The sequence below is a fragment of the Adiantum capillus-veneris genome, chromosome 13, assembly GCF_014529385.1.
Source record: "Adiantum capillus-veneris isolate H3 chromosome 13, ASM1452938v2, whole genome shotgun sequence".
NCBI classification, from domain to species: Eukaryota; Viridiplantae; Streptophyta; class Polypodiopsida; order Polypodiales; family Pteridaceae; genus Adiantum; species Adiantum capillus-veneris.
Window position 1 is genome coordinate 78,935,263 of NC_140943.1, and position 72,089 is coordinate 79,007,351.

Sequence of the window (72,089 nt, forward strand, 5' to 3'; positions counted from 1 at the left end):
GAGAGAGAGAGAGAGAGAGAGAGAGAGAGAGAGAGAGAGAGAGAGAGAGAGAGAGAGAGAGAGAGAGAGAGAGAGAGAGAGAGAGAGAGAGAGAGAGAGAGAGAGAGAGAGAGAGAGAGAGAGAGAGAGAGAGAGAGAGAGAGAGAGAGAGAGAGAGAGAGAGAGAGAGAGAGAGAGAGAGAGAGAGAGAGAGAGAGAGAGAGAGAGAGAGAGAGAGAGAGAGAGAGAGAGATGGTTGGCTGCTTGTTGTGCAGGTCGCAGGTGCGACCTGTGTGTTACGACGTCCCCCACAAGGTATGCTGGACTGGCTCATGATGGTGGTGATGAGTGCACGTTGATGTGCAACAGTGCATGGTGATGAGCACCCCGGCAAACAAACCTACTAATCGAGGGGATATGACACAGAGTTTGCAATCTAAATTTAAAATATTGAAGGTCTTTGAGGTATTGAAAGACAAACTTCTCAAACCTCCTCTTCTCCTACAAGCAGTTAAAGCTTGGCTAAACATATTTCTCGTCGTCTTCTAAAATAGGTGCTCTCTTGGGTCTGATTCTACCGCAAGCGGATGAGAAGAAAAGAGAAAGAAAAACCCTCTTCTACTTCTTCTTCTACCCTTCTTCTCCATATCCTTCTTGAAGAACTGTTACTTAATTCCCACATCCTGAATTCAAGTGATGCCGAAAGCCTCTATTCTTCTCGTCTCTTCCTAGAAAATAACCCTCTTCTTACTTCCATTCCCCCTTCTTTAACATGATTAATCATTTGACCATGCATGTTATCGAGCTATAATGATATTAACAACAATAATCCTCCTAATCACTTTATTAATGCTATTTAATCCACTCTACTACTATACTTTGCATAATAATGTAATCCAATGATGAATTCATTCATCCAAGTCCCTTAGAATTGTAACAAAGGATAACATCAAGACAAAGGATGACGATAAGAGGGAAAAAATAAAACAATTTCAAATAACAAAAATACTCATTTGTGATAGGATGATCAACGCACTTAGATGTTGCTTCTCAAATGGTTTAGTCTGGGAGAGTAGCCTTTGCTCTGATACCACTGCTACAAATGAAAACATGGCTGCCCTGCAAAATACCCAAGATAACACAATATCTAGCATAGACTGACAAATCTGTATACTTGGTTATTCCCATAGCACATAAACCACGACGTATGCGAACAAAGAGAGACTGAGAGCGGGATAGAGCAAAAGAGCACGTGTAGGTGCACCTCCTAGAGTGGACTGCTATGCCAACACAACGAGAGAGAAGAGAGGAGAGGAGAGAAGAATACACAGACACGAGGTGCAATCTCTCCGAGTGCCAGAGTGACCATTTCCCTCTTGTACATATTTGTTTTATAGATTTCTCAAATGGTCAAAGTGAGTACAAACTGGCCGGCCAGGCATAAATGGCCGAAGCTCATAAAGAGCACTTGAATAATACATGAAATATATTTCCGTATGTGTAGGCCTAGCTTGGTCAAGCCTTTTCCACCTATCAACTACAATAATTAATAGAAATATCAATTCCATTACAATTACAATAAAGACATCTTCATATTAGTGTGTCATGTGGCATGGGAAAAATGTACATTAGATTGTGCATTCCTTCAATCACCAAACAATCAAACGTAACATGCATGCATGCCGCTGCTTGTGGGAATGTATACCCATGCACATCACTTATTAGCCTAAAATGTAACTTTGAAAAAAGAACAATTTCTAATTAGTTTTGATTGAACATCATATTCTCAAGGATACCAAACAACATACTTGACATAGTTTCAAAGTAACCTAGCAAATCAACTCAAGATATCTCAAAACCAAACTAGATTCCAAGTAGCAATATGATATGCATATCATACCACATAACAAACCTCCAATCACATAAACAAGTCACACGACCACCATAATGCCATTTCCAAGTCATCTGGCCACCATGTACATAAAACACACAGATAAAAACATCAAAATCAAATGTCCAGAGAGAGCATATGTACATATTCATGCTCTAAGGAGACTATCATATTGTCCATAATGTTAATGACACTCACCTTAAACTTGATGTATTTTGGAAAATAATTCTGGAAGACTAAGAGTCCGTATATAGGAAGGAAAGAAACTTGGACAATGTGGTCCTCTTCAAGATCATTGAGTGAAAAATGTAGGAACACACTCCCTCCTTCGCCTTGTAATTCTCAATGCCCCTTCCTTTAGTTTCTCTTGAGACTGCATGTATGTCTATACCATAGTAGTTTCTTATATGCAATCCTCTCCAGTGCTAACCTTCCACATGGTGAAAGTTAACCATAAGGAAGTGAATCCAACAGGCGACATTTTGAATCGAAAGTTTCTCAAGCACAAGTGATTGCATTCCAAGAGACAACCTTCCAAATATGAAGCACTTTTTGTGCTATTTAAAATGCACCACACTTAATGTACATGAATGGACTCATGCTACCTTTGGTGGCATGCTTCCTATGGTAGCAAGAACATTATACAAAGCCATGAGCATATGCTGAAAGAAAATCTTGGAACCATGTCTTATCGTCTATCTAGCTTTCTCTATGTTTCAAAGGTTAGACTTACATAGTCTTCAATGTACCTGTTCAAAACCTGATTGTGTATTTAACAAGGTTTAGACACATTTTGAATCATCATTTCTTTGTGAGAAATTTTGTGCAAAGGGTAAATACTTACTATTGCATAAAGTGGTTATGAGGGCTAGGAGAGTTGTACATATAGAGAAGCTCCTAACCCTTCCCTACTTGGAAATGTCCTATAGTAGATGGTGATGATCTCTTGAATAGGGAGCCTGCCAAAAACTTGTTATGTGTTCATGAAACATTCTACACTTAGTGGATATATTGACCAAATAATTTTCAAGAACAATGTTTTATTTGGTAGCCCCCGACTTATGATTTGCAATTCCCCCCCCATATTAGCTCCTTACATAATGCCAAACTCCTTGTTGCAAATGCAAGCATAGGTGACTGCACTTGAAAATAGTCAAAGATCTTTGTTGACTATCTCTTTGAACATATCATCATTATTATTGCCAACATATCCATTGTATCTATTCATGCAATCATCTTGCTCTGTGTGACTCTTGTCATCATATGCCTATTGTAAGAACTAGGGAACTAGACCTTGAGATCCTCCTCCCAACCTCCCTTTATATAGGCGGGCTCCTAGCCCCTTGCCCTAGATGGATCCCCTATCCACATTGCCTAGCCCGACCCTTGGCCGTAGTCCCTTTATATAGGTGGGCTCCTAGCCCCTTGCCCTAGACGGCCCCTGTCCACATTGCCTAGCCCGACCCTTGGCCATAGTCCATGACTATCCTAGTTCTTAGGGTACAGGACCCTTGTCCTAACATTACTCCCCCCTTAAAGAAGAGTTTTCGTCCTAGAAAACAAAAGTGGTTCTATCTTCGTAAGAAGACTGATGTTTTCTGTGTTGGTATCCCAAACGTGATGCAGTGAGGAGGTTCAATGAAACCAAGAGCAATATCTGATTTTCAACATTGTTGTCCGTTTGCAAGCACTTGGGTCGAAATGGTAACTCCATTTATAACTCACTTGAGTACTGTAAAGGAGGAACCATAACTAAGAGTTGTCCAAAGGCATAACTAGTGTTCAGATCTTCTGAAGGTACTGGAATAATGCAAGAAAAAATTGGCGTAACTGTCCATGAAGTTGAGAGCCAGATTTCCAACTCGCGTGAGTATCTTAAAAAGCTTCATAGCTACGAAGAAGTATAGTAGGGCGTGTCCTTATGTTAGACTTTTGAACATATTGGAACACATAGAACTACAGATTCATCCCTAATGAAGGTTACTTGCCAACATACTTTGTCAGCACTCCTGGTAAGTCCTTGACGTATGATAGTATTGACACAATCTCCAACCCTACCACAAGAGGTGTTGAAAGTCGAAAATCGTACTTAAGAAAATTCTAGAATAGGAAGAAAATCATCTATTCAGAAATGCATTGTGCTAACGTATTCTCTTAGCAGATCCTTTAGCAGAAGATTACTCTTTGTAATCTGCCTATCCCCTTGGATAATTGACAATACTGAGGTGTGTTTTCCTCACGCTTTACAGACAATTGTGCTAGATGACTGGTAAACAGGAAATCATAGTATAACATTGGTGAGGAATCAGCAATGTCCGAAATAACCATCGTGGTTAACTTGAAAAAATCTACAAACACCCAAACTGAGCCATGACCTTTGTTAGTGATTAGTAGACCCAAAAATAATCTCATAGAGATAGTGCACATAGAGTGCAAAATGCTTCAAAAGCAACAACCTGAGGAATATGCATGCTGTAACATTTAATGGCCTAATAACTTGTGTGTAGCGGTAATTAGCATGAACATAGTGGGCATTTCATTAGAATAGATTCCTAATGAGTATTACAAGAGTGCTTGGGTGGAGAGAGAGAGCGAGAGAGAGAGAGAGAGAGAGAGAGAGAGAGAGAGAGAGAGAGAGAGAGAGAGAGAGAGAGAGAGAGAGAGAGAGAGAGCAACAAAGAGCTTAACACCTAGTCAGATAGCATCAACAATACTTTCAAAAGAGAGAGAAATTAAGCTATTGACAACAGTTGAGGACCGGATTTGCATGGAGCCGGTCCCCCCTCCAAAAGGCTTTGTATAATGGTTTCTCCCATCAAGAGAGACATTGTACAATACAATTCTTTGTGTTCCTTCAAGACTAGCTAGTGCAATGAAGATGAAAGATTCATGCACTAAGCAAAACACTTAGCAAACACAAATTTAATTATCCCCGTTCTCAGACCCAAGACCTCACACACCTTCGAAGATGGTGAGAGCTAGCAGGGTCTGAGAGTAGATTGAGAGGAAGGAGTATCTTACAAGAAAGATGTACATCTCCTCGCATAATCACTTATATTAGCATAGCTTAGCTTAGTAATTAGCATGGTAGAGGAGATGAGCATGCATTGAAGCTTGGCTCTTGGTTGGATTTTCATCCACATGCCAAGAGTGTGTTGATGTAGGCTTCTATCTCACAAGCTTGGAGTAGGTGATGAGCTCTCCATTAAAGCTTGGGAAGAGATAGTATTGTCTTTCTTCACACATGAGATTGTGTGTGTGTGTGTGTGATAATGCCTTGCAAAAATCAGCCCCCTCTCTCTCTTGGGCGAGCCCTCTTGCTATTTGCTCTTGCTTTTCCCCCATTGGACCTCCCCAAGTCAAGCCAATGGCTATTAAGAAGCATAAGTGATAGCCTTCTGACATGTGTCCCCCTTTCCCCTTTTGTGAGAGCTTAATAAATTAAACTTAATTGATTTAAATGAATTAAATCCCCATTGGACCTTTCCCCATTCTGACCAATAGGAATTAAGTAGCCCATTGGGCTGCTCAATTCCTATTGGACCCCTTCACGGGCTGTCCAATAATCATCCAAGAGACTTAATTTTCATTCGTTCTTTTTATTAAGTGTTTTTAAATTAATTAAACTAGATTTACTCTAGCCTAATTCTCATTGGTCCACCTCCAAGGCCATCCAATAGGAATTGGGCACCTTGTGGGCATCTGGGCTAGGGAACTGAGATGTGTCCCTAATTCCCTTTGTGTAAAGGGAGCCTGTGTGTGTGTGTGTGTGTGTGTGTGTGTGTGTGTGTGTGTGACTTTCTCTCTCATCCCCTACTCCTAAGGCTCACCCCCTCCCAAGTAGGGATTTGAAAAGACTTTTTGGTCACACACAAAGCATCCAATTTCCCCTAGGGTTGACCTTTGGACACAACCTTTGAATTTTGGAACCTTAGCATTTTGGAAGTCTTAATGGGCTGAACCTTAGGGTCTTTTTAGCCCATTGTTGCACATGGCTCTTTTGCAGATGCCCCCCCCTTTGGATCCCTATTTTCCCTCCTTTCGATTCCTACTGTTGCCGGTCTGCTAGCTTAACCAATATTCTAGCTTTTTCTCCCCTGGCGCTTCCCCATATTAAATGATCAGTTTAACATGAGAAAATCATTTAGGAGAATTAGATATTGATTATTATGACATTACCTCTCTCTTGAAATCATAGTCGTCCTCGACTATGGTGTAGAGAAGATAAAGCATATTCATGAGTCCTTTTCTTAGCGGGTAGAGGATCCCTATGTTACCCTATGACATCATTCCACAATGGATGACTAGTCCATTTGGCGCTTGAGAGCTTGAGGCTGCCACAAGAATGTCTGCACATTAGTCCTATCAGTCTTCCATAGTAGAGTGACAAGCTCTACTTGGTGTTTGGGAGACGTCGTCTCCGCAAACTTGATCTAAGCATGCATACTACTTCATTTTTGTGCACAATAAAGAAAAAGAGAGTCTTATAAGACAAAAACTTTTTTTATTTTTAACTATATTGCTAAAACTCTTGGGAAGCATTGTAAGCATTGACAAGGTTTAGGTTATCCTTTAATTATATGCCTTGCATCCATCTAGCATCTTCAAAAGGATAATTCTTAAACTTAATAAGATATCGTCGGATAGTCTTACTGCCTCTTAGTACCTTGTCTTCATGTCGGAGAATGGACTCGGGCTGCACCACCTCCTCTTGGTCCTCGATCTCCGGTGGGTCTTCAATAGTTGGTTCTTGAGGTGGCTCTCCTTTGTAAGGCTTTAATAGGCTCACATGGAAAGCATTGTGTATGAGCCAATGATTGGGCAACTTGAGTTGATAGGCCATCTCATTGATTGGCCTAAGAATCTGGAAGGGACCATAGTACCTTTTTGCTAGTTTGGCATAGTACTTTTGGTGGCCCATAGGATTCTTGCCCGTCGTGTGTCTTAATCGAGCCTCTGGAAACTTTAATAAGACCCAATAATTTTCTTTAAAGGTTTGGGCTCTTCTGTGCTTGTCAGCAGCAACCTTTTGCCTTTGCTGTGAGATAGAGATAGCATCCTTAATCTTTTGAAAAGATTCTTGTAGGTCTCGGCTATACTCATCTGCAGCGAAGATCTTCCCATGTACTTTAAGTAGCAAGGGACTTTTTGATCTTCCCTCAATTACCTCGAAAGGTGCTTTTCCCGTGGAAGTATGTACAGTGTTATTGTAAGCATACTCCACTAAGGGTAAGTACTTCTCCCATTGGGATCTTTGATCTACTTACGTTACATAGGCTTTTAGTAGATCGAGAATGGTTAGGTTAGCTATTTCACTTTGGCCATCCGTTTGTGGATGATAGGCCGAAGAGAAGTTTAGCCTTGTCCCTAAATTCTCAAAGAGACCCTTCCAGAAATTACTGGTCATTCTAGGATCTCTATCCGACACTATGGACATTGGCAAGCCATGGTACTTGAAAATTTGTGAAATGAAGAGGGTTGCCATTTGATGGGCTTTGATAGTCTTTTTGGCAGGTATAAAATGAGCTTGTTTACTGAATCTGTCTACTATCGTCCATATTCCCGCATTCCCATGGATAGACTTAGGCAATCCAAAGATAAAATCCATGGATATGCTCTCCCGTGGTGAATTAGGGATTGGAAAGGGTTGAAGCAATCCAAGTTGCTTCCCTCTATTAAACTTTGTCTTTTGGCATACCACACATTTAGAAACATACTCTTGTATGTTCACTTTCATGGTAGGCCAATAGAAATATGTTTCAATTCCCTTTAAGGTAGACTGAATCCCTCTATGCCCCGCATAAGGAGGAGCATGAGATTCATACCTTACTTTCTCACGTAGTGAGTTAGTAATGCATAGTCTATTGCCATAGAGAAGATAACCATCTTGTAAAGTAAATGGTTCTTCTTTCTTCCCTAATGCAAGGGCTGAAATCACATCTCTAAAATCGGGATCAATAGCATACTCATCTATCATTGAAGATAGATCATTGTGAGTTGCTATGGAAACCGCATTCACTCTCGGTTGTCTTGAGAGTGCATCAGCTATTTGATTATGCGAACTAGCAATGTGAGCAATATGAAAATGAAATTGCGAAAGGAAATTTTCCCACCTCATTTGTTTGTCGGAGAGCTTGGTCCGCGTCATGAAGTACTTAAGACTTTGGTGATCCGTTCGCAGAATGAAAGGAGTCCCCAATAAATAGTGCTTCCATGAGTGTAAGGCATGTAGAACTGCAAGGAGTTCCTTTTCATATATGCCTAGAGCTTGCTCAACAGGGTCGAGCCTTCGACTCTCATAGCCTATGGCGTGCCCTTCTTGGAGCAAAACAACTCCAAGGCAATCACCACAAGGATCACATTGGACCTCAAATGGTTTTGAGAGATCCGGTAGTGAAAGCACAGGTTGAGAGATAAGCTTTTCTTTAAGCTTTTCGAAAGAATTTTTCTCCTTAGCAGACCATGTATACCTAACTCTTTTCTTTGTTAGGTCATGTAATGGTCCCACAATTTGTGAGAACTTTTCTATGAAGCGTCTATAGTATGCACACATACCTATAAATCTTCTTAGTTCATGAAGATTCCTTGGTTTAGGCCATACTTTTATTACCTCTAACTTTGATGGATCCATTTGGATGCCATCTTGAGAGATAATGTGACCTAAATACTGAATCTCTTGCAAGAAAAATTCACTTTTCTTTCGATTAACATAAAGTTTATTCTCTCTTAAAACTTGAAATATTACCTGGAGGTGTTGCTTGTGTTCGTCTAATGAATTAGAGTAGATGATAATATCATCAAAGAACACTCCAGGGAAGGTTCGATGAGGCCTGAACAGCTTCTCCATCAAGCGGTTGTATGTGGCTGGTGCATTGGTCAAGCCAAAAGGCATGACAATGTATTCATAAAGACCAAATGTGGTGCGAAATGCGGTCTTTACAATGTCTTGATCAACTATCCTTATTTGATGATAGCCACTTTTTAGGTCAATCCTATTGAAGTAGGTCGATCCTTGTAGCTTATCAAATAGGTCTTCTACCCGTGGAACGGGAAACCTATTCTTGATATTGATCCTATTTAGTGCTCTATAGTCGACACACATACGATATGTGCCGTCTTTCTTTTGCACTAATAGCACAGGTGAGCAAAATGGAGATGAGCTAGGCCTAACCATGCCCTTCTCAACTAACTCATGCACTTGCCATATAATCTCCTCTTGTTGAGCTTGAGAAACTCTATAAGGAGGTTTGTTAGGCGGTGAACTTCCTGAAAGAAGTTCAATTGCATGGTCATCATTACCTCGTTTGGGAGGTAGCTCACAAGGGATGTCGTCAATAAAAACATCTTGAAACCCCTTGAGAAAATTGGATAACTGTAATTCCTTTTGGTTGCTTTTATTTTCTTTTGCTAAAGCATTAGGTTCATTTTGAGAATCTTTAACAAAAATCATGTACACGGAAATAGAGCTCTTTATTGACTTGTTGAAAGCTGGTGTATGTACAATGGGGATAGTGTTACCCATTTCCTTAGCATCTATATAAATGTCTTTTTCCCTGAACTTAAAGGAGATTCTCCTTTCAGGAAATTTAACATCGGTAGCCAGGCGGTCAAACCATGGTGCCCCTAGGATTACATCCTCATGCTTGAGAGGAGAGATAAAGAAGTCCTCTTTGTCCACATAGTCTTGGACATGAAGCCTCAATTTTCCGATTAAGGGAGTGACTGAAGCTTCTTGCCCCTTGAAGGCACTGTCTGCGGGTAGGACATCTCCCATCTCATAGGATTGTATGCCTAGCTTGGTGGCCAACTCTATAGATATAAAATTGTGAGTAGAACTAGGGTCAAAGAGAATAAAAGCATCATGTTCTCTTACCTTTCCCCAAGCATGGCATAGAGGAGATCCTTTGTGGTGAGTTTGGTGAGTCTCCTCCTCTTGGATTTCAACCAAGGAAGCTCTAGGAGGATCTTGGCGGTTGTTCTTTTGGGGACAAGCACAGTACGCATGCCCTTGCTTGCCGCACTTGAAACACCGGTTATCCTTACGATAATGCTCAAGCTCTTCAGGAGACAGTTTGTTCTTACCTTTGTAAACTCCCTTCTCTTTAGCTTTGTTGGAGCTGCCCTTAGGAGACTTTTGGACATTGTCCCTTCCCTTAGGCTCATTGGAACCCTTGTTTTCCGTGGGCTTATTATTTCTTTTAGCCCCCGTTTGGAAATTGATTTGAGAGGCCACCATAGTATGGTGTATTACCGCCGATATGGTACGTGGCCTTTGGGAGTTGACATACTCTGCCATTTCTTCGGTTAAGCCCGCACAAAATTGTTGCTTTTGCTCTCCAAAATCCAACTTTTTGAAGACAGTGGCTTTGAGTTGTAGGTCCCAAAACTTGTCTACATATTTGTGGATGGATTCATAGGGAGAGAGCTTTAAGCTTTGCCATTCAGTGAGTACTTTGTCTTTGGCATCGGTGGCCAAAAACTGCTTCATAATGGAAGCTCTTAAAGCTTTCCATGTTCATGGAGCTTCACTGTTGGCTCGTAGGCTAGACCACCATTGCTTGGAGGAGTTTTGAAAGTGCATAGCTACATGGCGTAGCTTAGAGGACTCCGTAAAGTCCTCATCTCCAAACGCCGCATCGAATTGCTGGATAAAGGCCAAAACTTTGTCTATAGCACCAAAGGTGCCATCATAGGTAAGGAAAGAGATGCTCTTCCCTCCCTCTTTGAACTTCTTCAGCTTGGATGACCTCTTCCATGTGGCATAGGATTTCCTATGGCCTCTTCTTTTTGATGGTTCAAAGGTTGCACCATCACTTTCTTCAGAAGGTGAAGAATTTGACGAAGGTGGAGAAGAGGGTGACCTCTTTCTCGCCTTTTTATTTTCTTGATCTTCGTCGTCTTTACCATCACTTTCATAAGAGGAAGAGGATGAAGAAGATGGAGAAGAGGGTGTCCTCTTTTTCGCCTTTTTCTTCTCTTGCTTTTTATCATCCCTGTTTGAATTATGGCGTGGAGAAGAGTGTTATGGTCTTCTCCGCTTTGGTGGTGATGGTGGAGAGCGTTTAGCCCGCTGTCTTTGTGGAGCCATCTCCGCCGAGGTGGTGGGAGACTCACTTCTTTCTCGTTCCTTCAGTGGAGGATCTTGAGTTCTCCTTTGGGAAGGAGATACATCATCAAGAAGTAAATTCTTGATCCCTTCGTACGGATTCTCTTCTTCTTCCCGAACCGGAGAGAGACCTCTTTTGGGAGTCTCACAAGGAGGCTTCCTAGGTGTTCTCCCGTCATGGTGATGAGCTTGGAGAATCCCGTGAGCACGGAGCTGCCGTTGCACTTCACTTTGGAGACATGGATTGCCCATGGCTTGTTGAAGCCTAGAAACAAGATAGTTAACAAGCATCGAAGCATCATTAGTAGCTTGCTCATTAGCAAAATCAAAGTTATCAACATTAATTTCACTCTCTTTACTATTGTCAGCCATTTTAACAACTTTTAGGTGTAAACTTTTTAGGTGTACTTTGGCACTTCAAGCCCTAGTTGCTACTCCTCTTTACCCCTTTACAAAAAGCACTCAAGCTACTGTACCCGCGGCTCGAATACCATTAATTGCAAGGAATAGAAGAGAGGGTCTTTCGACACCAAAACAACACCGGCTCCTATCAAGCTTCTAATAGCTCAATAGTGGTTAAGCCGTAGGCAAGCCTTGTAGGACTCCACTATTAAGACCATAGCTCTCGATGGTGATGCCCCGTTAATTGCACGAAGGCATGCGCACCACAAGGCTGAAAAATCCCTATTCTACTTACTCGTAGGCAATTAATAATACCAACCATTTATAGCTAGCTTGAGGACCTCCCTTCTTGAGCAAGAAAAGAGAAACCTTGTGCTCTAATACCAATGTAACATTTAATGGCCTGATAACTTGTGTGTAGCGGAAATTAGCATGAACATAGTGGGCATTTCATTAGAATAGATTCCTAATGAGAATTACAAGAGTGCTTGGGTGGATGGAGAGAGAGAGAGAGAGAGAGAGAGAGAGAGAGAGAGAGAGAGAGAGAGCAACAAAAAGCATAACACCTAGTTAGATAGCATCAACAATACTTTCAAAAGAGAGAGAAATTAAGCTATTGACAACAGTTGAGGACCGGATTTTCATGGACACGGTCCCCCCTCCAAAAGGCTTTGTATTATGGTTTCTCCCATCAAGAGAGACATTGTACAATACAATTCTTTGTGTTCCTTCAAGACTAGCTAGTGCAATGAAGATGAAAGCTTCATGCACTAAGCAAAACACTTAGCAAACACAACTTTAATTATTCCCGTTCTCAGACCCAAGACCTCACACACCTTCGAAGATGGTGAGAGCTAGCAGGGTATGAGAGTAGATTGAGAGGAAGAAGGAGTATCTTACGAGAAAGATGTACATCTCCTCACATAATCACTCATATTAGCATAGCTTAGCTTAGTAATTAGCATGGTAGAGGAGATGAGCATGCATTGAAGCTTGGCTCTTGGTTGGATTTGCATCCACATGCCAAGAGTGTGTCGATGTAGGCTTCTATCTCACAAGCTTGGAGTAGGTAATGAGCTCTCCATTAAAGCTTGGGAAGAGATAGTCTTCTCTTCCTTCACACATGAGATTGTGTGTGTGTGTGTGTGTGATAATGCCTTGCAAAAATCAGCCCCCTCTCTCTCTTGGGCAAGCCCTCTTGCTATTTGCTCTTGCTTTTCCCCCATTGGACCTCCCCAAGTCAAGACAATGGCTATTAAGCAGCATAAGTGATAGCCTTCTGACATGTGTCCCCCTTTCCCCTTTTGTGAGAGCTTAATCAATTAAAATTAATTGATTTAAATGAATTAAATCCCCATTGGACCTTTCCCCATTCTGACCAATAGGAATTAAGTAGCCCATTGGGCTGCTCAATTCCTATTGGACCCCTTCACGGGCTGTCCAATAATCATCCAGGAGACTTAATTTTCATTGGTTCTTTTTATTAAGTGTTTTTAAATTAATTAAACTAGATTTACTCTAGCCTAATTCTCATTGGTCCACCTCCAAGGCCATCCAATAGGAATTGGGCACCTTGTGGGCATCTGGGCTAGGGAGCTGACATGTGTCCCTAATTCCCTTTGTGTAAAGGGAGTGTGTGTGTGTGTGTGTGTGTGTGTGACTTTGTCTCTCATCCCCTACTCCGGGTACAGGACCCTTGTCCTGACACCTATGGTTATGATCCCTTCTATCTCCATTTTATCTGTCATGGTCTCTTTGTCTTTCATACCTCCTCTCAGGTCTTCGAAAATTCCACCATTTTGCAACAAAAAAGGGGGAGGTGGAGCTCCCCCATCATCCACCCCCCCCCTTAATTTTTGCAAAATAGTGGAATTTCCAGATAAACGCAACAAATTTTCAAAAACTTTGGATGATTGTGCCGCAGGTCCAATGTTTTGCACAAAAAAAGAGGAGGGCAGAGCCCCCCCATCATCTGTGCACGCACGGATGATGGGGGGGCTCCACCTCCCCCCCTTTTGTTGCAAAATGGTGGAATTTCCAGAGAAATGCAACAAATTTTAAAAAATTCAGATGATTTTACCGCTCGTAGGTCCAAGTTTCCCGTCTTTTTTTTTGCACAAAACATTGGACCTGCGACAACAAAATGAGCGCGTAGAAAAAGCAGAAGGAGAAGAAAACGTATACCTGAACCTTCTTCCTTTGTTCCAAAAAATTGGTGCATGCTTTTTTTCTTACTTATATGATAAAACCCTAAATCTATCCAAAAAGACACAAATAACAACACAGTATATAATCATACATTATATAATATTAACATTTAATATGCTATTTATGCTTTATATAATATATATACACTATATATAATACATAATGTGTTAATATATACTATAATATACATACTATACGTAATATATGACATATCATATATACTATGTATGTATACGACACTACTCTATATTATTGGGTTAATTTTATTTGCAAGATAATCAATTCGTGTTTTTTTGTCTAAGGGTGATGCTCTCTCATATGGTGTATGTACCCTCTCTATGGTGGAGTTGAGGTAGGTGAAATAAGTATCGAGAGAAGAAGGATTAGACGGAGAGAGAAAAACATACTTGTGGAATAGAGATAGGATAGAGGTGTGAGAGTACCAACAACGAGAGAGAGAGAGAGAGAGAGAGAGAGAGAGAGAGAGAGAGAGAGAGAGAGAGAGAGAGAGAGGGAAAATGCCAAAGTGGAAGCGACAACCAAGAGAGAAAATCATTTGCACAATAGTTGAATTGTCATTTGTGGAATGATAGGGGCATAATATTCATAGCGCATAAATCAAGGATATATTCTTGCACACTCCACTAAAGCAGTTAGTGGTGGTCACTCATGGCACTACTAGATGCTTTTCCAGATTTGGGACTACTCATGGCACTAGCATATGATTTTTGATAATTGGGACCCCTCATGGCACTAACACATGCCTGTGATACCCTGCACCACTCATGTCACTATCAGATGCTTTTTGAGACCATGCTGCTTCACCCTATATAAATGATATAGAGTCAAGAAACATATGCAACACAAGTGACTCTATTGTGCCAATCAAGAGAGATTTATTTATTTCCCATATTCTTATCACAATGCCGATAGGGAATGCAACGATTTTTTAAAGCAAATAAGACCTTACTTGCTTCCGTGCAGCAACCTAATGATCATGGGAAGAAGAAATTACATACACAAGAAAATATGTATTGATACATTAATTTGGTAAATCCAAAGCTCTCACCTAACTTCTGTCTAGCATAATAAACATGAAATCATGATTGCATTGATAAAGACGGTCAAAACCAACAACATGTCTTCAATCAAACCAAAAACGTGGCACCCAAAAACCATAGTCATATGTGGTCCCATACATATCATAGACTAGAAAACACCATAGATAATACCAATGTAGATGTCAATCAAGGGCCATGTGATCCGGGCTCATATTGTTGCCAGCCGGTCTCCTCGTTGCTATCTGCATCAACTGCTAGAATAGCACTTACACATGGAGCCTTGAAGCATGAAAGATGTTGCTAAATGACCCGTGGATCACTATCTATGTAGAGGAAATGTTTAGACAATTCAACGCAAAGATAGCCCAAGCCACCACATCCAAAAAAGATATCAACAATGTAGTTGTGTTCCGTAGTAAATGTCTGCACGAGCTAGTTGAAAAAAGAAAAGAAACATGCACATGTTTACTTTACATAACATAGTCTAACAAGACATAGTAGGAAGCATATCTTCGTATCGAAAGAAGTCAAGGCTATGTTCGGTGGCACCTCTAAGAGCACGTCCTCCAATGTACTCTCCATCAGCACGCTTCACCAGTATTCCAGACTTGGCATTGAAAGAGTTGTTGTCCACGCTCTCTCCATCACATTGATTGTAGATAGGACGTTGACCCTTATGATAAAACAATCCTAGCAATAGTGTTTCCACCTACAAATTAAAATTATAATGTAATCTAATCAAAGAAAACTACGAGCATGCTTTTTCAATAAGCAAATAGCTTTACTTACTCAATGGTATTTCACACATAACCAATCGGGGATCAAAATAAGGATGGTGTGCTCTCAATCTCAATGGTATTTCACACATAACCATCGGGGATCAAAATAAGGATGGTGTGCATCATTTTGAATCCCAGCTCAATGGCATGGCTAGACACAATGCCAAAGTGATCAGTGGAGCTTAAGGTGATATACCACCCATTGTCTGCCACATACTTAGAAGCTATTATGTCCAATTTCTTACTCAATTTTTGAGACAATTGATTCCATGGAGGGACTTGCATATTATGCATTGTTAATTTATTTAAAGTTACAAAACTGTCATAGAATAGAGGTGCCCATTGAGGTTTTGAAGAAGGCATACCTTGTTCTCTAAAAAAATTTCAACTTTGAAATTTGTTGGAAAATCCACAAACAAAAGAGAGGCCACTTCATTGCTCTTTTTCCCATCAACATTGGCTGAATGTAGAAAATCCAAGATCCTGCATATGATCAAATACATGTATTTCAAACATTCACAACACACACCACACATAGCCAATAATTCTTCTCACATGTATTTACCATTTCTCTCATCGAGATAAATTTTATAAACATCTATCATGTTGGGCCAATAACGGTCACATCATAATCTATGGAAGGTAGTGCATAGTTTGAAAATAAAATATTTCATCAAGACTTGTTGAGTAGACAAAAAGGGACAACTGTATATCTTTACAAGCAAGTTTACCTGTGGAACCTTGAGCACGTATTTTTTTCTTTTTGGGGGACTTCTTGGGCTTCTTGGATTTAACAAATTCCAGTCGTTTCTTTATAGAGGAGATTGTACTAGTGTTTACTCTTTTTAAACAGGTGGCTTTCTTGGAAGCTGAGCCAATCTCCTCAATACCCTCTTCATTTCTTTCAAGAACGGGCTCTAAAGTAAGCAATAATATGTTTCTTTCACAAACATAGTCTAAATAATATGAGCACTTTAACAATTTTGTACTTTTTATATATTCCAAAAAATGACCTTTATATAAGTTCCCTTCGTCGTGTAAGTAGGTGCCTTGAGTGTATGATCTATCCATCAAGGAAAATACTCAATTTCCCAAGCAAGCAAACCATGATCTCTCATCCATAGTGGATACATACACTCCTCAGAAGAGAGGTCCCTCCAACTTTCAACAACAATTGGCAACTTCTCCAACAAAGTTTGATCGTAAAGCTGAATTACCCATCTACATAAAATGCATGTAACTTTCTTTGAGCTCCTTTGCCCAATGACTTATTTATTACACAACTCTAAGTGCAAAACAGAATATCAACCATAAACATATCAATTGTATTACCTGAATAATACTCTCCTCAACGATTCCACGAGCTCTGGAATTTGTCCATCCGACTCTTTTGTGTTGAGCTTACTCCAAAGCTCCATAAAAGCTTTTTCATGTGCTCTCTCTGCCGATGATGAAACCATACTTCAAAGCCCTTTGACAGTTCATCAATCATTTTCCCTTTGATCCTTAAGCATTGCTTCAAGATAGTTTCCAAATACCATTCTTTACGCAAGTACATTCTAAATTTCATGGCACTAATATAACACGCTCAGCAGTAACATCATCTACATGGAAATGCATCAAATAGTGCAATATTTCCTTTTTTCTATAGAGAAAACAATAAACAAACCATAAATGCATTGATTCATTTGATGATTTCATGTGCATTTTTGGGCCAAGGATTATTACCTCTTCCGGTGATATTTTAGAAGTTGCCAAAGAGTGGACCTTGTCTCTTGTAAGGCCCACATGAACCTTTTCTCATACCCAATTGAAGTTAAATAACAAAGAGAAGAACCCTTGGCCGTTGGCGGGGTTGGCAATGGCCAACATCTATGTTGCATTTGCACCAAATAAAATCCAATCAATTTTGTAAACTTACAATTTTGTAATTCAATCAATCCAATCCAAATGAAATGTCAACTTAAAATTTTGTAGAAATTCAAACATGAATGGTGAGAAGAGAAAGTGTTTACCTTATAAGCCCTTTCTTTGAATATTTTTTCTACTCTTCCTCGAGCAACAATTTCCTTTTCTGGCACTGAAATTGATGGATCATTGATCTCTTGCATCTCTTTGATAAGAGACATGTCAAACTCTTCCTTTTATAGAGCAAGTAGAAAAAAAAGTAAGATTTTACAAAATTATGCCTACCTTTAGAAATTACATAAAAAGTATACTGTAAGGTAAAAAGGTATACCTTCCATATGAGCATTGCCAATAATAGAGCAGGAGCGTTGTACCAACTCCCTTTAGATGCCTTTTTCTCGCAAGCAAGCTCTACTTCTATCCATTGAATCCAATCTTGGGGAAAGTATTTCAGGAGAGAATCTTTGCTTTCCACGTTTTTGGAACAAGAAGATCTCCTACCAAACTTTGTGCTCACAGTGGTTCTACCACTCGTAAACCACAATATCTTAAATTAGATAGCAAGAGAATGACATTGACATAGTAATAGAAATGTCTTAGAAAACAATAAATGAGCCTTCTCATTCTGAGAGTGCAAAGCTAGCATAAGCTCTCCCTCTGCACTTCTATCAACATGGACAAATTGACACTTGACAGAACAATGTCTCCACCTTATCATTGAAAATGCTACAACAACAAAAGGGCAAATTAAATAGCATAGAGTAATACGAGACAACCTTATATTAAACAAAAAAAATCACTTACGCATTTTGATCAAGCGCATCCAAGTTTTTAAGCGACGATTGCTATCCCAAACAATAAAATTTTACCCCCTTAAGTCTTCCCACTCAAGAGGAAGGGAATTATCAAAATCATTGCTTATTTCTCGCCAAATAGGCCCCCATTCTTCTTTGTTTAAGTCAAAAACATAATGTTGATCATGGCTAGGCTTCTTAAATGACACAAGAAATGGAGCTCCAAGCACACTGTATCCAAAAATCTCAAACCTTTTCACTAAGCCCTTAGTGCCAGGATCCACCACTCTAATGGCTTTCCATCAATCAACAGAGAGGAATGTAAGGAGGTTCCCCACCTCTCTTTACAATAAAATGCTCTACAATCTCCTCCAATATATGTGATCATGAACATCCTTTCCAAACATTGTAGGATGATCGACAGGTTTAACAACAATTGTCGTTGCTTTAGACACGTTTTGGGCCACCACTCCACCTTGTGTAGCATGAATATCTATGAGCTCCTCTTCTTCATGCACATCACCCAATATATCCTACTTCTGAAGGACATTGGAATAAGCAATGGAAGATTGTGCATTGGCCCTATGTCCTGTAGTGCTAGACCTTAATGTGTATCTTACTCCTAAAACCAAAAAACAATAAGACCACAAGTAGCTTAGTATATAGTGACAAATAAAAAAAAGACCACAAATAGCTTAGTATAGTTGAACTTACTTCCAAAGATACTTGTCTTGCCATGTTTAGATGGTGTACAAACCATAATCTATCAAGTTTAGTCAATAAACAACAAAAGTATTCTTAGCAATGACAATTCAAATAGAAACTTCAAAATTTCGATAGCATAATGGCGTAAAATGCAAATAAAAAAAATTCCCATTCCGTACTTGCTTCCGTGTAGCACCACAATGCTCACGGGAAGAAACAAATACAAGACCACTTTGACATATGTATAGCTCTGCACTTCAATATGTGTCAATGTGTGTGTGTACTACAACAAGTGTATTTGTGTTTTTGTGTGTATGCAAATGCATGATCATATTTGTGGCATGTATTATTGTGTAGTTGTGTGTGTATGCAAGTGTTTATGTGTGTGTCTACAATTGTATTTGTGTGTGTGTGTGTGTGTGTGTGTGTGTGTGTGTATTACAACAAGTTTATTTGTGCTTGTTTTTGTAGTATGCAAATGCATGATTGTAAGTGTCTTTGCATGTTAGTCTGCATTATTGTACTGTGTGGTTGTGTGTGTGAATGCAAGTGTGTATGTGTGTGTGTGTGTATGCATGATCGTATTGGGAAGATGTGTTGTTGTGTGTGCATGTATGCATTTTAGCCATAGGAGCTTCCAATGGAGCTCCTCCATGCCTTGAAAGGCATGGTGAGAAGGCAGCACATGCGCTGGCCTCTCACCAGCCTTTGAAGGCATGGCAGGGCTCCATTTGGAGCTCCAATGGAGCTCTTCCATGCCTTGAAAGGCATGGTGAGAGTGCAGCGCACGCATTGCCTTCTCACCATGCCTTTCAAGGCATGAAGGAGCTCCATTTGGAGCTCCATTGGGGCTCCATTAGAAGCTCCTATGGCAGACCTACATGCACACGTGCACACGTGCACACACACATACACACAAACACACACAAATAGTTGTTCGATGCAAGAATTTACACACACACACACACACACACACACACACACACACACACCCATTTGGAGCTCCATTGGGGCTCCATTGGAGCTACTCCATGCCTTGAAATGCATGGTAAGAAGGCAGTGCGTGATGCCTTCTCACCATGCCTTTCAAGGCATGGAGAAGCTGCATTCGAAGCTCCATTGGAATCTCTATTGGAAGCTCCTATGGAGGACCTACATGCATGTATGCGTGCACACACACACAAACGTGTGGAAATAGCCATTCAATGCAAGACTTTACACACACACACACACACACACACACACACACTCATTTGTGTGAGTATGAAACGCACACCCACACACACTGTAGACAGTGGAGACAGTCTCAACAGGTGGGAATCATCTCCTGGAGGCCGAACAACGGACCAACTAGTAATTACCATGGTGGTTACCACAATAACCTTAAGAGGCTATAAATAGGACCCATTACATTGTAATTGGGTTGATTGTACTTTGGGGCTATTTGCACTCTTTGACTTCTTACTTCTAGTCTCTTGGTTCTAGTCTTCGAAGCTGTCCTGAGTGACAATCTCTTCACTCATAACTTTACTCTGTAATCATTAATACAGTGGTCCGCTAAGCTTCAGCCTATAATACCTTGTATCCATAAACTCTGAATCTAAATTTGAAATACTTTTCCAGTCATTCAATCTGTTCCTAGTTCCAGTATAATATTTTAGTTCAATAACTATTCCAGCTTAGTTTCTATATTCCATTCCAATCTCATCAATTAACTGACGACTTCCACTAGCTGTAAATTCTAACACTGGAATCAGCTATCTGAAGAGATCAGCTCCAATTCTATTTTGGAGATCACGGTGGCTAAAGCTGTTTGCTCATTGACTAGACAACTTCTTTCAGTTTGAATTTTCAGCTGAAGATATGGCACCCAAAACCAGTCGTGGTTGAAAACCATCCTACCACGTTGACCCTATCCCTGAGGAGTCAGAAAGAGATTCTGATCCTAAGACTAAACCGTGGACTGAGACTGAGGCTCCGGAGGAGCACAATCAAGCTGATGAGGCTAAGGGATCTCAGCACTCCAGTCAGTCTAGATGAAGAAGGGCGGAGAGGGAAGAACGCAAGGTCAGGAGTTCTCGGACCACACATGGGGATGAAGGAGTCCAAGGCAGTAAAGGTAGTCGCCACAGTTCCAGAAGAAAAGCCAGAGAAGAGACAGAAACTAAGACTGTAGAAGAAATTGACTAGGATGCAGATACAGATCATTACAAGAAATCTTCAAAAAGGAGTCAAGTTCCTAAGATGAGAAGAGGATGAAATGATGCTGATCAACATGACTAAACCTCTTCATTGAAAATTTATTTTCCAGTATTTAAGGGTGGGAAGAGAGATGAACCGGATGTTCATATCCAATCCTTTGAACAATATGCTGAGTTTAAAACATTGATGAAGATGATTGGGGGGAATACTTTCCTTAGACATTAAACGAGGCAGCCAAGAAATGGTACTACCATTACCCAGCTTGCCAACTTAGATCATATAACAAACTACTCAAATATTTCCAACTGGATAAGATAAAGTAAAGGAAATCATCAGTCAGAAGCTATGTTGAGAAAATCAAGGAACTGACTAGGCAGCTACAAGAACCACCATCAGGGAAACGATTGCGGGCATGGTTTTTAAATGGTTTTTATAGTAAGAAGCTTAAGAAACAGGAGGTGCCTGCACCAACAAAGAAAATTAATAATCTAGTGCATCGAGCCCTGAAGCTGGAATAGCGGGCTAAGAAGGAAAGAAGTCATAAGAAAAGGAGGTCCAGTGATAGCAGTACTTCTACTAAAAACTCTGATTCCAGTAAGTCCTCCAGTAGTTTTAAAAGCAGCTTAGATGAGAGGAGCAAAGACAAGACTAAGAAGGGATCTTGGTCTAGGAACATTGATGAGATGGCCCGGCACATTGCTCAAATCAGCCAGACTACACAACCAGTAAGACGAGAAGAAACCTGGTGTTCGAAGTGTAAATCCAAAGACCATGTTTCCAATGAATGTCCACAGTGTACTTACTGCAAATCTTACAGCCATCTATGGAACAACTGTGTCATTCGTATTCATCATTTTAAGAAGGGGAAAGATCTGTCTGTGGTGGGATTTACTAATGTGAGGGCCATACCCAGACTCGACCCTACTCACCTCCCTCAGTCCTCCAGAACGTTCCACGAAATGATGTAGATCTATCTGCAGGTATCCCTCCCACTTGGGACCGACACTCAGACAGGACTCTAGTCTATCTCGAATGCCAACCCAAGGGGGTACATCACTTCATTCAACGATTCTATCCGCTTCTCATAATCAATCTGTCCTTGACAGCTTTCCGCACCCAAAATCGTGGTCCTTAGTTTTGATTCTCTTGATCTTTAACTTGAGGATTTGCTCTTACTTTCTTGTTCTCCCTTGGTTCATGGTGATAATCCCTTTTTCCTGACAAGCAGGCACGACATTTATCACTTTCCCCTAAGAAGAGGGATCTTGCAATCCTACTTGGTCTTGCTCGTCCCCGATTACCCATTTTTTTCCCACGTAGTCCTAGCGTTTAATATCAAAATTTTAAATCAAAATCCTGCCATTTGACCCTCCGGATATGCCCACCCACCGAACCATTTCATGAAAATCCCTTCCTGAGGTAGTACTTAACTAATACAAAATTAGGAAGACCTATCAGACACCATCAAACAACAAGTAGCATGGAATCTGTTGCATACCCTCGTTCAGGGAAATTCATCTGGTTGTTTCCACCAGATCTATATTTAGAACTTTTAATTCATTTCCTTTCCTTTATCTGCTATAATCAGCTTGTAACTTGTTTCCTAACTAATCATGCAACACATTTAGTTTCAACCAATTCATCTTGCCTCCCCATTCAGGCCAAGATAATCGGTTACCGTCAAAATGGCAACACCTTCACAATATTTCCCAAAATTAAGTGTTTGGGAAAGGCTCATCAAGTAATTTAATCATTCCTTCCTAAGAATTTTATTTCGGGAGGTATAGCACCATCTGGTGACAGATGCACATGATAGCCCCTATATTCCTAGCCTTTCCAGTTCCTTTTTAAGCAACCAAGTTGAACAAATTTCCTTAATTAAATTCACATCATTCTCCCTGAGTATGACCTTCTCATCCAATTATTGGCATCAGGCCATACCCGGATTATGGCCGATTTTCAATAAGATACCGCGGGTACTTCATCTGGCAGGGCAAAAATAAAACAAACCCATTCATCCCTTATCCCTCGGGCATGAATGACCTAGGTATAACAACTTGCCAGTTATGCTGCCCTAGCCGAAAAGGGCCAATCTCCGTCAAGTTTCCCAAGAGAATCCTCTCAATGGTCCGGCCTTTCAATCAAATTGACCCCAAGAAGATCCATCTTGGTTTCCGGTCATTTCTAAACAATCTTCAAAACTCCTAGTTAAATCTATGTTTTGCAATGGGCTATCCCTATCACCTCTCGAGATTCCTTTTTAACTCCTAGTTGATAATTTTCAGGCTCATTCAATTTATCAACCTTAATTCCTACTTTCATTAATTATCTACCAGCCAAGTTTATTAGAAAATACAAGCAAGTTTTTGCCATAGGCATTTGATGGTTAATGTCTCTTCGAAAATACCAACTTTTTAAGTTCAATCCCCGTTTTGTACGATTCCCAGGTTTTTGCAATCCTTTGCCATCCATGGGGCATCTCCATGGAAGCTTGTAGAGTTTTCGGTTCAAACAACTCGGAGATCAATTCCACGAAGTTATCCCCTATCTCCCCCATCCCGTATTTGCAAACAAACTTGAAATTGAAAACTTTAGAAATACTCTTCAATACCAAAAATTGAACTACTTCTATCAATCTTAGATAAGTACTCTTTTCTTATGGTGCTTAGCTTTCCATTTAAGAAGCTAGAAGGTCATCCTATAATTTATGAGTTTTCGAGTTTTCCATTAAAACTTAAACCTAAAATACAAGGTAGTCACTAAAGCTTACACCTAAGTGAAAAGTTACCATTAATACTTAACTTAAGAGTGTAAATATACCTTTGAAACTTAACTTAAGGATGCATAGATACTCTTAGCACTTAACCCTAATTGCGAGGTTTCCATTAAAGCTTAAACTTAAAATTGCAAGGTAGTCACTAAAGCTTACGTCTAAGTGCAAAGTTACCATTAAAGCTAAGGTTACAAGAGCAAATTTACCTTTGAAGCTTAACTTTATGATGCATAGATACTCTTATCACTTGACCCTAGTTGCGAGGTTTCCATTAAAGCTTAAACCTAAAAACGCAAGGTAGTCACTAAAGCTTACGTTGTGAGCGGGATGGAAACACACACAACGCCTCTATGATGACCCGACACACACTCTTGGGATGATACACACACACACGTTATGGGGCACCACTCGGCTTACACAACCAGCCTGGCCGAGACAGGAAACACACAGACGGAGTGAGAAGAGAGAGATTTCCCACTTGCCCACTCAACACTCACACATACACACTCACACACACACTCTCAATTCAGCTCAAAGGAGGCAAATTGCTGTTGTTTAGACTCAATGAATCTCAGCCCAACACCAATGGGGCAAATAGTTTACACAGTATTGAGGAAATACACCAGATACAACCACAAAGTTAAGCAGAGGCTTCACTCACCGGAGAAGATTACACAGAAAAACAACAGAAAATCTATGAGGAATTTGGCAAAATGGACAGCTCCATTGCGTCCGAAACGCCCAAAAAACCCCACCCTACAAGGTCACAGTGCTCAAATCCGACCTCGGATGAGCAGTTTAGGGCCAAAAAATGCTTCAAAAACAGCAAAAACACACTTTCGGATGTTCCTCCTCTCTTCTCCACGTTTTTTTCTGGTCTTATCTCTGTTTTTTCAGTTTCCAAACTTAGCTTTATTAGTTGGGCACCCGTGGCCTTTTAGATGACCTGAAACAGACCCCGAACTGGCCAAAAACTGACCTCGCAGTGCATAGTTGTCACCTTTTTGCATCATCCACACACCAGGCACTCAGCTTTCCCAATAATGCATCCCGCAACCACGTGAAGTAGCCCCAAAAAGTGGTCCTCATGATGACCTTTCTACATAAGTATCACAAGAAAACACCCACGTCGTGTCTGTACTCATCCACGTGCAAGTATTGACCCCATTCGACCTCCTGGCGCCGCTAGATGCCATCTGACGCACCTGCTTACCTCATGTCGTCGGCCCGCGGATAGCTTCCTCGAGAATTTTTAGGCGCTATCAACTCCTCCTTATTGTAGAAAAACACAGTGGTACTGCTAATAGTGAAAATCGATGCACTATGTACACCCTGTCCTACCTGTACACATGTGGGCGCCACGTAACCACCTAGCTCTGAAAAATGGGCAATTCTTTATTTGATGCACCATGCATGTATATGTACATATGCGCAATCCCTTGCTCCAAAAAACTCCTGACATAATTTTCCCATCCCCTAGCCTGCTAGATCATTCATGCTCAGCAGCAGCAAAGGGAGATATGAGACTCGCCGCATCACAGGTCTCCTCATCCCTCACCAACACTGCTTGATCCACAGACAGCTCATCTTGCTCCACCATCATCAATCTAGCATGATACAATTTAAGACGCAATCCATTTACCCTTGACTTATGTAGAACACCATCCAAGTTAGCCAGCTGATATGTGCCATTTGGAAAACACTCTACTACCTTGAAAGGGAATCCCCACTTAATTTGAAACTTCTTTTGGAAGGTGTTGTCCAGCTTACTGTTGTAGCGCAAAACCAAGTCATGTTTCTTAATACCCTTACCTTTGACCTTTTCATTTATCTTTGCCAAAGCCTTATCCTGCTTCTGCCCATAATGCTCCAATGCGCTCATCCTATCCAACTGGACCTCTTGTAACTGCAAGAGCCTCTCTTTGAATGCATCACTAGGCGGCCCAAGCAACTTCTCTAACATCTTGACCGCAGGCACCTCTACCTCCACATGCAATAGTGCTTCCTTTCCATACACCAAATGAAATGGAGTAAACCCTGTACCTGTCTTCACCGAAGTACGGTAAGCCCATAATGCACTAGGAAATTCCAAATCCCAATTCATTCCTTGGTGCTCTGTCACTTTAGAAAGAATTTGTACCAACTCACCATTGAATCTTTCATTTAAGACATTACACTGCGGGTAATAAGGAGTGGTATGCCGGTGCCTAATCTTCATCTTTGTGCATAAGAAGTCTAGCAGTTTAGCTCTAAATACTGGCCCCTTATCTGAAAGTAGCTCTAATGGCACCCCAAACTTGCAACATATTTCATCATACAAAAATTTTGCCACATCCTTTGCAGTGATCTGTTTTACTGCTATAGCCTCTGCCCATCTAGAAAGATAGTCCACTGCCGTCAAGATATAGCTTTTGCCCCTGCTTGTGTTAGGTAATGCCTATTCCATCAATCCCCCACTTTTCAAACACATCAAACGCCATAATGGTTTTTCGTAGCTCTGGCTTCAACACTCTCTTCCCAAATGCTTGACACCTATTGCAAGACCTACACCAATGGTGAACATCCTTGTGCAAACTAGGCCATACATACCACTCTTGCAAAATCTTATGCAAGGTGATCTTTAGAGCAAAATGGCCACCACATGCGCCTTCATGATTCTCTTCCAACACTTTGTAAAGCTCCTCCCGCCAAGGTACACGTCTCAACACGAGATCAACCCCTTTCATGTATAAGACATCACCAATCAATTTGTACCTGTATGCTCTATGCACAAAGCCATACTTCTTAGACTTCTGAATCTTCTTTGGAATGATTCCTGTTAGCAAAAACTCCTCTTCTTGAGCAAAAACTTTCCCGGCCATGATAAAGACGTAAAGTGGTCCTCAACAGAAATAGCTCCCCAATCATGTCTTGAGCTGCTTCATGTGCCTCTCCATTTAGAGCACATTCAATGTGTCTGATGATCCATACTTCGAACTTTTTTAACAGGCCTTTAATTCTGAAGCACATTTCCTTCAATGAGGTGTTCTTGCTCTTCCACACACCCAGCACTTGATTCACTACTAACAAGGCATCACCTTTTATGCTCAAACTTCGAACCCCATGCTGCAAACAAATATGTAATCCGGCTTTCAGAGTAGCATATTCAGCCTCATTGTTACTATGAGCATCCAATTTGAACCCTCTCTTGCATACTAGGTTCCCCTCTAGATCATAAAGTGCTATACCCCCTGAAGCTGCATCATGGCTCTTTCTGTATGAACAATCAAAGAACAACACATGTGAATTGCTGATCTGTGGCACTTCTTCAACTACCTTTCTCACCACCTCTTCCTTAACAATAAGGGGATTCTCCTTGTAGGTCAACAAATCAGCTAGGGTAGCCCTTGTACTATCTTCCACTAGAAAAGAGAACTCAAACTCTTGCAGCTCAATTACCCATTTCTTCACCACATTTAACATGTTAGTACCATTAATTAACTGTGGAAAAAAGGCATAACTCGTCAAGAAAACAAAAGGTCGTGGTAGCAAGTAATGACGAAATCATCGACAAGCAAATATTACACTGGCCATCACTAGCTCTACTTCCGAGAACTTTCTCTCCGCTACCAACTTCACTCGGCTTGCACAATACACTGGCCTTATATAATGGCTGCCCTTACCCTTTTGCAATAGCACGGCTCCAATGGCATCATCCCCTACTGATGGATTTACATAAAACACTTTCTCCCAATCAGGAGCCTGCATGGCTGACAACCCCCCTAACACCTCTTTCACCTCTTGAAACACTTCTTCACACTTGTCATCCCATTGCAATGGATCATGCTTTTCCACTTGCTGTAATGGATAAAGAAGCTGCGAAGACAATGGAATAAACCGTGCCATGTACTTCACTTTGTGTATAAAAGTTGCCAATTGCTTCGTACTCGTAGGTGATGGAAGAATAATAATAGACCTAACCTTATCTGGATCAGCCTCAATGCCATTTTCTGACACCATGTGGCCCAATAACTTCACCCTTGGCTGTGCTAGATGACATTTCTTTGGATTTAGTTGTCCTCCACATTCATCATATCGAGCCAATAACATCTGCAGCTTCTCATGGCGTTCAACCCTACTGCTATAAACACAAAAGTCATCCATAAAAGCTTTAACACAACTACCAATGAATGGTTCCAACACCCAATTTGCTCTCTCTTGATAGAAGGAAGGTCCATTTGACAACCCAAATGGCAATACTGTGTAGCAATAGCAGCCCCATGGCGTAATAAAAGTGGTCTTTGTGCGGTCTTTAGGAGAAATCTTCAATTGAAAATAGCATGAAAAACCATCACACACACTGTACCTCTCATAACCTGCCACTGAATCCAAGATCTAATCAATGAATGGAAGAGGATATGGGTTCTTCTTAGTGGCTGCGTTTAAGGGTTTAAAATCTACACAAATTCTCCACTTTCCATCCTTCTTTGGATTGACTACAACTGGACTCACCCATTCTGTGGTCTCCACAGGGACTATGAACCCTGCCTTCAATAACTTGTCCACCTCTTCTCGCAAGGCTTCCATTTGCTCTTGACCCATCCTTCTTAGCCTTTGCCGCACTGGCTTAGCACTTTCTTTCAGCTCTATATGCATCTCTTCGCCCTTGAACCCTCTGATCTCTTCATATGAAGTAATGAACAAATCAGGAAAACTAGCCAGCATGTGCAAATATATATCCTTCTCCATAGTTGAGAGGTCTCCACTGATCATTTGTGTCATCAATTCCTGCTTCTTTGACAACTCAACCTTGGTTTGCATCAGCCCTTCAATCACTTCATAAGGCCCTTCACTTTCATCTTCAACCTCATTCAAAAATGCAACTAAACCAAACTCCTGGATTTCTTTGTCCATCAAAAGAAATGCAACATCAGCATCCTCATCACTGCTGGTAGTGCTATCACTGTACTCATCTGTCACCGTGGAAGAGTCTTCATCACTAGACTCATCCTCATCTTCATAAAGCTCCTCTAATCGTTTCCTTGTGTCCATATTATAAAGCTTCTTGCTACCTGTCTTTCCATAGAGGCTAATCGTACCATGTCGCCAATCTTGAACAGATCCCACTGCACGTAACCATGGTCTGCCCAGTATAATAGGATATGCTCCCAACCCTGCTGGCATCACATGAAAATCAACCACCGCCTTTGCATCATATGCCTCCACTTCTAAGCTCTTTACAACACCCAAGCATTTTACTTTTTGATGGTTTGTCAATCTGATCCGAAAACCTGACACCCCAGCCACTGTGAGACCCATCTTCTCAACGCATGAGTGTGTTATGACGCATATTTGGGCTCTGCCATCCACATAATCTTGTCCCAAATTTTTCCTTTTATGCCACACATCTACTATTGGACAAATGTCTCGTAGCTCATCCATTGCCAACACCTTTACTGAACCTCTCTCTGGCTCTTTCTCCATTGGGTTAACCATCCTCTTCCACTGTCGCTTTAGCTTAGGCACCATCTCTATAAGCTGCCCAAAAGTAACATCTGCCTTCCTGCTCGTCAGATCCTCCTTCAAGTCATAGCTTAATTGCCCATCCCCTAGTGGAAAATCTGAAACATGAAACTTTCGACGAGATCTCCTTTTCCTCTTGGCCTTGACATCCTCGCCTTCATGGCTCTTTCCTTTCTTCTTACTAGGACCTGGGGCACTTCTTCCTTCCTTATCCTCTGTGGTCCTCTTCCCAATAGGCATCACTAATGTATCCTCTAGCTTTGATGCCTTCTCTAAGGTGACTACACTTAGCACTTTTGTCTTTCCCTTTTCCTCTTGGGTCAGTCCACTAGTTCCTTCGTCTCCCTTAATTTCGATGCCATAATCATTTGACCTAGTTAGCACCTATCTTGGAAATGGATAAATGTCTCTCCCCATCCTTGGTGGATTATCACATTGCGGGCTGATGTGACCCAACTCTCCACAATTATAACATGTGGGCGTCTGCCTCCAAAACCTACCATTGCTTTGTCCAACACCATTCCTAGGCCTTTCTTCACCTCCTGGCTGATTTGCAAACCTCCCTCGACCTCGATTATTTCCCACTTGACCTAGCATGTTTAAGCTAAGATTCTTCATCAAATCTACCACTTGCCTCATGTCTTGCCTTAGCCCATCATCTTGCACTGTTGTAGTGACCACTGCTGGCATAACTTGAGGAGTAACAGAAACCATTGGTTCATGATGAACCCCTGACATGCGACCTTGTAAAGACTCTATAGGCTGAATTTCAGACCTCATGGACAAAGACTCTACTCCTAGCTGACTCATTTTCCTCAGCTTCCACTCTTTGTTCCTTGCTACCTCCAGTGCATCTTCATATGTCCTAGGCTTCTTTAGCTCCACTCTCCAACGTATATTCTCCCAAAGACCAGCCAAGAACATGTCCTTATTCATCATGTCAGGCGGGGGTACCTGTGGTGCTAAGGCCTTGCACATTCCCTCCCATGCCAATGAAAACTTACGTATGTACGCATCTACTGGCTCACCTTCCTTTTGCACCAAAGCATGTACTTCTTGCCACACTTTGTCAGGATCTTCTATCTTCACAAACTCCCCTTCCAACCCATGCCTTAGATTGTCCCAACTCAATCTTACAGGTGGATCCACTGCACGCTTAAAGCTTAAACCTTTAAAATGCAAGGTAGTCACTAAAGCTTACGTCTAAGTGCAAAGTTTACCATTAAAGCTTAGCTTGCGAGAGCAAATCTAACTTTGAAGCTTAACTTTATGATGCATAGATACTCTTATCACTCGACCCTAATTGCGAGGTTTCCATTAAAGCTTAAACCTAAAAATGCAAGGTAGTCACTAAAGCTTACATCTAAGTGAAAAGTTACCAACAAAGCTTAGCTTATGAGTGCAAATATACCTTTTAAGCTTAACTTAATGATGCATAGATTCTCTTATCACTTGACCCTAATTGCAAGGTTTCCATTAAAGCTTAAACCTAAAAATACAAGGTAGTCACTAAAGCTTACACCTAAGTGCAAATTTACCATTAAAGCTTAGTTTGCGAGAGCAAATCTAACTTTGAAGCATAACTTTATGATGGTAGCTACCATTAATACTTAACCCTAATTCCAAGGTTACCATTAAAGCTTAAACCTAAAATGATGCACATAAACCTTCCTAGTATTAAAACACATGGATTGGTTAATCCTACTAGAAATGAAGATTACCTCCTCTAAACAAGAGGGAAGTGTGGTTGAAGTCCTTCTTGAAGAGATGTGAGGCTCAAGGAGGAAGGAAAGGGATTTAGGATGAAGAGGAAGGAGAGAGGAGCTTCTTCACAAAACCCTCAAGGGTTTGGCCTTCAAGAGAGGGAGAGAGCAAGAGCAAGGTTTAATGAAAACCTTGATTTACTTAAGCATAATCTTGAGCATGGCAAGTATGCAAGTAGCTTAGCAATATGTGTGTGTCCAAATTACAAAGGAGAGGCGGTGCTTATATAGGAGATGTTGGGTGGAATTCTCTTCTTAATTTCTATTGGACCCCAATTCTCTTCTCAATTCCTATTGGACCCCAAATTCTCTTCTCAAATGCTATTGGACCCTATTTCTCTTCTCAAATGCTGTTGGACCCCAATTCTCTTCTTAATTCCTATTGGACCCCAATTTTCTTCTTAGTTATTATCTCTTAACTTTATCTTTCAATCAAGTTAGTCTCTTTTTCTAGTTCTCGATCTAAATCAGTTCCCACGCGGATCTTTACAAAGAAGTATAAAAATAATCTTAATCTTTTTGGAAAAATATAGGGATGACGTAATTTCTTATCCAAAATATCCTTGTCTTTTCATTCTGGAGTAAAGTCTTGTTGTCCGCATGACTTCTTTGTCGGTCTTGCTTTTTCTAAATTATTTTCTAGGCTGAAAAAAGTTCTGAATGGCTCTAGGGTTTAGGGAGGGACCTTACAAACTCCCCAACAAAAAGAAAGGGCTGTCCTCAGCTCGGGACATGCTTTAGAGAGTAGACAGACTCCATCTTTTGTCAACTTATGATTGAAGATGGTCAGTAACTTTAGGGTATTTAGATTAAAGGACAGTGAAGTTGGTATGGACCTTGAATAATACACTTCTCTTCCATTTTTTAGCGCTGACTCAAAAGTCGTAATCATAAAGAAGTCTTAATGACTCGGGGTTACTTTAATTACTGAGTGTGATCTTACTCAACTAGGTATTTTTCCTTTCGTGTGACCAGATTGTGTTTCTGTTGTTAGGTCTGAAGATCATTTCTTCACTTCGCTCTCTATCTAGCCTTATACGCTTGCTATTCTTACCTAAACTTTAACCTTTTTCCGTTTTGAGAGTTGACTCATTTCTCTATTGATATCATCCAACCAATACCATGTTCTTGACAGTTAAAGGATTTCATATTGATCTTTCAATTAATCTTGCAGTTTCTCCTCCCTTCTGTACCCAATTTATTTTGTCCATCTTTTTTTTTCTCTTTTGTCTATAGCTTACTGCCTCATCTTTCACTCGGTAATCAGATATTCCATGTATCATAACAATTAGACTTGTAAAACACCATAGACGATTTAAATCTCAAAATAATTGACTGACTAGAGATGCTTGAATTCCATAAATATGACGATTGATTACATCCGCATAAAAATTACATCAAAAGTGTCATCTATATCTTGAAGAATAATTCTAAGTTGTTCTGAAGAACCAACCAAAATATGATCAAGGGTTTGGACAAAAGGGAGATATTGATTTGATTCCAAAAGATGAATTACATGGGCTCATCCTCCAAAACTTGGAAATTGGATAATTAGCTGGTCCCAGTCCTCCCAGGAAGCATCTTCAATAGGATAGCCCTTCCACTTGATTAGTACTTCTCGAATTATCCTGTGCCGCAGTTCCATTGCTAGGGCTATTGCTTGCAGTATGCTCGAATCATATCTTCAATGACTTGATTCACTCGCTCAGTTTGACCATCAGTTTCCGGATGATATGCTGAGCTAAGATTTAGTTGGGCACCCAGAGATCGAAACATGGCTTGCCAAAACTTAGAAGTAAATTTGGCATCCTGATCACTGATGATTTTTGTAGGGATTCCATGTAATATTACTACCTCTTTGACAAATACTTGGGCTATGCCGATGGCGGTGGCTGTCTGCTTGACTAGAATTAGATGAGCCACATTAGTGACCTTATCTACTATGACAACAATAGAATCATAGTTTCTAGTTGTCTTTGGAAGACCAGTGACAAAGTCCATACTTAGACATTCCCACTTCATCTGAGGAATATCTAGGGGCTGAAGCTTACCAGGTAGCTTGACGCATTCTGATTTGGTCTTCTGGCAAGTAAGGCATTTGCGAACATAATCCACGATGTACTTCTTCATCTTAGGCCAATAAAAATCCCTTTGGAGGGTAGCAAACATTTTATGGTACCCAGGATGAGCTGCCAATGGGTTATCGTGGGCTTCCTTTAAAATCTGGGTGTGCAAACTGGTGGAAATGCACATCTGCTATCTGAAGTAAAGAAGACCATCTGCTAGGGTATAGTCGGCTAAATGCTCCCTCGATTTCTAAGCTTGAATCTCTTGTAGAAGAGGTCTAAAATAGGGGTCTACTTGAATTTCTTGTTGAACTTCCTCGGGTAAAGAAGAGCTAAGGAGTGAAATAGCCAGGGTTGATACTCTTCTGCTTAAGGCATCGGCAGCTTGATTTTCTTTGCCAGGTCGAAACTTGATTTTGAAATTGAATTCCTGAAGAAATTCAACCCATCTTCGCTGCCTCATGTTGAGTTCAGACTGTGTGAAGATCCATTTGAGACTCTTGTGATCTATGAAGAGCTCAAAGACTTGGCTTAGAAGGTAGTGTCGCCACTTCCTCAAAGCATGCACCACAGCTAGAAGTTCCAAATCATGAGTGGGATAATTCCGCTCATGGAGACGAAGCTGACGGGATTCATAGGCGAATGGGTGACCTTCTTGCTGTAAAATTCCTCCAACTCCTTGGCCACAAGCATCCACAATCACTTCAAAATCGTTCTCAAAATCAAGAAATTTGAGGATAGGATCACTGGCCAAGAGGTCTTTAAGTTTATTGAAGGAATAATCTCTCTTATCTATCTAGGTAAAGGGTTCATCTGGCTTGGTAAGTTCAGTGAGAGGTCCTGAGATAAGGGCATATTCTTGGATAAAAATTCAACACCACCCTGTAAGACCAAGAAATCCTTTGACCTCCGTAACGTTTTTGGGAATAGGCCATTTGACCACTACTTCCACCTTATCTGGATCTGGGGATATGCCATCCCTGGATACAATGAAGCCAAGATAGGCTACTTTTTCCACAAAGAATGAGCATTTACCACGCTTGGCGTAGAGTTTAGCTTCTCTCAAGATCTCCAGGACTTGACGTAGATGTTGTTCATACTCTTCTCTGGTTTTGGAGTAGACCAAAATATCATCAAAGAAGACAAGAACAAAATCGTCTAATCCTTTTCGAAAGAGATCCGTCATGAGTCGATTGAAGGTAGCAGGGGTATTAATTAAGCCAAAAGGCATTACTATGAATTCATAATGCCCAAACGTGGTGTTGAAGGTGGTCTTTGGGATGTCTTCTTCTTGAATTCGCACTTGATAGTAGCCAGATCTGAGATCTATCTTTGAAAAATATCAGGCTCCTTCGAGGCGATCAAAAAGTTCCTCTATTCGCGGTAGGGGGTACTTATTTTTTATGGTGCACTGATTTAATCCTGTGTAATCTATACAGAGTTTGAAGGTTCCATCCTTCTTCTTCTGAAATAAGATTGGAGCACCCCAGGGAGAAACACTTGGCCTGATAAATCCCTGTTCAAGGAGTTGAGTCACTGATCCTTTAGCTCTAAAGCTTCCAAAAGAGACATCTTGCAGGGTGACTTGGCAATGGGTTGGGCTCCGGGAACTAAGTTAATATCATGTACTAGCCCTCTGGTCGGGGAAGGTCTGTTAGCTCCTCAAGAAAGACGTCTTGGTATTCACTCAACTATTCTAGTTCTTGCTTTTTAGGCTCTTCCTCAGTTTTGTTTAACTTCAGGACGTAGAGAGGCAATCCTTTCCGTAACCCTTTCATTAAGTGCTTGGCCTTAACTACCCTTAGTGGGTCTTTTCCTCTTCTCTCGTGGATTTGTACCCGTTCTTAATAGGCTGAAAGGAAGGATATCGTTCCTTGGCTACAATGGATATCAGCCTTATTCAGACTTAGCTAGTCCATCCCCAAGATTCCCTGGAATTTCCCCATCTTACGGACTCTAAGCTTCTGGCTAGTGGAATGACCTTCTAATTGGAAAGGGAGTTCTACAATCTGCTCTTTGCAAGATAAGGTTGCCCCACTAGCTAATGAGACTCTTAGATTCTTACCTGTAGGTTGAGGTTCTAAATGTAGATGCTTGATAGTGGTAGGGGAGATGAATGAATGCGAACTACCAGAGTCAATTAAGAAAACTAAGGGTTTACCCTAGTAATCCCCTTGTGCTTCTAGTATAGAAAATTGCTTATTCTTACCACTTGGGTCCAGGGCTGCACAGATTTGTGCCTGCTCCTCCACCTCATCCGTGATAGTCACATGGTTGGCTGTAACCCTTGTCGGAGGTGGGTTGGGACGCTGAATAACTGGCCCAGGGTTCCTAGGGTTCCTTGCTTGATTTTTGTTAGCAGGTGGTTTCCTTTGAGGTCCCTGGTTTTGATAATGAGGGCCGGGATTTCTACTTCTCCGAGGAAAATCTGTCTTCTTGTGTCCCCATTCTTGGCACTCAAAACATTGAATTTGTCTTCTGACTTGAGTTACAGGAAAGGCGTTTACTCGAACAGGTTGAATGGCAGGCTGATTTCTAGATTGGTTCATATTCTGGAACTTTGGTGGCCTGTAAGATGGTTCAAAATGATGGGGTAGATCCCGCTTTCGCTCTCCTAGCTGATTATTGCTTTTGAGGAGGTTGCTTAGTTTGGGCTTAGCCCGTATTAGTGCATCTGCTAGATTTGCAGGGCGTAGAGCCTCTACTTCATCTGCGAGCTTGCCTTCCAAACCCAAGATGAAGCGGCTGAGTTTATGCTCTTCGCTAATCAGAGGGGCATATCTGGAGAGTCTGACAAAGTCTTCATAACAGATGTCAATAGATCTTCCTCTCTGAGTAGGCTAAAAAATCATTCATCTTTATGATTGAGTAATTCAAGGGCCAATATCGCTCCTTCAGGTGGCGCTGCAATTCTTTCCAACTTTGGGTACCTTCTGCCACGCCTCTTGACTGGCAGTTTAACTTCCACCATAACTTTGCTGATCCCATTAACTTGGCTCTACCCATGATGCTCTGGGCAAGATGATTATACTTAGCCAGATCAAAATAGTCCTCCATGGAGATGATCCATTCTTCTAGCCCTTTTTCGACGTTTGGGCCTTCTCCTGAAAAAGCTCCAGGTTGGACAGACTTGAGTAGTGACTTTAGGTCTTTGTCTCTCCCGAAATCTTCTTTTGGAATAGCCTCCATTTCTCCTACGGGAAAATATTGATCTGCAGGAGGAGGGGGAGTTCCTCTTTCTCTGGAAGCAGCTCTTCTAGGAGGCATGATTTAATTCTGTGAGCAACATTATATCTCATGCTTAGCTCCGGTTCATAATATTTAATTATTCAATGTTCACAACATTACCATTCTAATCCTTCCATATTAGACTATTGACTTGTGGTATTCAAGGCAATCGCTATCAGACAGAGACTCCAAATAAAAAAATAACTCACTTAGAAACACATCAGAGACAGTAGACAGTATGATTCAGAAGATAATCTCTCTTTTTTGATTCATAGAATAAATATTGGGTTACAAAAATCCAAGAAGTGGATATTCCGTGCTACTCTGTCTTGTCATAATCTAGGTAGTCAAATAGAACCTTATGATCCTTCCTTGAAATATGGGGCTGCTTACAAATTGCTTCCCCGATTTCTTTCCAGGGGGAATCAGAAAAGATCCCTTTAATTTTAGTGGCTTTGGGTAGATACAAATATTTTCACGAGGTAAACAAGAGACGATGAATATCTGAGTTTGCTCTCAAAGTTTGTTGAAAAACTCTTGAGAATGCAGTATCTCTTGGGTCCTAGTCCTAGCTTTTCTTTGATCATGGCCAGACGTAAGTTATCTAGAAGGTACTTATGGCCAAACAACAATACTTGGGTTACTTCATTTGATTTGGTAATCTTCCATTCTTGAGTGGGATCTTCACTTGTTTTTGTGAAAAAGAGTTCTCGAAAATGTTCCAGCATAGCGAGCATTTGCTCTAGCATAGCAGTTTCCATCCTCTCACAAACAATCAGCTGGATTTCTTCTGGCAGATCCCAAGCCATGTGAAAATTTTTGAGTAATTATTAGAAACTCAAGACTTCATTTTGTAATATAATTGAAATTTGGGTGCTAGATTGAGTTGTTTTTCTCTCATGCATTAATCTTAAATCCAAAATTCTAAATTCCAAGGTCCAAGATTCAATATTAGGCTCTGATACCAATTGTGAGGGCCATCCCCAGACTCGACCCTACTAACCTCCCTCAGTCCTCCAGACCATTCCAGGGAATGATGTAGATCTATCTGCAGGTATCCCTCCCACTTGGGACCGACACTCAGACAGGACTCCAGTCTATCTCGAGTGCCAACCCAAGGGGGTACATCCCTTTATTCAACGATTCTATCTGCTTCTCATAATCAATCTGTCCTTGACAGCTTTTCGCACCCAAAATCGTGGTCCTTAGTCTTGATTCTCTTGATCTTTAACTTGAGGATCTGCTCTTACTTTCTTGTTCTCCCTTGGTTCATGGTGATAACCCCTTTTTCCTGACAAGCAGGCACGGCAGTTATCACTTGTCCCTAAGAAGAGGGATCTTGCAATCCTACGTGGTCTCGCTCGTCCCCGATTATCCATTTTTTTCCACGTAGTCCTAGCGTTTAACATAAAATTTTTAAATCAACATCCAACCATCTGACCCTCCGGATCCGCCCACCCACCGAACCATTTCATGAAAATCCCTTCCCGAGGTAGTACTTAACTACTACAAAATCAGGAAGACAGTAGTCTATCAGACATCATCAAACAACAAGCAGCATGCAATCTGTTGCATACCCTCGTTTAGGGAAATTGATCTGGTTGTTCCCACCAGATATTTATTTAGAAACTTTTAATTCATTTCCTTTCCTTTATTTGTTATAATTAGCTTGTAACTTGTTTCCTAACTAATCATGCAACACATTTACTTTCAACCAATTCATCTTGTCTCCCCATTCAGGCCAAGATAATTGGTTACAAGCCATCAAAATGACAACACCTTCACAATATTTCCCAAAATTAAGTGTTTGGGAAAGGCTCATCAAGTAATTTAATCATTCCTTCCTAAGAATTTTATTTCAAGAGGTATAGCACCATCTATTGACAGATGCACATGATAGCCCCTATATTCCTAGCCTTTCTAGTTTCTTTGTAAGCAACCAAGTCGAACAAATTTCCTTAATTAAATTCACATCATCCTCCCTGAGTATGACCTTCTTATCCAATTATTGGCATCAGGACATACCCGGATTATGGCCGATTTCCAATAAGATACCGTGGGTACTTCACCCGGTCGGGCAAAAATAAAACAAACCCATTCATCCCTTATCCCTCGGGCATGAATGACCTAGGTATAACAACTTGCCGGTTACGTTGTGTTGGGTGCAGCGGTTATGGGGGGTGGTACCGAGGTGGTGCCATGGCTAGGTACAATGAGAAAGAACGAGAGAGAGAGATAGAGAGAGAGAGGAGAGAGAGAGAGAGAGAGAGAGAGAGAGAGAGAGAGAGAGAGAGAGAGAGAGAGAGAGAGAGAGAGAGAGAGAGAGAGAGAGAGAGAGATTGACACAGCAAGGCATGAAAAAAAAACACTATTTTTCTTTTGATTACTAGCTTACAATGTATATAAATCCACAAAAAAGGCCATGCAAACTTAACCTTAACTGAGTCTCTACTGCATGCCTATAAGGGGCTTTTCCCATGGGCTGACCGACAAGGGCTTGGACCCAACAATCCCCCCCTCAAGCCCGAACTGGACAGACCATCTCATGATACCTCGGCAACCGTGAGTTTTAGGTTTTCTCACAACCAAGGATTTCTGGTGTATCCATAACCTGGTGCTAGATCAGTAACCCCCCCTTGAACAGATAGGGTGTAGGTCAAAAAAGTTAGCTACCAAAAAATGGGGTTTTTGGTTCACTGCCAAACCTTGGGTTTATGGTGTACCAAGTAACCTCATGAGAGTGCAACAAAAAGGGTTGAGAACTGATAAAATATAATGTACCCAACATTTATTCATATAAGCCATTTCAGTTATTTTGCAAAGCAATTGAGATTCTCAATTTTGTGAGTCATCATGAGTTTATCAGAGCAATCGGATTGAAAATCAAGTTTAGAATCCATTTATTTATGATCTTTCTTTATATGGAACGATAGGTTTATGTGGGAACCTAATCTATGTAGGAAGAAAAAGCTTAGAGATAGTATTTTTAGGAGAGAAAGAGAGGTAAGTCAAAATTAGGATACTTCTTTTTTATCTCTTTCAAAATAGAATGGGAACTTGTAAGTATAGAGCTTTTTAAAATCGCGCATAAGATTCGCGAACGTGCCAAAAAATTTAGAAAATAAATAAATAAATAAATATATATTTTTAGAGTTGCCACGACGCGTGATCTTTTTCCTTCTCCTATTCTTGAAACCTCTCAATATTTTTAGCACCCCCCTAGGGCCTATATAAAGGACCCTTCTCTTCTCACTTTGAACACACACATCTACAGAAGCGGAAGCTCTCTCGCAACGACGCGCTGGAGGAAACCTCTCTCCCTTAAACCCTCACCTTCAAGCCATCTCCATCTCCAATTGTCGACGTGCCGTCACCCGATTTGTGAACACTCTCTCTCTCTCTCTCTCTCTCTCTCTCTCTCTCCATCAACGCGCTTTTCTTTTCTCCATTCCGAAGCTATGGCTGCGAAGCGTGTAACGCGAAGTTCCAAGGACGCCCATGCTGTTTCACCACCGAGGAAGGTGGGAAGAAGGGTGTCAACTCCGAACATACCTCATGCGGAAGCATCAATCGATGAAGAAGTCAAAGCCGTCCAACCGCCAACACAGGAGTTAGCTGCACGCGCTCCAAATCCGGTAAAACAAATTTATAATTATGCATAGTACTCATGTTAACCGGTAAGATGAACTTAGATTTAACCTTACCTTAAACTGACCGGAAACGTGATTGTTCAATCACATGAAACAAGCATATGTTTCATAAAGTAGTAAAAGTATTGTTTTTTATAAACTGTTATTGTTGATAAAGAAATATTGTTGATAAGTAATTATGGTTTGAGAATATGATTTTGATTGATCTTGTTGAAAGAAACATTTAGAATATGACATATTGAAAGAAAATCTTGTTTCCAGATGGAACTCGCGGTTAGCGAGAGGAATCCGTGGTTAGCGCAAATTAAAGTTGAGGTCATCAACTTTCTTTTTTTAACCTTGCGGTTAGCAAGATGCCTTGCGGGTAGCAAGATGCCTTGCGGGTAGCAAGATGTCCCTTGCAGTTAGCAAAAGGGAAGTATGCGCATCTCGCGGTTAGCGATTAGGAAAAACCTTTGCAAAGGCTCTGTCGGTTAGACAGAGAAAGTCCGTGGTTAGCCGCAAAACTTGTATAGAAACTAAAGACTTTTTTTTTTGGATTATAGAATTCTTTAACTCTGGTTATGAACGAGTTGTTTGATGATGTTTGAAAGGATTGTACTAAAGAACTTGTATTCAGAATTGATTAAGGAACATTGTTGTATATGTCATGGTAGTAATTAGATAACATTAAAAGAACGGGTGAGTGCGATGTGGAAAGTGGGGACTGGCTCAGGTTGCCAGTCAAGGATGGGTGGACTCGATTAGTCGAGTACCTTTCCCTTTGTTTTCGCTAGTTAGAGATTTATCTCTTGTCATATTTCGGATTTAAGGATGGCGGTCGTGCCTCTTAAAAGCCGGGAAAAAGGCGTTGTTTTTGAATCCTTAATATGTGAAGGGGATTTCCTTCTCTTATAATGTAGGATCTAGAGTCCATAGAACCTTTAACCTTATCGACCTGGCTTGTGGCGTAGGTCCTGTAACTACGAATACATCAGGTGGAAGTCTTCTTCTCTTTCGTTGCTCGTACCCTTGCTTCACATTATCAGAGTAGGGTGTCGTCAACGGATTTAGAGGATAAAGAAGGCTATATTCCAAGTTGCTCCGATCTTTTAGGACGGGGACCTTACATAAAAATTGGGAGGTCTTACCACTTATCTGTGTGGTGGCAGTGTCTAACCCGTACAAAAGTGTATCATGGCATGACTGACAATAGATAAGTAAAAGAGGCTATGAGTGAAAAAAAATTAATTTTGTTGACAAAAGACAAAACAAAACGATGACACTGAATTGGTAAAATAATTTTGTGAAATCTTGTACTACAATGTCAAAGGAGATCTTCATGTGTAGCATTAATTGACTTATTGCTAGAGCTTGCATATACTGAATCTTTTCCATGCCGGATAGTTGTTTGAGAAGCCCTTTGTTAGGTCGCACGCAACGGCAATTGCATTTGAAGTGCTTGATGTAGCCAATTATTTTGACATGATGTTGCAAGTCAGAGACTAGAACTTCGAGCATCTCAATATGCTGGCCTATACCAAGCGCTGTGATAGCTTTTTGATATGTGATCACTTGCATAGCACTGCAAACAACACCGTTTTGAAAAGAAAGTCGTAGGCTTGTAGTGTTCTGAAACACGTAGGAAATCACTTTTGCTATCTATGCCTTGGAAATGCATAAACACCGTTGTGAACTAGCTTGTTGTGGAGTGCCGATACAGGAAGGTGTTTAGCACAGGGTGAATGCCCTCTTGAATAAGGCTCAAAGAAGGTGACTACTATTTTAAAAGCATGAAGTTAAAAAGAAAAATTTCAAACTCTGTAACACAGAAACGACACAGGGAAGGTGGATTTGAAGCTCTTGGTTGTTTGCATGCAGCATCAAGCCTTGTTGCGGGCTTTTGGAGATACCTTTGCAGCTGTCAACTGTGTTTTTGGGACGCCGTGTATGCAGGGTAGATGGCCGTCTAGTACTTGCTGCAACTATACGTGCCTTTTGATATGCAGTGCGCAGGGCTGCTAGTTCCAAGGATAGCGTTTTGGGACGCTTGCTTGACAGCTTTGCCTTACTTCACCTGAGGCTACAAGCTACCTTCGAATGATACCATCCCTTGCTTGATTCAGTTGCAGAGTTGAACTCCCATGCTTTCTCGATTTTGCTGCAGAGAAGCCAAGTTTAGATTTGGAGGACCTGGGGAACAAGAAGCCGGTTGGGGATCAGCAACGCTCTGATACCAGTTGTTGGGTGTAGCGGTTATGGGGGGTGGTACCGAGGTGGTTCCATGGCTAGGTACAGTGAGAAAGAACGAGAGAGAGAGAGAGATGAGAGAGAGAGAGAGATCGACACAGCAAGGCACAATTTTTTTAAAAAATAATGCTATTTTTCTTTTGATTACTAGCTTACAATGTATATAAAGCCACAGAAAAGGCCATGCAAACTTAACCTTAACTGAGTCTCTACTGCATGCCTATAAGGGGCTTTTCCCACTGACTGACCGACAAGGGCTTGGACCCAACATGGTGCCCTAGCCGAAAAGGGCCAATCTCCGTCAAATTCCCCAAGAGAATCCTCTCAATGGGCCGGCCTTTCAATCAAATTGACCCCAAGAAGATCCATCTTGGTTTTGCAATGGGCTATCCCCTATCACCTCTCGAGATTCCTTTTTAACTCCTAGTTGGTAATTTCTAGGTTTATTCAATTTATCAATCTTAATTCCTACTTTCATTAATTATCTACCAGCCAAGATTATTAGAAAATACAAGCGAGTTTTTGCCATAGGCATTTGATGGTTAATGTCTCTTTGAAAATGCTGAACTTTTTAAGTTCAATCCCCGTTTTGTATGATTCCCAGGTTTTTTCAATCCTTTGTCATCCTTGGGACATCTCCATGGAAGCTTGTAGAGTTTTCGGTTCAAACAACTCGGAGATCAATTCCACGAAGTTATCCCCTATCTCCCCCATCCCGTATTTGCAAACAAACTTGAAATTGAAAACTTTAGAAATACTCTTCAATACCAAAAATTGAACTACTTCTATCAATCTTAGATAAGTACTCTTTTCTTATGATGCTTAGCTTTCCATTTAAGAAGCTAGAAGGTCATCCTATAATTTATGAGTTTTCGAGTTTTCCATTAAAACTTAAACCTAAAATACAAGGTAGTCACTAAAGCTTACACCTAAGTGAAAAGTTACCATTAATACTTAGCTTAAGAATGCAAATATACCTTTGAAACTTAACTTAAGGATGCATAGATACTCTTAGCACTTAACCCTAATTGCGAGGTTTTCATTAAAGCTTAAACCTAAAATTGCAAGGTAGTCACTAAAGCTTACATCTAAGTGCAAAGTTACCATTAAAGCTTAGGTTACGAGAGCAAATTTACCTTTGAAGCTTAACTTTATGATGCATAGATACTCTTATCACTTGACCCTAGTTGCGAGCTTAAACCTAAAAATACAAGGTAGTCACTAAAGCTTACATCTAAGTGCAAAGTTACCATTAAAGCTTAGATTATGAGTGCAAATCTACCTTTTAAGCTTAACTTAATGGTGTATAGATACTGTTATCACTTAATCCAAATTGTGAGGTTTCCATTAAAGCTTAAACCTAAAAATGCAAGGTAGTCCACTAAAGCTTACATCTATATGCAAAGTTATCATTAAAGCTTAGCTTACGAGTGCAAATCTACCTTTGAAGCTTAACTTTATGATGCATAGATACTCTTATCACTTGACCCTAATTACGAGGTTTCCATTAAAGCTTAAACCTAAAAATGCAAGGTAGTCACTAAAGCTTACGTCTAAATGCAAAGTTTACCATTAAAGCTTAGCTTGCGAGAGCAAATCTAACTTTGAAGCTTAACTTTATGATGCATAGATACTCTTATCACTCGACCCTAATTGCGAGGTTTCCATTAAAGCTTAAACCTAAAAATGCAAGGTAGTCACTAAAGCTTACATCTAAGTGAAAAGTTACCAACAAAGCTTAGCTTATGAGCGCAAATCTACCTTTTAAGCTTAACTTAATGATGCATAGATACTCTTATCACTTGACCCTAATTGCAAGGTTTCCATTAAAGCTTAAACCTAAAAATACAAGGTAGTCACTAAAGCTTACACCTAAGTACAAATTTACCATTAAAGCTTAGTTTGCAAGAGCAAATCTAACCTTGAAGCATAACTTTATGATGCTAGCTACCATTAATACTTAACTCTAATTCCAAGGTTACCATTAAAGCTTAAACCTAAAATGATGCACATAAACCTTCCTAGTATTAAAACACATGGATTGGTTAATCCTACTAGAAATGAAGATTACCTCCTCTAAACAAGAGGGAAGTGTGGTTGAAGTCCTTCTTGAAGAGATATGAGGCTCAAGGAGGAAGGAAAGGGATTTAGGATGAAGAGGAAGGAGAGAGGAGCTTCTTCACAAAACCCTCAAGGGTTTGGCCTTCAAGAGAGGGAGAGAGCAAGAGCAAGGTTTAATGGAAACCTTGATTTACTTAAGCATAATCTTGAGCATGGCAAGTATGCAAGTAGCTTAGCAATATGTGTGTGTCCAAATTATAAAGGAGAGGGGGTGCTTATATAGGAAATGTTGGGTGGAATTATCTTCTCAATTCCTATTGGACCCCAATTCTCTTCTCAATTCCTATTGGACCCCAAATTCTCTTCTCAAATGCTATTGAACCCTATTTCTCTTGTCAAATGCTATTGGACTTCAATTCTCTTCTTAATTCCTATTGGACCCCAATTTTCTTCTTAGTTCTTATCTCTTAACTTTATCTTTCAATCAAGTTAGTCCCTTTTTCTTCCAGTTCCCGATCTAGATCAGTTCCCACGCGGATCTTTACGAAGAAGTATAAAAATAATCTTAATCTTTTTGGAACAATATTGGGATGACGTAATTTCTTATCCAAAATATCCTTTTCTTTTCATTCTGGAGTAAAGTCTCATTGTCCGCATGACTTCTTTGTCGGTCTTGCTTTTTCTAAATTATTTTCTAGGCTAAAAAAAGTTCTGAATGGCTCTAGGGTTTAGGGAGGGACCTTACACTAATGCCGAACAAGTAAAAGTGGAGACTACCAGTGTAGCCCAAGAAGGGAAATTAGGTATCAACGGTCCAGGTACGAGGCGCGACAGATACCAAGGAGGTACTGGACGGGGTCGGGGTCGTGGTAATTTCCAGAGTCGAATTCTAAACTGCTATACTTGTGGCAAGTATGGGCATTTCACGGCTCAGTGTCCATAAACACCTGTTACTGCGGCTACTGAGGCAAAAGCCCCAGAACCAGTTCCTATACAAGCGGTTACACGCAGCAAAGGGGTAGTGATTGAAGAAATCCCAAAAATTATAGCAAAACCAATTAATCCTAAAAGTAGAAAATGGGCTCAACAGAGAGAGGTGTGGAAATCCAAGGGTAAAGAAAAGGTGGTTGATGAATGGCAAGAGTAGATAGAATTGGTGGCAAAAATCACAGAGGATTTAGCCAAGAAGCTGCCAGAGCAGCCAGAGAATTTTGATGCTCGGGTCATTCAAAAGATACCAACAGTCTTCTAAGAAAGCACAACCAGATTAGTCAAGTTTGGAACACATGAGACCATGTTGGCTGCAGTTAGGGATTGACAAGGGAGCTGAAAGCACTAGAACAAAGGAATGGTATTGTGCAGATACTACCAATTCTTCAAGTTCTGGGAGTAACTCCAATCATGAGAAGGAGGAAATTCATGTCAAAATTTGTGACAGAATTAAAAAACTCACGGTGGAGTTAGAGGACATTAGAAAAACTTTGCCTGAAGCAGCTAATTTCATCAGAAAATGAAGGAGGGCTGAGACGAAATCCAGAATGGTTGACTTGGCTGCTGGCAGTGATGATGAAGTGCCAGTGATCCAGGTAGATTATAAAGTTAGGAAATAGTGGGAGCCACTATTTGGTGTCATACTAGATGGTGGAGCAGGGGTAAACATCCTTGGGGCATATCTTCAACAAAGGATGGGAATTATAAATTTGAAACCTGCACCTTTCAAAGTTCGAATGGCAGACCATCGGGTAGTGCAGGCAACTGGTATGATAGAAGGCATGCATATAAGAGTGGGCAAGGAAAAGTTTAAAACTAGCTTCCTAGTATTAGATGTGCAAGGCATATATGGAATGCTACTAGGGCACCCATGGTTGTGAACGGCACAGGCTGTTCACGACTATGCTAATTAGACGCTGACAATACAAGGTGCCAGTAGCAGAATTTAGATTCGGACGAACAACACTAGGAGCTGAGACCTGAAGAGCTTTGCGAGAAGTATAAGGTGAAGAAAATTGAGAGAATGCTGGCAGCAATGAATATTTTTCCATTAGCCGAGATAGATCTCAATGCAGTGTTACTGGACAAAGATCAGGCTAAAAAGAAAAAGAAGCAATTTACAGACCAATTCACTGAGCAGACTTTTGGAGAAAGGCCAGTTCAACTATCTGGAAGACCAAAAGAACCAGTTAATTCCAGTCTACCAGTGGATTCTGAACACTTGGAAGAAGTTACTGAGAATCAGAATGGCAGTTTAGAACAGAACGGCAGTTCAAAAATCAGAGAACCATCCTGGGATTACGTTGAGGAATCAACCAAGAGAAAAGGCAGAGGACCTAACTGGTTACTTCCAGATGACCAGGAAATAGAGGAATGGAATTTAGGTTCTGAGAAAAATCCTAGATTGATCAAAGTCAACAAGCATCTGAGCTCTAAGATGAAAGAGAAGGCCCGACATATGTAGCGGCTGAAGATTCTCCTCCATAGCCCTACTACTAGGCCCAGCTTCATCGTCGTTCGACGCTCTAGTTCTTTTTAGAGTTCTGCCCTCACCATCAGATGTCGGATTGGCTCGGGTCCTTTTAGGTGCCATAACTTCTTATTCCGTTGATTAACCAACTAGATCTTTGCTCTTTAGTGATTTCTGTATAGAGGTCCCTCTAGATGAGAGAGAATGTACCAAGGCTTAGAGTCTGTCCTCAAATTGTGAAGCAAGGGGTCCTATTTATAGGTTTTTGGCAGTCACAAGCTCTCATAGGCTGAAAAAAGCAGTTACTTGCAGGTCAAGCAGCCCCGGTACCCCTTGTTGCTAAAATTAGCTTGGGCAGGTTCATTACTGCCCCACACATCCCCCCCGGCTTCCAGAATCCATTTTTGCTATTTTTCCTAACTTTTAATGATTAAACTTGGAAATATTTGCAATTTCTAGAACCTTAGGATAAAAAGTCTTTAGCAATAATAATTACTGAAACCATTCAATTTTTCTTAACTAATTAAAATTCATAGTGTAACCTTTCAGAGCCCGTAACTTTTTCAAATTTTATTGGAATTCGGTTCTGAAAATTCTAACCCTAGTAAAGCTCTGGTTACGGTTCCAAAAATACCAATATTTTTCATAGTTGTGGATCATTCTACCGTGTTTTCTTAACAATAAAAGTTAATTTGATCAGGCTTTGTACAATTTCTAAGGTTTCAGAAACTGGAAACCTTACAATCACCCCAACTTAAGAGATTGAGATGTCCTCATCTCAACCAAATTTGGGAAAATCTTTGAGAAGAGAAATTCATCCTCCCAAGTGGCATCTTTGGTGGGATGATTTTTCCACTTTACCAAATGTTACTGATTACTCTAAGAGTTCTTTTTAGTTTTTCAAGGATACACTCTGGTGAGAGTTTCTACACTTCCTTACTGATTACTTGCTACTCAATTTTATCCTAAGAAACTCTCAGTATTGAGTCCATCTTAAAAACCTTTACAAACCATTTATATCATCTCAAAACCTAGATTAAATCCATTCTATAAAAGATCCATTTATCCACCTTGTCAACCTGAACGCGCTCGGTCTAACCAACCATTCAGAGCAATCAACGTTCGACAAGTATCATGTATTTCAGCTTTGCCAATCTGATGCGCTCAACGTGTTCTTGCCATTTTGCGTTCGGCACAAGCTTCCACCATTGCACCAGAAGTACCCCCTGTGTGCTCTATTCTGATCGACCAGGAATATGTAAAGGGTTTTAAGAAGTATCATACCAAGAGTTCTTTTTGGCTTCCTATTAGTCGCGTACATTAATACTTTCATATCTAGGTCATTTTTCAAGGAAGGTATCGTGTGCATAAAGAATGTGAGTTGGTTTCTTAATAACTATCTCAATTTCAAGATTCAAATTCTTTTCATACTATCGAGAACCTCTGTCTCATTTGCTAGATCAATCCTTAATTTCTTGATTGAATGCTAATTTAACTTTAGATTCCGTAAGTAATTTGGGAAAGAAAATAATGTATACCATTATATAAGTAACTCAAAGTTTTACATCATCAACTTATAGTGGTTTACAAAACTTTAGGATTGCTAACTGTGGCCAAGCGAGTGGCTCTTTTATCCTCCTCATTCATAAGGTGAATATTTACAAGGATAGCCTTACAAAAGAGGCTTAGGGTATCTCATCCTAACTTAGTAAATTTTAGCGGCCTTTGAAGAATCCACATAGCTGGCTGACTTGGAATATGGTGATACAAACGATGGGTGTTTGTAGTCAGATTTCTACAATCCTCTAACTGATTGGTATAATAGGTCTTATACTCATTGAAAATCGGAAAGTAAATTACAAGATCCAAATTCTTAGGGGTATTATGAGAAAAAGTTCTGATTCTTTGATATGGAATTATCTCCACTACTTTATCCCATATCCATTCGTTCAGGGGTTTCCTCGTGCCTCCTGGATAAGTGGGAACAATATACTCGAGTTTGTGCCCAAGTAGTAGTACCCACTCTTAGTTCCTCAGTCCAACGTAGTTTCTTTAAATCCGTGGTAAGACATCCCAACTTCCAAGCATTGAAGTAAGAAGTCCCGCCTTCATTGCTCCATTCGAGCTCCCAACCTTTATCTATTTGAGTCGAATGAGGAGTGTGAGCCTTCATCAGTAGCTCCATCACGCTCCATCGAAAAAAATAAGTATGGATAACGACAAGCACTCTCATAAGTAAGCTCAAAGACTTGGAACTTGCGATATTCAATCACAGTATCTTCCTGAACTATCCATGCATAAGCCTTTGGTTAGCTAACCAGATTTTCTTGTTTTTTTTTAAAAAAAATTAGACAATACGAAATTTTTCCAAACTAACCCAGGCTCTGAAACCTAGGCTCTGATAACACTTGTGAGATCCCCAACCCGTCAATACCAAGATCGGGATGGGATCCTAGACAAGTCTCTAGGTCTGATAAAAACTAGAGTCTTTAAACAAGAAAAATCCAAGGAATAGACCTTTGCCATTGACAATAGCTTGGGTCTATAGCCTTAGAAGAAGACCTAGTCCTATCTCGCAGCGAAAACGGGACAACGTATTAAAAGTCCAAAAAAAACTATTTCAGTCCTATAACTCCTACAAATTGGGTTAAGGTATCCTCAACCAACTCTTTTTTCCCCCTAACATATGTGAGGGCACAGCCGCTGGTAGACTCCTCTTCCAAGTGAAGAAGCTTTTTGAATGTTTTTAGTGCACAGGGATGGATAGTTACCTGACTAATCAGGTTCACCCATTGGAAAGGGGGAAATGGAAAAACCACCAGCACATAAACTCGATGCCTCTGTATAGCTCAGTGATCTCACATCACCCCTATCCCCTAGCACACACACACCATGATACGCAATCTGCAAATAGCTATTGTCCAAGCCCGATCCCGACCAACCCTGACTAGATAGATTCGATTGCAAAGTAGGTTCAGATAGCCTCCATCTATAACACAGTAGAGCACCATGTACTCACACATAAGGAGTCTCGACACCCTCACACACCCCAAGAATATTGACAGACTCAAATTTCATCCTCATAACATATATCACAATCATACAGAGAGCATCCCCTCTTTCAATACACACTAGAACTTACACCGTACTTGCACCGGAGTCACTCCAATAAACGACACATACATAGGCCTCTGAGCGAGAGAGGAAACAACTAACATAGTGTTGTGAATAGAAGGGAAAAGTCCTACAGTAAAATTCTTCAATAAACAAGAATAGAATGGAGGAGCTATAGTTTTCCTTCTCTTGAGTCGGGACATCCAAGAAACTAATCTTTTTCTCCTCTGACTTATGATATTCCTTGCAGGCTCTTTGCTTTGGCGGCTTCCTCTTCCCTTTGCAACTTAGGCCCCTGTCACGCTGGGATGGGGTGTGCGAGGCCATCCTGAGATGGCAATGCCCCATTCGCTATGAAAAAAGAAAAGGTGGATGTGAGCACTTGTCAGAGGGGGCAGGCAAAAGAGGCCTGCCAACTTTCCATGGAAGCGGCCCACTGCCAAAAGCATTCGCACGAATGAAGTTCAAAGGGTTTGAACTTTGCCCCACAGCCACCAATGCGGACGCCTGACCACTTGGCTAAAGCCAATTTGCCAGCAGGGTTGGACATTATTTTAGTAACAACCCTGTATGACTGCCTTTGCTTGGTCTCCTTCCAAAAAGGTCTGTGGCCGCCTGTCCCAGTGTGACAGGGGCCTTATGCAGCGCTCCCATGGTGAGCCCAAGCAGTGACGGCCCTTATCCCCTTCTCCAGGCGGCCCTCGGCCCCTCTGCCGTATGCAGTCTTGTCTCCTCTGTCCTGCCAACCCTTTGGCGGCCCTTCACCTGCAAACCTCGTCCTCTCCTTCACATGCTAGCCCCCTGACCTGTACTGCAGCCACGCCAACACCACACAGGCTCTCGGCCTTGCTCTGCAAGGAGGTCCCCCCCCTTTGGCCAATAGCGATCTCGCTATTGGTCGCCTTCCCTTCTGCAAGAACTGACCCGACCCCTGGCTTAATGCAACTGCCGCACTCTTTTGTATGCATGGCGTCCCTTTCTGTCCTTCTTGTCCTCATGCACGCCCAAGTGGCGGCTTCTCCTCATGCAAACCATCCAAGTGGATGCCCTTCCCCTGCAAAGCGAGCTCGTCGATTGCAGTCGACAGAAAAACGTTTTTTTATAGTTATTTTAAAGTAGCAAAGCTTTTGGGCCTGGCCCCCATGCACACGCCGCAACAGTTGTCTTCGATTGTCGATCAAGAAAACCTCCATCGGGACATCCCTTTGCATAGCCTTGACTTCTCAGGTCCCATTGTCTCATAAAACACCTTAATGTGGCTCACTGCTCCGGGAAGCACATAGCCGTTATGAGGACCAACGAATTGTGCCGCAATCTGATAGAACTCTTTTCGCACAACGTATTCCAGATGAAAAGCATCACATCGAGAATGGCCTGGCTACCATGGCCGTTGACAAACTGGAGCCGAGCTACTAGCCCTCGACTTTCAAGAATTCAAAGAGGTTCGAAACCGTCGGAATGGTGCCGTCATTTTGCAACACTATAGCATGAACTGACAGAGGTACCCATCAATCTTCTCAATACGTCCTTTGAGCCTCCCGATGAATGGTGTCGGAAGCCATTCGTGCCTTGCCATATGCAATATCTGACATACACATCTTGGCCAGTAGTGTGTCCTGCAGACATCCCGCACAAAACCCCCTATCACAAACTTGATGGTACCTGCATCCAGCACCCCTTGCCTTGTTCCCAACCTTGGGATATAAACATTTGCTCCTGTCACCAGTGATAGCAAAAAAACACTTGTAGTTTTGACTAGCGAGTGCTCCAACTCGGTGTATCTGGCTCCCGGCTGCATCAAATACCTGCTCAAGGTCCTTTCCATTTGCCTGCAAACTGCCATGCCTCGACTTCTTGCACTTTCATAGGTCGACATAGTTTGGCTGTACCATCATTGCCCACCCCTTCGTTGAGCATTTATGCTCAACCATAGTATTATTTAGGTAAAATAAGTCTGTATAGAGAGAATGATATAACATAGAGCTATAAACTGCATAAGAAATAAAAATGATAGTGGCTATTCTTCAAGAGAAAGTGTGGCACTAAGATGAGTGTGACACTATGGAATTGAGCTATTCTCACTCACTCATTACTTGCCTCCAATGAAGAGAAGGTTGCCCTTTTTATAGGTGAGGGAGCCATGTTTTACATAATCACTTGATTAGGCTAAAGAGTTAGCCCAAATCAAATGTTCTTTGGGAAATATTAGGACTCAAAATATCATGAAATTCAGAATTTTTGGTCGTTGAGGCTCCATGTGGGTGCATGATGTATGTGGGCCCCACCTAGGCATCTTCTGTGTGGCTCCAGCAGGGGGTCCCAACTTGTGTGTCTTGTCCTTCAAGGCATCTTTGAGGTGTCACATTCACATGCTTGTGTATTTTATCCTCCAAATATCTTATTTTATGGAAAAAGACCAATATTACCTCTTTTCACTTGATTCACCTGTTTACCATCTCTTCTTGCAGTGTAGTTGTGAGAGGGTTTCTCACTGGTTTCCTTGTAACTTTTGACCTGTAACTCAGATTGACATGCTTCAAAATGAAAAATTGGCCTACTTAAAGAGCTTGAATTGGTTTTGGCCTTTTCTCCATGTCCTTAGGTCGGGATTTTCAAATTGGAATGGTCCAAGAAGCTTTGGATCTCCTTTTTCATAAAGTCTTCTAGTAGGCCCTTCCCTCTTGTATGTATCCAAGAAGGTATGCATTATTGAAGGGTTATATTATTAAATAAATGTGAAAAGAAGAAATATACAAATGATTTTCCCCCAGACAAAAAGAGGCACAATCATTGATACTTCTCTTGCAGTACTTTCTCATAGTAATATTCATTTATATTACTTCAAAGGTAATACTAAGGTATGGTAGAAAGCTTTTATTTATGCATATGAGTATTATATGAAGTATACTTATGCGTCAAAAAGTCACAAGATAAATCTTTTAATGCCCGTTCCCACTATATACGTGCCACAACACGACAACGGTAGAAAACATTAGTGTTTTTATGAAGATACCATCACTTGTGTTTTAGCGGACGAAAACGCTTCTCCAAGGGGGGAGTAATGTCAGGACAATGGTAGGACCAGTCCGGGCCAAGGGTCAGGACAAACATGCAATCAAGGGGGTCCCTATATTTAGAAGGCCAAGGTGCTGATATAGGGCATGGCTAGGTGGTATGAGCATGTTCAGTTCCCCTGACCTTACAGCAGCAAAGCAATTTTAGCCTCATTGCGACTTGCATAAAGACCAGCCAAAATATCCCAAGCATGTTTTGCAGATTTTGTTGAATGGATGTGAGGAACAATAGTGCGCTTCACAAACAACACAATCCATGCATGAGCATGCACATCCTTTACATCCAAGCGAGCTTGTTCTACCGTAGGCAAAACAACTCTAATAGCAGCAATCCTTGCAGCAAGACCTGCAACATCCTCAACATCGCCAGCATCCTCAGAACCAGGATGTACATCAATGCCCTGCACAATATTCTAGACGCCCTTTGACACAAGGACATGTTGCATCATGTAAGCCCACATAGGATAATTGTCCCCATCCAACCTGTCCTCAATAGTAAACATCTTGAACACATCAGTGTTGTTGTCAGCCATGGTAAATGCTACACCTGATGTGAAAACTACCCAAAAATAGGAGAAATGGAACAAGACGTGCTATATAGCATAAACCGTAGAAGACTGTAAGGCACCTGTTATGCAGAAATTGGCACTGAAAGAAATTTTGCACAAAATGACAAAATTGCATGTGCAGACCTGCCTGTAGTGGAAATGGAGGCCAAAATGAGCCCGAATGCTCGCCAACCTCACTGTAATCGGAGAAAGTGAGCAGGCGTGTGCTGGAGCAGCTAGCGACTAAGCTCGGGAGGATGTAACCTGCTCTGATACCAATTGTTGGAATTATGGTTGCAGAGAAATTCACACAGCTTGGAGAAGATGAAGGAAGCTCAGGCACACAATAGAGAGTGTGTTACTTAGTGTGCAATGGAAAGATAGATAGCCCTAGAGTGATGGGCATATATACAATGCTTGGGGGAAAAAACCTCCTTAAGAGGGAAAAAATGCCCCGGCGGTCCTAGTGTGTTCACACACATCACTACCACATGTATATGGTAACACTTACCAAACCATTTTGGAGAAGAAATCATGTTTACTAGTATTGGAGTGGGTGCTAGGGTCACCACTCTCTTGTAAGGTGGTTGCACTCAAGGGGGAATGAGATCAGGATGCCTATCCAAATTTCAAGAGAATAATTGGAAAAGAAGGTGCACTTGCAAGACCGATGCATAGAAGAGTGTACACTTACTAGTATTGGTGAGGTTTCTAGGGGGAAGATCTGAGAAGGGGATTGCAACCTACGAGGGCATCAGATTTGGATGCTTGTACAAGTGTCAAGAGAAGAATTCAAAATAGAATCCACTTGCAAGTCCATTGTGTAGAAGAAAACACATTTTCTAGTAGGAGAAGATAATTGAGCACTCCCTTGTTAGTAGATTGTGCCCAAACGTGGCATGAGATTTGGACAACGGACCAAATGTCAAGAGAATACATAATAAATTGTCTACTTGTAAGAACATTGTATGGAAGAGAGCACATTTACTTGTAAGATTGTTGTATAGAAGAGAGAAAATTTACTACTATTGGTGAGGTTTCTAGGGTTGATATTTGAGCAGGGGATTGCACCGTTGTGGGCAAGAGATTCGGATGCGTGTCTAAATGCCAACACAAGAATTCCAGAAAAGGGTGTGCTTGCAAGAGCATTGTTTAAAAGATTTAATAATTACCAATATTGGAGAGGTTTTGAGGGGTGATAGTTAAACAATCCACTAATATTGAAAGACAACCTTGATCTATGATTCTCTACCATTTGTAACCTAGCAGCTCGATCACTAGGGAGTCATTCTACACAATAGAACTCTTAAGATTTGGCCAAAACTCATATAGCTTGTGTGAAAATATTGTGCAAAAGCACCATCCATTTGCATTCATCGTTATGAGATTTATATATCTCATAAAGTTGTGTTTTGGTGGATCAAAATATGGTTGCACACAAGTTTTGGAAATCTATCCAAATTTCAACCTATGAACGTCTCCCTATCTTCACATGCCACTTGTAACCTAGCAACTTGATCAATAATGCAATGCTCCTTAAATAAATTGAAACTAAAACCATTGAGTTCCTTTTGAAATTTTGGTGAGAGAGAAAAGGCTGTATGCATAGGCCATGCAGGAGGATTTCTCCAAAGGCATCTTAAGATTTTAACCACTATTCAAATCTCATGCCTCTAGTGTACAATTCTCTTATAAAATCTCTCTTCTTTTTGTGCTCCTTATAGAGAGGGGTTTCGAGAATTGAGATTCGAAAGGAGGATATTTTGGGTGATGTGCATGAAGAAGAGGATATATTGAGTGATATGCATGAAGAAGAGGTGTTCATAGATATTCATGCTACACAAGGTGAATTGGTGGCCCACAACGTGTTTGAAGTAACGACAATTGTTGCTAAACCTCCCGATCATCCAACAGTATTTGGAAATGATGTTCATGGTCGAATATTGGAGGAGATTGTAGAGGGTTTTATTGTTAAGAGAGGTGGGGAACCTCCTCGCATTCCTCTCTGCAAATTGATGGAAAATGAAGCCATTAGAGCTGTGGGCTAGGCACTGAGGGCTTGGTGAAAAGGTTTGAGATGTCTGGATACAGTGTGCTTGGAGCTCCATTTCTTGTGTCATTTAAGAAGCCAGTAACATTATGTTTCCGACTTAGACAAAGATGAATGGGGGCCTATTTGGCGAGAAATAAGTGGTGATTTTGATAATTCCCTTCCCCTTGAGTAGGAAGACTTAACGGGAAAAAAATTTATTGTTTGGGATGGTAATCACCGTTTGAAAACTTGGATGCGCTTAATAAAAACACGTAAGTGATTTCTTTTTTGTTTAATGTAAAGTTGTCTTGTATTACTCTATGCTTTATAATTTTCTTTTTTGTTGTTGTAAAATTTTCAATGATAAAGTGGAGACATTGTTCTGTCAAGTGTCAATTTGTCTATGTTGATAGAAGTGCAGAGGGGGAGCTTATGCTAGCTTTGCGCTCTCAAAATGAGTAGGCACATTTGTTGTTTTGAAAGATATGGCTATTACTTTATCGATGTCATTCTCTTGCCATTTAATTTAAGATATCGTGGTTTAGGATTGGTAGAACCACTGTGAGCACAAATTTTGGGCAAGAGATCTTCTTGGTCCAAAAATTGGTTGTGGCAAGCAAAGATTCTTTAATGAAAGACTTTCCCCAAGAGTGGGTTCAATGGATAGAGGTAGAGCTTGCTTGCGAGAAGAAGGCATCTAAAGGGAGTTGGTACAACGCTCTTGCCCTTTATTAGCAATGCTCATATGGAAGGTATATTTTTTTTTCCTTAAAGTACACTTCTTATGTAATTTCTAAAGCTTGATATTATTTTGTAAAATCTTACTTTTTTTTCATTTGCTCTACAAAAGGAAGACTTTGACTTGTCTCTTATCAAAGAGATGCAACAGATCAAGGATCCCTCGATCTCACTGCCAGAAAAGGAAATGGTTGCTCGAGGAAGAGTAGAAAAAATATTCAAAGAAAGAGCTTATAAGGTAAACACTTTCTCTTCTCACCATTCATGTTTGAATTTCTACAAAATTGTAAGCTGACATGTCATTTGAATCTAATTTATTTGATTGAAAAATTGATTTGATTTGATCTCATGCTAATGCAACATAGATGTTGGCCATTGCCGACCCCACCAATGGCCAGGGGTTCTTCTCTTTGTTATTTAACTTCAATTGGATAAGAGAAAAGGATCAAGTGGGCCTTACAAGAGACAAGGTCCACTTTTTGGCAACTTCTAAAATATCACCAGAGAGGTAATAATTTTTGGATAAAAAATACACATGAAATCATCAAATGAATCAATGTATTTATGGTTTGTTTATTTTTTTCTCTATAGGAAAAAGGAAATATTTCACTCTTTGATGCATTTCCGTGTAGATGATGTTACTTCTGAGCGTTATATTAGTGCAATGAAATTTAGAATGTACTTGCATAAAGAGTGGTATTGGGGAAGTATTTTGAAGCAATGCTTGAGGATCAAAGGAAAAATGATTGAAGAAATGCCGGAGGGCTTTGAAGCATGGCTTCATCACCAATTCAGGGACCACATTGATAAAGCTTTTGTGGAGCTTTGGAGTAAGCTCAACACAAAAGAGTCGGATGAAAAAATTCCAGAGCTTATGGAATCTTCGAGGAGAGTATTATTCAGGTAATACAATTGATATCTTTATGGTTGTTATTCTATTTTTTACTTAGAGTTTGTATAATAAATAAGTCACTTAGGAAAGGAGCTCAAATAAAGTTAACTGCATTTTATGTAGATGGCTAATTCAGCTTTACGATCAAACTTTGTTGGAGAAGTTGCCAGTTTGCTATTGAAAGTTGGAGGGACCTCTCTTGTGAGGAGTGTATGTATCCACTATGGATGAGAGTTTATGGTTTGATTGCTTGGGAAATTGAGTAGCCCTTGGTGGCTAGATTACACTCGAGGCACCTACCCACGTGATGAAGGGAACTTATATAAAGGTTATTTTTGGCATTTATAAAAACTACAAAATTGTTAAAGTGCTCATACTATTTAGATTATGTTTGTGAGAAATATATTTTTGTTTGATTTAGAGCACGTTCTTGAAAGAAATGAAAATGGCATTGAGGAGATTGTCTCAGCTTCCAAGAAAGCCACCTCTTCGAAAAGAGTAAACAATAGTACAATCTCCTCTATAAAGAAACGATTAGATTTTGTTAGATCCAAGAAGCCCATGAAGTCTCCCAAAAAGAACAAAAAAGGTGCTCATGGCTCCACAGGTAAACTTGCTTGTAAAGATATCTAGCTGTCACTTTCTTTCTATTCAACAATTCTTGATGAAATATTTTATTTTCTGATTATGCAGTGCCTTCCATAGATTGTGATGTGACCGTTATTGGCAACATGCTAGATGTTTACAAAAGTTCTCTCGATGATGAGAAATGGTAAACACATGTGAAAAGAAAGACTAACTATGTGTGGTGTGTGGTGTGTGTTGTGAATGTTTGAAATACATGTATTTGATCGTATGCAAGATCTTGGATTTTCTTCATTCAGCCCATGTTGATGGGGAAAAGAGCAATGAAGTGGCCTCTCTTTTGTTTGCCGATTTTCCAACAAATTTTAAAGTTGAAAATTTTTCGGAGAATGAGGTATGCATTCTTCAAAACCACAATGGACAGTCTATGATAGTTTTGGAACTTTAATTAAATTAACAATGCGTATTATGTAGGTCCCTCCATAGAATCAATTCTCTCAAAAATTAAGTAAGAAAGTGGCCATAATAGCTTCAAAGTATGTGGTAGACAATGGGAGGTACATCACCTTAAGCTCCACTGATCACTTTGGCATTGTGTCTACCCATGCCATCGAGATGGGATTCAAAATGATGCACACCATCCTTATTTTGATCCCCGATGGTTATGTGCAAAAGACCATTGAGATTGAGAGAGTAAGTAAATTTATTTGTTGATTGAAAATCATGCTCATAGTTTTCTTCAATTAGATCACATTCTAATTGTAATTTGTCGGTGGAAACACTATTGCTAGGATTTTTTTATCATAAGGGTCAACGTCCTATCTACGATCGCCGAGATGGAGAGAGCGTGGACAACAACTTTTTCGATGCCAAGTCCGAAATACTAGTGGAGCGCGCCGACGGAGAGTACATTGGAGGACACGCTCTTAGAGGTGCCGCCGAGTGTAGCCTTGACTTCTTTTGGTAAGAATATATGCTTCCTGCTATGCGTTATTGGACTATGTTACATAAAGTAAAAATGCGCATATTTTTTTCTTTTTTTAGCTAGCTTGTGCGGACATTTACTGTGAAGCACACCTACATTGTTGATATGTTTTCTGGATATGGTGGCTTGGGCAATGTTTGCGTTGAGTTGTCTAGACACTGTCTTTGCATAGATAGTGATCCAGAGGTCTTCCATCAACATCTTTCACGATTCAAGGCTCCATGTGTACGTGCTATTTCAGTAGTTGATGCAGATAGCAATGAGGAGATTGATTGGGAACAATATGAGCCCGGATCACATTGCCCTTGATTGACATCAACATTGGTATTATCTATCGTTTTTTCTAGTTTGTGATTTTTATGGAACGATGTGTGACCATGGTGTTTGGGTGCCACTTTTTTGGTATTACTGAAGACATGTTGTTGGTGTTGATCGTCCTTATCAATTCAGCCATGATTTCATATTTATTATGCTAGATAGAAGTTAGTTGAGAGCTTTGGATTTACCAAAGTAATATACCAACACATTCTTTTTTGCGTATATAATTTCTTCTTCCCGTGAGCATTGGCTGCTGCACAAAAGCAAGTATGGAATGGGGATTTTTTTTGCTTGAATTTTCATGCCGTTATGCTGCCGAAATTTTGATTGCTTGTGAATATAATCATGCTTTTTGTTCATGTTTGGAAACATAATCATGGTTTCATGTATACAGAAAAGTTAGGCAAGCTTCACGGAAGCAAGTATGGAATGGAAATTTTTCAGTTTGAATTTTCGCGCCGTTATGCTGCCGAAATTTTGATTGCTTGTGAATATAATCATGCTTTTTGTTCATGTTTAGAAACATAATCATGGTTTCATGTATACACAAAAGTTAGGCAAGCTTCCGGAAGCAAGTATAGAATGGAAAAGCTTAATGAAAGTTAGACAAGCTTTCACAGAAGCAAGTATGGAATGGGTTTTTTTTTATTTTTCACGTTGTTATGCTGTCAAAATTTTGATTTCTTGTCAGTATTTCTTTACACTGTCGGTCTAAGAATATATATAGTTTTATATATGATATTTATATTATATATATATATATATAATATCTTTTTATTTATTTATTTATATATGTGTGTTTATGTACGTAAGCAGTTCTTCAACTCGGTAAAGTGTTTTTAAGTACTTGTTTATACAATATATATATATATTTATATGTGTGTTTTTATGTACGTATGCAATTCTTCAACTCAGTAAAGTGTTCTTAATTACTATTTTATATGCAAGAGTCTATGCGTGTATCATTACTTTGAGGTCTCTGCCCAAACAAGTACAACCATCAATATTTTTTAGATTCCTAGTTTCAAATCGGCTTATTAGGCATTCATCCTTGTTTGCAACAACAGACATAGACAGGAAACAACATTCTACTAAAAGTAGGGTAAATACTAAAGACATGCTCATCTTTTTCTTGCATTATATAAAAAACTCACATAGATTTTCTTTACGTTTGGCTTTCAAACAACTTGTAGTTACATTTGGCGGTTCAGTTTAGCTACAAGATATCAACAATACCCTAAGCTATGACAGATCTTGAAGATGTGTTAGTAGACCAGACCGATTAAAAGTATCACAGCTACTTCAATAATAATAAGTCAGACAGAGGGAGGGGACGGTCCCAAACCTTGACATATGAATTATTCTCGCCAAGTCACTGAAGAGTGGAACACCATCATATAGTTAAAATAAGCATCATATAATTAAAATAAGTTGTTTACATGATAGGTAGGGAATCAAACCTACACACACACACACACACACACACACAGTACAACTTGCATCACACTAGTACAATTTATCATGTGCTAGCGCATATTTATTTAAATATATAAAGTAGTGCATAATTATTTAAATCTTGGCTCAATCTTCTACCACATTAGAGCCAGAGATGTCGACCAGGTTGATTGTGCGTTTGCAGACAAGCAAATGGTCAATCTCCGCCTGTAAAGCGGCCCTCCGAGAGCTGTCTATTTACCCCCATGCCTCCCACTTGCTCAGAGCTTCTCGCATTGTCTCAAATCCATCATTGAGTTCCTGGTCGTCGGTGTTGCGAGCGCAATTAAGGTGTTTGAACATCCAGATCGCCTTGTTTGTGTCACACTCTCTCTGTGTAAACATCTTCTTTTCTTCAAGGGGTGCGTTGGGGGGGGGAGTTTGTGAAGCTCTTCATGGATTTTTGCAACTACCTCATTACCAGTAGTTGCATATCCTATAGGCATTGTATAAGTACAGCGAAAATGAAAAAATCTCTCTTGATTAGCACCTCCGATTCACTTGTGCAGCATATGCTACTTGCCTTGTAACATTTATATAGGCTAAAGCAGCATGCTCTCAAAAAGCATTGATAGTGATGGAAGAGTGGCATGTGTTAGTGACATGAGGGGTCGCACTTCTCAAATGTTAACTGCTAAATTACAGCATGCAATAATATATGCATGATTTGTCAATATGAATATTATGCCTCTATGAATATTATAATCGTCTACTAGTCCACCACTAACTTCTAAAGTGGGACGTGCAATTAAATATGCATGATTTGTCACTACGATTATTATTCCCTATCTAATTTATAAGCATCTAATAGTGCAATGAGTAGCCACCACTAACTGCCTCTCTAAGGGCTCGAGAAACACTATGATTATTATTCCCCTCTGAATACTATAAGCATATAATAGTGTAATGAGTAACCACCACTAACTGCCTCTCTAAGGGCTCGGAAAACATTATTTGTGGACCCGGATTTGGAACCTTTTCACATGCATATGAACAGGAAAACTCTCTCTCTCTCTCTCTCTCTCTCTCTCTCTCTCTCTCTCACACACACACACACACACACACACACACACACACACACACACACACACACACACACACACACACACACACACACACGCACGCACGCACACACACACACGCACACACACACACACACACACACGTGAGTAGGAAACGTGCACACAACCTCCTTCTTCACAACAAAACTCCACTTTTACTTAACTCCACTTTCATCTCAATTAAAATGTGGGATATTTATAAAATATATACATTAAACCAACACATAAACAATTCTACACCAAGCTACTAAATGAAATAATTTGAATCGGCTTGAGAAGCTTCTTGCCCAAACTTGAGCCGGACTTTTTTCATTTTGAACCTATCTTTTGTCTAGCACCCTCTCTCCCCCTTATCTCCCACTCTCAGACTCTCTCTCTCTCTCTCTCTCTCTCTCTCTCTCTCTCTCTCTCTCTCTCTCTCTCTCTCTCTCTCTCTCTCTCTCTCTCTCTCTCTTGTTGTCGGCACTCTCACATCCCGCCGATCCTATCTCTATTTCACAAGTATTTTTTTCTCTCTCCGTCTAATCCTTCTTCTCTCTCCTTCCCTCGGTACTTATTTGACATACCACAACGCCACCTTAGAGAGCATACATATGAGTTAAATCCATGCTTCTATAAACTCGAAAAAGCATCACCTTTAGCAAAAAAAACACGAATTGATTAACTCGCAAATAAAATTAACCCACAAGGTAGGTGGGTCAAGATGTGACTTATGTTACCTCTCTACGAGAGCATTGTACAAGCACATTGTTGTATGCTTAATATCCTACCATATAAGATTGGTTTGTGCTTTCATTTCATCCAACATTTCTTTGGATGCTTGAACTTGTATGAGAGGGTCTGTCCATTTGAGTGGAGTGAGACACTCTTGTCCATATAATGCTTAAAAGGAGACATTCCAATTGAGCGTTAGAACGAGGAATTATATGAAAATTCAACCAAATATAAATATCTAGTCCGTTTACTCTGCTCATGCATACAATAAGCTCTTAACATGTCTTCAATGATGTAGTTTGTTCTTTTTGTTTGTCCACAACAGTTTAAGGATGATAAGCGGGTTCTTGTAGTTGAGAATAAGGCTTTCCAAAAATTAGAGGTGAACTTTGCATCATGGTAAAAAATTATTCGTTGAGGTAAAACGTGATACATGAAAACACCTTTCATGAAGACTTGGGATATACCCTTAGCTGTAAACGTTGTCTTGACTGGAAACAAATGGGTTATTTTTGTAAGCATGTCAACAACCACAAAAATAGAGTCATATCTCAGAGATGTAGGAAATCCTGTAATAAAATCCATGGATATGCATTCCCATTTCATTTGTGGAGCATCAATAGGCTGAAGCTTACCGGTGTATTGAATTTGTTCAGCTTCAATATGTTGGCATGTTAAATATCTTGCATAGTTCAACACATCACGCTTTAGTCCTGACCAAAAGAAACTCTTTCTTACAGTAGAGTAAGTCTTAATGTATTTTGGATGTCCTGCCATAGGTATATCATTAGCTTCATGTAATATCTGAAGTTTGATTCCACTTTGATTTGGAATACAAAGATGATTACCAAAGTAAAGGTCATCACCTTCAATGTGAAATCCTTTGATTTGCCTATCTTGATTTTCCGTGCGATTATTTAAGCTCATCAAGTACTAGATTTTGATGTAATATGGGTTATTAGTCATACCTTCTTGAATAAGATCAATTAAATAAGTAGCAGAGATTGTGACAACTACTACAGTACTCTTCCTGCTTAAGGCATCGGCCACAAGATTTTCCTTCCTAGGTTTATATTTGATTCCAATATCATATTCGCATAATAACTCCATCCATCTTCGTTGCCGCATATTAAGGTCAAGTTGGGTTTAGATCCACTTTAGGCTTTTATGGTTGGTATGCAGTTCAAATCTCCTTCCAAGAAGATAATGTCGTCATACTTTAAGAGCATGCACAACGGCCAATAATTCCAAGTCATGTGTAGGATAATTCAACTCATGTATACATAACTTACGAGATTCATAAGCTACTGGTTTTACTTCTTGAGTTAGAACGCGACCAATTGCTTGTCCACTTACATCAATGAGCATAGTGAATGTCTTTGAGAAGTCTGGAAGTTGTATTATCGAAGCATTCACCAAAGCTTCTTTGAATTTCTCAAAACTAGCTTGAGCATGCTCATTCAAAGTAAACACCTTAGCCTTCTTAAGCGTATTAGTCAATGGAGATGAAATCTTAGCATAGCCTTGAATAAATGTACGATACCATCTTGTTAAACCAGGAATCCACGTACTTCTTGTACTAATTTTGGTGTAGGCCAAGCTATAACAGCTTTGATCTTACTTGGGTTAGTAGAAACACCATCTTTGGATACAATAAATCCCAAATATTCCACCTTGGCAGTGAAAAAGTTGCATTTGCTACGTTTGGCATAAAGTTGATTTTGACGGAGAAGTTCAAGTACTCGCCGCACTTGTTGTTCGTGTTTTTCTCTGTTTCTTGAGTAAACTAGGATATCATCAAAGAAGACAAGAAAAAAATCATCAAGATGCTCTTAAAACATGTGGGTGATAAGATGATTAAAAGTTGCAGGGGCATTAGTAAGTCCAAAAGACATAACTGTAAATTCATAATGTATTAATTCCGGTTTTTGGTATTTCCTCCTCCTTGATTCGGATTTGGTAATACCTAGACTTAAGATCAATCTTTGTGAAGATAAAAGATCCATGTAATTGGTCAAGAAGCTCATCAATTCTTGATAGTGCATACTTATTCTTGACTGTTACCTGGTTCAATCCATGATAATCAATACAAAGACGTAGAGTACCATCCTTCCTTTGATTAAATAGAACAGAAGTACTCCATGGAGAAAAACTGGGTTGAATGAACCCTTGTTCAAGAAGTTGAGTTAATTGCTCCTTGAGTTCCGCAAATTCATGTACTGACATTTTGTAAGGTCTATGAGTAGCTGGTTGAGCTCTTGGCGTAAGCTATATTGCATGATCAACATCACAATTGGGTGGTAATTGTGAAAGTTCTTTAGGAAATACATCATCAAATTTTGTTATGCACTCATCTTCGCTTCACTCTCACAAATGTTTTATCTTGGTTACTCTAAATTAAACCCTCAAATTAATTAATCACCATGCCATGCAACTACATATGCACTCTAATGCTTAAAATATCACGATTCAAACTATCCTATTCGTATCCCTTTTCCTCATTGCAATTTGATAAAGGATTATCCTTAATGTACCCAAAAATTTCAAAGATTTTCCAAAAATATGTCAATCAAAATAATATCAAATGAGATAATTAGAGTTGTATAATTGCACTTATCTATGGTACTTGACTGCAAAGATCTACATTTTCAAAAACCAAATTGTGTACCTCACTTGGATATCGAATTCACAACTTCCATGACTAGTTCTTACCAAGAGCGTAACCTTAGCTTGGATACCACTGTTGCAGACGGAGGCGTGGAAGGGCTTGCAAAATAAGAAAAATAATATACTACATACAACAAAATACATGAATTTGCATACCTAGTAATCACACATACACTGCACAAGATAGAGAGGGTGAGAGAGAGAGAGAGAGAGAGAGAGAGAGAGAGAGAGAGAGAGAGAGAGAGAGAGAGAGAGAGAGAGAGAGAGAGAGAGAGAGAGAGAGAGAGAGAGAGAGAGAGAGCCAAAGAGCACATGCAGGCACACCTCCTAGAGAAGAGTGCTATGCCGGCACAGTGAGAGAGAAGAGAGAAGAGGAGAGAAGAAAGACACAGCGCTGAGTGCAATCTCCCCCCGTGCAAGAGTGAGTATTTTCCTCTTGCACGTATTTCATTTGTAGATTCTTCAATGCTCAAAAATGAATACACATTGGTTGGCCGGCACAAATGACCATAGCTCCTAATGAGCACTTGAGTAATAAATATACATATCCCTTATCCATAACACAACAAGTCTAGCGGCTGAAAGAAGATTAGGTTGAAGATCTGGTAAATGTAATATTCCTTCCAAAATTCAAGTGGAAGAAGATAAGGTACCAGGATATAAATCTCCAATATCCTTTACTTGACAAGTCGTATCATCAGTAAGATAAACAACATGCTGAACTGGTAGTGGACAATAGTTATGGAGCCATTAAGGCTGATATGTCATATGTTTTGTAGCACCAAAATCGACAATAAAAAGTGATCCATCACGTACATGAAGTATTTTATCTAAAGAAATTGAACATAGGATGTAACTTGTTTCTGGTACAATATTGTCTTGATGTTCAGTAGGATATACTCTATTACGATATGTGTCAAATCGATGCTTATAGCACATATGAGTGGGATGATCATATCTCCATAATATTCACAAGAAGAAGAAAAATCTCTAGATAAACGTGGTTGTTTAGTGGTAATATTGTGTTCTTCATCATACTGACATGCCCAACAATCATCTTCAGTATGGCCATTTCTGTTGCAGTAAGAACATTGCTTATTAGGAGATTTGAGACGAAAGAAAATATTACTGCGATGGCCACCCTCTGCAGTTTCCTCATTGAAATGGATGCCTTCAAGCATGAAAAGCATGTTCCATCTTCTGTGACTGAGTCTCCTCTTGTGAAATCATAGCTCTATCATGACCAATATTATGTTGTTCTTGACGTTGAGAGTATTCAATAAAGACTTGCAAGCTTGGTCAAAATCAAGACCATGTTTATTAGAATGAATGGTAATAATGCTATCATAAGAAGAGTCCTAATCCAGCATGTCAAGGAGAAGTGTAATCAGTTGTTTTTGGGGAACAAGATCACCGGAAGCAGCTAGCTGATTGATAATGGTACCGCTTTTAGTTTTGCTCCAGCCTCTATCGGGGTGATCACTTCTCGAAACCGCTCCAGAAACTATCTTTTCAATCCCTGCCATGAACTTCGACCATCACTCTTCAAATCATCGTCCCAAATCTTTGCCCGCCCGCGCATTAGTAGTGGCACCGTCTGTAGTTTTTCGCATTCGTCAACACACAGACACAGCAATAGCATCCATAATTCAAAATATTTTAACCAATCATCAGGGTCCTCAACACTTGTGAATAAGGGGCCAAAACTTGGCTCCATCACGTTTGCTATCTTCAAACACAACTGCCAAATACTTTGACCATCCACCAACTTCTTGTTAGCTTTCAAACACCTGCTTCAACCTTCAAATTGAAGCATCAGTGCTCCTCAGTGGGAGCACCGGAATATGGATAGGGGGACAGGGGAACACACCTGGAACACAAGTAATCTACCTCTCTATAGCCCACTATCATCACTACACCCCAATCTACTAGAGTTCACCTTCAAAACTCACACAATTGACAGCAATCCACACCGATCCGCAATCTGAAAACAAGAGTATGCTCCAATTATGGCAAAAAAACTTCATCTACACCATCATCAAAACCTGCTACAGCCAATCCATCGATTCTATATCGATGAGCACAAAAATCTTGGCAATCGACGGCCTCGCCTCCGTGCGGCTCTCCTCATTGAGAGCAACCATAAAAAAACCATGTAGGTTAGCTTCAATAGCTTCTTCTCAAGCTCCACCCTCAAGCTTCATCTCCTTCGACTCCAAAAGGCCAGAACTCTCCTCGCCTTGAGAAAAATATCCACATCAGGGCACCCAAACCGACACCTCTTATTCTTCCTTGGCTCTCTCCAGGATCTCCTCAAAACTCCCCAAGCCATCCTCCTTAAAAACCGTCCAAAAAGACCCTCTTAGGGTGCGTGCATGGACAACTCCTTTTGGCCGCCCCGTCAATTTTTAGATATGTTCTTTGCATGTGATGCACCCCTTCACGGGCTTTGCCTTGTCCTCCAAGCCTAGCATGAACCCTCCTTTATCAGGGGCATCGACGCCTTCGTCGATGCACGCTATCCTTGTCCTCAAAAGGGTGTTTCCCGAATGGGCGCGGAAATCATACCGCCTCAAGGGGCACCACGTCATCAATTTCCTTGTAGATAGCGCTGCCCAAGACCTCCGACGGACACACAATGCACCACCGTACATAGCGATGCAAGCCAAACCCCATAGCCATGCTTCCAATGCCCATGCACCTTTCTGATGCCTAAGAGAAGTGCTATCAGCAGTATAAGAACCCCCATGGCTGGCATCCGCATGCGCATGTGGGATAGGCCCCACCACGTGGTAGTCACAAGCCATGTGCCCCCTCAAGCCCCAAAAAAAAATTTCCCCAAACTATATATAAAACTTTTTTGTGATCCTTCTTCCCTTGGCTCCCATATCCTGCTCCCATGTTGGATTGCCAAGCCGCAAACCTCGGTTAAGACCCTTTATCTCCAGCTTCAAGCCGCATAACTCCCACCTCATCCAGAATCTGGGAAGAACTTGCACTGAGGCCGCAAAAATTGAGAAAATCATATGTGGCCAACTCCGAGCAATGCATCGAACCTTTCGACTGCTCTAACTTTCTTCTTTGAGCTCCATTTGACAAGCAACCAACTCTTGCTAGCTCCATACACTACATAGCACCTTCTACAACTCTGTCGTGGCAACCCAAAAAATGCCAGGTGGCACGACACCCATGTGGTCAGGTTGGCACCAACCTAGCCCCGGCAAAACTTTGAACGGCCATATCCAGCAATCTGTAGCTCCGATATGCAATCTAAAAAGATGGGCATGCTCCATAGATTGAGCACTACACGTCTATACACTGACATCACCTTGGGCTACCTGACCCCAGCTTCCCTATCTGGCATGGATATGCAATGCACTGCACATTCAAAGTCAAATATATTGGTCTCCAGAGCTCTGCTTGATGAGCCGTCTAGACCTGCTCCTTCAACACTTCAAGCTCTACATATCTAGCCCAAAAAATTGCACTTTGATCAACCTTTATCTACCACCCCGTCAGGCCCTATCTGGAGCACTTTTGGCCTAGAAAACCACATGAAGCATACATCTCCGCTGCCACTTGCCGACACAAGCTCTTCCTGTCTACTCAAGCTCTCTGCCATGCATCTATAAGCATACACACCAGTGCGTGTGCCCTCTTCTAGGGTCGATCGACTTTGGTTGCACCAATGTATATATGATGTCTACAGATGAAAATTTTCAAATTTCTCATCCAAATTTGCTGTTGCATATATGTACTTTTATGCCCAACATCACTTGCACATGCAGAAATGTCTAATGAAGCTTGTTTATCGCATGTTATCACTAAAAGTCAACTTTTTCAATATTACAAATGCAAGCAAGCATACAAGAAAATAAATCAATGATGGATAGCTCTAGAGCACAATCACATGTCCTATCTACAATTGCAACTACTCATAATGGGGTTTTTGCGATTGTGGATAGAAAAACGCTTTACTGCCAGACACGGACTAGTAGACACTTTTACACCACCACAACCACTCAAACACCAACAATCACAACTATACCAAGCTAGCTAAAATTGTCTATCGCAAAAGACCTAGGTGAAACACACGCTCCCTAGAATCTCCTAAGATCTCAAGAATTCTACTCCCGGATCCTACCTAGAGTAAAAGAACAAGACTTTGGCAAATCAAAGGAACTCTCACCACATAGGACTAATATAAGGTCACCTACCTAGGGCTCTCATCCCCGGCGGCGGCACCAATGTTGATGAGCAGATAGCTACTCGCAGTCTCTAGCAAAGTGGGAACTAGGCCAACAAACAAGATGTCAACCAAGGATAGATCTCAGCCCATAGGTGCATGGAAACAAATACACGGGTTTCAATCATCTACTCGACCTTCTAGAGTCAATCACTACCAAGGGAAATCAACTTGAAGCACACTATGTATGCACAATCGCTATCTTACCCACGACGGCTACGATCTCTGAAACAAGACCTAACATTGCCAAATTGTCATGAACGGGATGACCTCTATACACCTAGAGGACACTACCCTAAAGTCTCTAACCCAACTCACTACCTGTAAACACTTGGTGCAAAAAACGCATATGAGATAGGCCAAAAATTATAGGTCACCAATTCTCAATGTGTTTAGTCCTAATGTGCAGTGCTACTTGCTATGAACACAATGGCACATAGCAATCACAAAATGGATGCACAATTAGATATAAAACTCACCTCGAAACTCGTGGGAGGTCTCTTCATGAAGAGATCGAAATCGTGCAAGTGTGGCCTTGACGTGTAGCTCTCGCCATTGTTAACACGGTGGTAATCACCTTTGCAATGTAGCTTTTGTAGCACACATATAGAGCAAAAGAAGATCACTTGCTCTCTCAAAAAACTCATGACACTCTTTGTTGAGCTCAAAATATGATAAATTGAAAATTTGCCCTGAGGGTTACAAAAATTGGCTTTTATACCTCAGCCTCAATGGTTCTAACTTATCAGAATTACCTTCTACTTCCTACCATGGATTTGACTAATCCACATAATTAGTATATTAAAATCTAGAAACTTGATTGAGTCCCAAAAAATAATTACAATGAGTTTATCAAAATAAATAATACAAAATTGGGCTTTTCTTGTGTTCAATGGCTAACAGTGCACTATAGTCTTTTATGCTTTACATTTCAAGTGAAAGAGTGTGAGTGCCATATTCAAGACCACTACTATGCATGCTCTTGAAGCCAATCTAGAAATTTTGAATTGTTTTAGATTTTTAACATGTTCTCTTAGATTTGGACAATTTTATTAGGAGTGACTTATTTTTATTGCATTTTACACAAGTAAATATACCATTTTAAAGTCAAAATGACTATCAATCTAAATAAATATAATCTTGCACAATTTTTTAAAGTCTTTAAGTCAGTGTATGCTATGTTTGAACTAGTGTAAGAGCACAACGAAAAATACAAGTTAAAAACTCTTAAATGAGATAATATAAAATGCTAAAGTGTTTTAGATTTTTAACTTGTATTGTTTGATATGGATGAATTTCTTAACAAGTACTTGTTTACTCTGCATTTTACACGTGTAAACATTTCATTTTAAAGTGAAAATTATTTCCAATGTTTATCAGTATATTCGTGCACATTTCTTAAAGGTCTTCAAGTCATGGTTAATTATGGTTTGTCTGAACTAGTGTGAGAGTGTTTATGTAGTGTGCAGCCATGAGTTTGTATTTAATATGTTATTTTTTATTGTCTAGTGCTAAAATGACGCCAAATAAAAAGAAAATTATTATGCGTGCCATTCAAAAACAATGTATTTTAGCAATATCATCATGTGTAGATGATCGCATACAGTAGATTAGTAGAAGTGATATCTTCATCAAAGACGTTGATAGCCATTTTTTGGCTCTCATAAAATAAATTTAAGAAGCCACCTCACCCCACAAAAACACCCTAGCACAATGACTAGGCTCGCTTTTTCATTATAAGTAGTGTGCATGTATTTAGGTTTTTATCATATTTTTTTATATATCAAATCATTGAGCAAGTCATTGGGCTAGTACACCAAAAAATAAATTTATAATATTACGGTCCTCTTTACATGTAAATATGTTTTATATAAATACATATTCCTAGGTGTGCGTTATCAGACCTAAGTGTGTATTTTTCTGAATCTCTTTGCATCCTTTCATGGCATGAAATATTTCTATGTTAGTGTGTACATACCCCATAATATTTAATTTTTACAAAATAAACCCATACATTTCATCCAACACCCTCGTGGAAGTTGAAATTTGTTTCCACACTGTCACTCACTTTCACTAGATATTTTCTCACTTGCATATTTTACTCTTTCACCCAAAAGTAAAATAAAATACTCCTATCATGATATTCCTTCATGGGTCCTGCACATATTTTTTCCATACACCATGTGCTCATAAAGACAAGGGCTAGGAAAAATCCAAGCACTAGATGTATCATGTGCAATTGTTTTTTATTCTTCAAAATTCATCATCCATGCATGTGGAAAGGGCCACTTGGATTCCTTAGGTCATGGCATGGCTCATGGGGGGCTCACCTTTGGATGTATAAGGAGAATTCAACCAAGAAGGGTCCCACATAAGCACCTTTGCAGTCCCACAATACACAGCTTTTTGGGCAAATTTTGGCACCCTTCTATCATCTGAATCAGCAAAAGTTTTCCACATACAAAATGAGTCTCGTGAGCTAAATTATTTTACATAAATATTTCAGAATTTTTGGAGATAAGCACGAATTTTGGTGAATTGTTTTGTGCGACCCAGTCTGCCCACTCTATGCACACAAGGATCCTCTTACTCTTCTCTCACATTTTCACACTCCCACCCACATACACACTCATCCCTTTCCTTCCCACTCCCAAACCTACAAATCCCATGTCCTAATTCACCCTCTTCACCATTGCCACTTCTCTCACACCTCCATAGCCTTCATCCTCCATTTCTACACCTCTAGGTGCTCCCCTTTCTCTCTACGTATATGTCCATATTACCATACTCTCTTCAGCTTTGTAAAGAGCTTCAAAAAATCAGCAAAAATCCAAGATTAACCTCTGCAAATGA